Below are 72,089 nucleotides of genomic sequence, written 5' to 3' on the forward strand. Positions count from 1 at the left end.
TGAGAATCTGGAGTGAAAAATAAAGTCTTTATTCCATTTAAAAAAAAAAAAAGAAGAAGATCTATCAGGAGGCACCAAATAAACAGTTGGTTAAATAAAAATTAGAGAATTAATGTTACTTTCTCTTCAACCATAAAGGTATTTCCAAAATTATTATTCTCTGTACATCTTCCTAAGTAAAAGTTACTTGAGATTTTAATTAAGTTAAGTCCCAAGGACAAATAATGTTATTAGTGTTTTCTTAAATCATAACACCCTAATTTAAGGAGGGACCTCAAAGGTCCTTCTTTTGGGTCTCTTCCTATTATGTTGCTACCTCACATACATGTTCTTTCTTACCCCTCTTCTTAGTCTGCTTTATCTAAAATTAGAGGCAGAATGTTCAGGCCTTCAAAAGCCATAGATTTCTCTCGAAGAGGAGAGGGGATGACTTTTAAAATTAGTTCATACTGACATTACAGCAGTGGGAAGAACAAAAATGGATGTTTCAAATCTTAATAACTGTGGAAGACTGGGCAATTTATTTGTCATTAGCAAGAACATGTTTATTAATAAAACAAGAAAAATAAAATATACAATTATGGTTTAGTATGGGGATTCAGTGAAAGCATATTATAAAGTTTTAAGATTCCAAATAGTTTCTACTTTTCATTAATCCTTAAGAATTAGCCTGCAGGTTAAAGTTTAGTCAAATGCTCATATGATTTTGCTTTTTGGTTTTTCTCTGGTAATTAACTTTATTGAGGTTAATTTACATATAATAAAAAACTTCATTTCAGATGGATAATTGGATAGACAAACTGGTGAGTTTTGATAAATGGATACATTTGTGTAACCAATACTGCGGTATAATCAAGATACAAAACATTGCCATCACTCCTCAAAAATTTCTGATGCCCGCTTGCACACAACCTCACCAATTGAAGTCTCAGGCCACCATGGATCTGCTTCTTTCCAGATTAGGTTTGTTCCTTCTAGAGTTTCACATAACTAAGCATGTATTCTTTGGCTTCTGCTCAACATATTGCCTTTGAGATTCATCCATGATACTGTGAGAATCAGTAGTTTCTCCCTTTTTATTGAAGAACAGTCTTCTATCATAGGATACACTGTTCCTGGAAAGGGATCCTGATCCAGACCCAAGAGAGGCTTCTTGGACCTCACACAAAAAAGAATTCGAAGTGAATGCATAAAGAGAAAGCAAGTTTATTAAGAAAGTAAAAAATAAAAGAATGGCTACTCATAGGCAAAGCAGCAGTATGAGCTGCTAGATTGAGTATACTTATACTTATTTCTTGATGATATGTTAAACAAGGGGTGGATTCTTCATAGTTTCCTAGAAAAGAGGAAGGGATTTCTTGGAACTGAGGGTTCCCTACCCTTTTTAGACTATATAGGGTAACTTCCAGATGTTGCTATGGCATTTGTTAAACTGTCATGGCGCTGGCGGGAATGTCTTTTAGCATGCTAATGGATTATAATTGGCGTATAATGAGCAGAGAGGGCAGTCAGAGGTCACCTTCATAGCTATCTTTTGTTTGGTGGATTTTGGCTGGCTTCTTTTTTATCCTGTTTTATCAGGAGAATCATTGTGACCAGTATCTTGTGCAGACCTCCTGTGACTAAGAATGCCTAACCTCCTGAGAATGCAGCCCTGTAGGTCTCAGTCTTATTTTACCCAGACCCTACTCAAGATGGAGTCTCTGCGGTTCAAACATCTCTGCCAGAATTTTTAAAAATCCTTTCACCAGTTGATGAAACATACATATTGTTCCAAGTTTGGACTACTATGAATAAAGCTTGCTATAATGATGTACTTAAAGTTTTGTGTGGCTATATAATTTTTATTCCCTAAGGATAAATATTGAGGATAATTGCCGATTTTTATGCTAAAGTATAATGTTTAATTTTATAAGGAACTACCAAACTGTTTTCCAAAATGGTTATTCCATTTTGTATTCCCTCCAGCAATGAGTTCCACTTTCTCTACCTTTTACCGGCACTTGGTATGGTATTGTCAGTCTTTTTAATTTTAGTCATTCTAGTAGATGTGTAGTGGTATCTTATAATTTGAATTTGAATTTTCCTAATAGCTGTTAATGAGCTAATGGACCACTCAAATATCTTCTTTTCTGAAGTGTCTGCTCATATCTTTTGCCCCTTTTGATTGGACTATTTGTCTTATTACTGAGTTGTAACAGTTCTTTATACATCCTGGATACAAGTTTTGTCAAACATACGTGTTGTAAATGTTTTCATCTATTTTATAACTTGACTTTTATTTTCTTAATATATTTATAACAGCAAAAGTTTATAATTTTTATGAAGTTTAATTTACCAATTATTTTCTGGTTCATCTTTTTTGGATAATCATTACTGTCACAGTTTGGTAAGGATTTCCCCCTATAATTTCTTGTACAAGTTTTACACCTTTAGATCTATGAGCTAATTTATGTATATGATAAATGCATATTGTAATCATATAAGGCTTATATGTTTTTACATGGATATTCAATTATTTTGACATTCCCTATTCAATTACTTTGGATTCTTTATTAAAAATCAACTGATTTTATATGTATAGGTCTATTTCTAGACTCTATTCAGTTCTGTGGCTCTGTCTATCCTTTTACCAGTACAGTCATGCACTGCCTAATTTTGGTCAAAAGCAGACCACATATATGACTGTGGTCCTGTAAGATTACAATACTATACACTTACTGTAACTTTTCAATGTTTAGATTTTTAAAATAAATGTAAGGAGTTCAAGTGCAGTTTTGTTACACAGATATATTGCATAATGGTGAAATCTGAGATTTTAGTGTATCCATCACCCAAAAAGTATACATTGTGCCCATAAAGTAATTTCTCATCCCTTGACCTCTCTCACCCTTCTACTTTTCCAAGTCTCCAATATCTTATTTCACCTTCTATGTCAATGTGTACACATTATTTAACTCCCACTTATAAGGAAGAACATGTGCTGCTTGTCTTTCAGTTTCTGAGTTCTTTCACTTAATAATGGCCTCCAGTTCCATTCATGTTGCTGCAAAAGGCATGACTTCATTCACTTTTATGGCTGAGTAGTATTCTGTGAGATACATATATATATATATATATATATATATATATATATATATATATATATAATATCACATTTTTCTTTATCCAATCATCTGTTAATAGACACTTAGGTTGATTCCCTGTCTTTGCTATTGTAAGTGTTGTGATAAACATACAAGTGCAGATCTTTTTCTGATACAATTTCTTTTCATTTGGGTAGATATCCAGTAGTAGGATTCCTGGGTTGAATGGTAGTGCTATTTTTAGTTCTCTGAGAAATTCCCATGCTATTTTCCATAGAGGTTGTACTAATTAAACTCCCACCATCAATGTATAAGCATTCCTTTTTCTCAGCATCCTCAGCAGCATCTGTTGTTCCTTAAATTTTTCATACTAGCCCTTCTGACTGGTATAAGATGATACCTCATTGTGGTTTTAATTTGCATTTCTTTGGTACTTAATGATGTTGACCATTTTCTTTCATATGCTTTCTGGCCATTCGTATGTCTTCTTTTGAAAAATATCTATTCATGTCATTTGCCCACTTTTTAATGGGGCAACATGAATGAAACTGGAGACCATTATCTTAAGTGAAACAACTCAGGACCAGAAAGTCAAATACTGCATGTTCTCATTACAAGTAGGAGCTAAATAATGTCTACATTTGTACATAGATAGTGAAATAATGAACATAGAAGGGGAATAATACGCATTGGAGACTCAGAAAGGTGGGAGGATAGGAGGGAGAGAAGCATGAAAAATTACTTAATGTGTACAAAGTACATTATTCAAGTGATGGATACACTAAAAGCCCAGACTTCACTTATACAGTATATCCATGTAAAAAAACTGCTCTTGTACCCCTTAAAATAACTGCCCTAAGCAATGTATAGATTCAATGCTATTCCCATTAAACTATCATTGACATTCTTCACAGAACTAGAAAAAACTATTTTAAAGTCCATATGGAACCAAAAAAGAGCACAAATAGCCAAGGCAATTATAAGCAAAAAGAACAAAGCTGGAGGCGTTACACTATCTAACTTCAAACTATACTACAGGGCTACAGTAACCAAAACAGCATGGAACAGGTACAAAAACAGATACATAGAACAGGATAAAGAACCCAGAAATAAGGCCACACATCTACAACTATCTAGTACTTGACAAACCTGACAATAACAAGCAATGGGGAAAAGATTCCCTGTTCACTAAATGGTGCTGGGAAAACTGTCTAGCCATATGAAGAAGATTGAATTCATTATACCATATAAAAAATTAACTCCAGATGGATTAAAGACAAATTTAAAACCCAAAACTATAAAAATGATGGAAGACAACCTAGGCAGTACCATTTAGGACATAGGAAAGGTCAAAGATATCATGACAAAGACACCAAAAGCAATTGCAACAAAAGCAAAAATTGACAAATTAAACTAAAGAGCTTCTGGTAGCAAAGGAAACTATCAACAGAGTGAACAGACCACCTACAGAATGGGAGAACATTTTTGTAAAATATGCATCCAAAAAAGGTCTAATATCCAGTATCTAACTATCATTCACAGCAAACTATCACAAGAACAGAAAACCAAACACCGCATGTTCTCACTCATAAGTGGGAGTTGAACAATGAGAACACATGGACACAGGGAGGGGGACAGCACACACCGCAGCTTGTCCGGGTGTGGGGAGCTAGCGGAGAGATAGCATGAGGAGAAATACCTAATGTAGATAATGGGTTGATGAGTGCAGCAAACCATTAAGGGACTTGTATACCTATTTAACAAACCTGCACATTCTGCGCATGTACCCCAGAAATTAAAGTATAATAAAAAAATAAAATTTTTAAAAAAGAAAATTCAAATCAAAACCACAATGAGATACCATCTTACTCCAGTCAGAATGGCTATTATTAAAAACTCAAAAAATAACAGATGCCAGAGAGGTTGCAGAGATAAAGGAGTGAATTATTCACTGTTGGTAGGAGTGTAAATTAGGTCAACCATTGGGGAAGACAGTGTGGGAATATCTCAAAGACCTAAAAACAGAAATACCATTCAACCTAGCAATCCAGTTACTGGATATATACCCAAAGGAATCTAAATTGTTCTATTATCAAGACACATGCATGCGTATGTTCACTATAGCATCATTCACAATAGCAAAGACATGGAATCAATCTAGATGTCCATCAATGATAGACTGGATAAAGGAAATGTGCTACATGTACACCATGGAATACTATGCAGCCAAAAAAAAAATGAGATCATGTCCTTTGCAGGAAGATGAATGGAGCTAGAGGCCATTATTCTTAGCAAACTAACACAGAAACAGAAAACCAAACACCACATATTCTCACTTATAAGTAGGAGCAAAATGATCCGAACACATGGACACATAGAGGGGAACAACAAGCACTGGAGCCTATCTAACAGTGAAGGTAGGAGGAGGGAGAGGAATAGGAAAAAATAACTAATGGGTACTAGGCTTAATACCTAGGTGATAAAATAATCTGTACAACAAACCCCCAAGACATAAGTTTACCTATATAACAAACTTGCATGAACAAATCCTGAACTTAAAATAAAAGTTAAATTTTTAAAAATTAAGTAAAATAAAATTTTTTTAAATGCAAAGATGTGCTTTTATTTTTTGTAACAGTAATATTTATTCTATTTATTCTAGGTGTAGTTTAACCCTACTACTAAGGCATAGCCATTCTGAATTTGTCCATGATTTCTCAGTGATCAAAAGGACTCTCCACTCTGGCTGCACACAGCTCAAACATCTCCATGCTATCTTCAGCTTATAGCTCCCTGATGGGTTGTTGTTTTTTTATCCCAACCTTGTGACGTATATGTGTACTTAGGATGCAGCAAAGACTCAAGTGAACTCCTATGCAGATTTCCAAAGCTTTTTTTTTTTTCCTTAGCTCTCCTCTGTTCAGAACTCTGCTTTGCAATGGCCAACTAATATAGCCTCCTTGATTTCTGATATCAGTCTCCACAACTCAGTTAAGACCAACCTGCCTCGCTTGGGAACCCCTTCCTAAACCTCATTCCAGAATGTACTTCCAGGCAGAAATCCTAAACCTCATTCCAGGAATGTGCTTTCAGGTTATTGTTGGGTAGCATTTATTTTATCTGTTTCCTTCTCAGGAACTGCAGTCTCACACTGCCTGTGGCCCAACACTTAACAATAGTCATTTCAAGCATATTACCTAGTTTCCAGTTGCTTATGGAATGAGGGTAAGCCTGTTTTCCTAAGTGCATAATGGCCAGAAACAAAAGTCTAACAATATATTTTGACTGATTTTTTTTTCACTGACTGGCATAATAGAATAAGAACAAGTAATAACAATAATATACATTTAGAATATGTCAAGTACTATGATAAGTGCCTTTTAAAAATATGTCATTTGGTCATGACAGAAACACTACAAAGCACGACTTTGGAGGGCCAAATTCCATTACACTGGCAACACCAAATGTGGAGCAACAGGAACTCTTGTTTATTTCTGGTAGGAATGCAAAATGGTATGGGCACTTTGGAAGACAGTTTGGCATCTTGTTACAAAACAAAGAAAACTCTTATACTATCCAGCAATCATGTTCCTTGGTACTTATTCAAATGAAATTAAAACAGTTTTATTAATAATTGCCAAAACTTGGAGGCAACCAAGGTGTTCTTCAGAAGGAGAATGGATAAGTAAGCTGTGGCACATTCAGACAATAGACTTCGACACCAAAAAAAAAAAAAAAAATTAGTTATCAAGCCATGAAAAGCCACGAGAGACATTTAAATGCATGTTAGTAAATGAAATAAGCAAATCTGAAAAGGCTACATATTGCATAATTCCATGTACATGACTTTCTGGAAGAGGAAAAACTATGCAGATAGTAAAAAGATCAGTGATTGCCAGGAGCTGGAGTGAGGGAGGCATGAACAGGCAGAACAGAGAGGATTTTTAGGGTAGTGAAAATATTCTGTATGATACTGTAATGATGGATGTATGTCATTATATATTTGTCCAAAGCCATAGAATGTACAATATCAAGAGCAAACCCTATCATAAAGTATAGACTTTGAGTAACGATGTATCAATGAAGGTTCATCAGTTGTAACAAATGTACCACTGTGGTGGGGGATGTAGATAGTAGAGGAGGCTGTGCATGTGTGGAGGCCAGGTATATATGGGAAATCTCTGTATCTTCCTTTCAATTTTGCTGTGAACCTAAAATTGCTCTAAAAAACTTAAGTCTCCATAAACACAAATTCCACTGATGAGGTATTATTATCAACACCATTTTAAAGGTGTGGTAAATGGACCTGAAGGAATGAAATACTTAATCAAGATCACACAACTAAAAAGTGACAAATTTGCAACTTGGTCCAATCCACATTTGTCTTACTCTGCAGCTTCACCTCTTACACACTTTATTACCTTGTCCCTTGATTGACTTAATACTGTGTTCGATAGGCTTTTTATACTCCTTCATATCAGCATGGAGATCACAGATTGATACAATTTATGATGAATACATTTCATGATTAACTCTCTGAAATAAATACTATTTTGAGGTGGCAGAGAAGTGGGCTGGAGACAGAAACAAGAATAGATAATTCTTAAATAAAAGTCCTTATATTTGGTCTTAAATTTGGACTGGGAGAATTTACGCTCTCAATCATAAGCAGCCTAAATGGCACTTATAAAAGTAACAGTAAGTGTCTATGAAAAAACCTATGAAGGCCTAAAAAGACTGTTTAGACATCTGGAATAAAGCTCCATTTCTCTATCTCAATACAACATTTCAGTCAAAAATTTACGGGGACTTTGGGCATTGAAAGAGAATGGCATATCAGCAATTCTAGGTCCAATTTTTGAATGAACTGTCTGCTATGTGAAGATGTTTAGTCATAGGAGGTCAGCTGATGCTGAGGCAATCAATGCAATTGTCATTATCAATGGGTGACTACAGTCTGAAGACAGTAACATAACAGCCTAGGAGCATAAAAACCCATTCACTACGGAAGTTAGAATCTATGCATATACACAAAACGTGCTTTAGATTATTACACTAATCTCCCAATTCTATAAACATAATCACCTGCAATTTCAGACTCTAAACCTATTTTTTTGATAATAATGTTTGAAACAGAAATGACACGAGCAGATTTTCAGAAGATGCTTTAGCAGGGAGATGTAAAGCCAAGGACAGCATAAGGGAAGGCTCAAAATCTCCAAATAACAAGGAGTGATACATACTTCTAAAACTGAACTGGGTTTTTAGAATATTATTTTCATTTTGGACTGGATATTCCTCAAGACATTTTTAAACCTCCACATTAATACATGATAAGCTTAAAACCATACACCATCCTTAATTAAAGTTGGAAAGTAAAGCATTTTTTGCAGTAAATTCTATTATGAGATTATATAACTTATTCTTTTTCTATCCAATATTTCAGCTTCATCTGAGGGAGGAGATGTGGTTATATAAATAAATAAAAATCAGAGACAAAGTTAAAATAGTAGGAGAGTAAATTCCCTCTTTTAGTTTTCTTCACAACTTTTGAAACACTAATACATTCCTGATAAAATACTCCTGAAATTAATTCTATAGTATAATTAGAATAGTACTTCTAAATACGAACTTAATGCCTTTATTCTAATTGTCATAATAGAAAAACTAGTTCTTTAATTCCTGCAGTATCTCAGACATGTAACCAGAGGCACAAAATTATCAATCTTTTGTAGCTACATAAGTTACAAAACCATGTAACTTTTCCTTATAACTACTCTTAATGAGTTCATATTACTTCATGCTTACACTTTTGTAAATTTTTGAATTGAAGCCTGTATTTCTCAGATTTAAATGTTTGTTATGTTTCTCTCTCACATCCTTAGATATGTCCATTTAAAAAGTAGCATGTTGTAGGTATGGAACAATAAGCAAAATCTCTCATCATTAAAGTGACCCACGTACTAAGAAAGATGGATTAAAAAAAGTTCACTGTTTCATGACATATAAAGAAAGAAGGGCATCTGATGTTTCTGTAGAATAAATGAAAACTTTTTCTTAAGAGACAGTGACATCTTTATGACCTAACACTGATATCTGGGAGCCTCTTCTATCTGAGCCACTGACTCACTGTGTCCCTTCAGGAAGTCATCATGGCTCTTCACATCGTAGAGTTAAATGAAAGCACAGTTAATAGTGGCCTATTCTATGTGTGATACTATCACCACTTCTCTTTGTTAAATGGAAAATGGATGACCTAGACAACACGATTGAAAACTGCCTACAGAACAGTCTACCCACCTTATTTTGATGCTTGAAATAAGAAGACATGGCAGGGAAAACAAACTATATTAAACTAAAGTGATGAGACAGTAAAATTCCATTTCAGTCAGCTTCATATCATTGTGTACAGATGCTAAATGCAACTTCCTTTGGGGTGCAATTAAATTGCTATTGCTAAACATTTGTAAAGGCTATTCCTTTCCAGTGTGGAAGATTAGAATGTCTATCATAAACTCCTGCAACCTGGCTTACAATCTAATAGCTGTCCCTGGACCTTTTTTGATCGGTTCCTTCAAAGAAGAGGATGCTCAGAATAGGGAGAATTTCAAAATTTGTTTCTCTGGAGTGGGAGTTATCTAACCTTCCTAATTTCCAGCAAGCTTCTCTAATAGACTTTATTGACTACAAAGTCAGCGAAAAAAAACATATAAATGAATAACTGTACACAAAGGTAGAGAAAAGAAGGTTATTTCCCAGCCCACTAAAAACTTCAGAATTCATTCATCCTGCCTCATACTCTACAGACAAAAAACTAGAGCTCAGAGATTAGGTGGTGTGACCCTCTTAACTCATTAGCGGCAGGGCTGACCCATATCAGTATTCTGACCCCTACTTAAGCATGCCCCACCCCACTAAAAAACACTGTCTCCTCTTTCGGAAATAAAAAGAAATGCCTCGACAAAAACTACAATAAGCTGTTGTTTCAGAAAAAGCCATGCATATTTTTTGCTTATTGTTTCATGATACCTGTAACGTGCTGCTTTTCAAATGGAGATATCTAAGGACGTGAGAGAGAAATGTAACAAATGCTTAAATCTGAGAAATGCAGGCTCCGATTCAAAACTTTATAAAAATGTAAGCATGAAGTCATATAAACTCACGTGACCCCAGAAATCCGTGTGAGCATCACAACCTTTCATTTCGTCCTGCATGTCAGTTTGAGCTAGTCTGTCAAATGCATAACAGGGAAATAACTTTCCTGAGATGAAGCTAAGATAAAGACTTGCTGCTATAATGAATTACCAGTGAGTATTTTCTGGACACATAAACATTTTGAATCAAGGAATCTCACTTGCAATCTAAGACAGGTATCAAATTAAATGGCTTCATTTTAATATTAGCCAAGAGTTTTCATTTGTCTTATTCATCTACGTAAGGTCATATAACAAAAAAAGGTAATTATACTTACAAAAAGGTAGTTCATATGAGAAAAAAAAAAAAAAAAAAACATAACCTAATGTTTCCCTGACCCTGAAGTGTCCATGTAAATAACTGAAAAGAATATTTAAAAATTCTAAGTTATACATGAAAAAAATCATACTACTTGAGTAGTTGAAATCAGCTTTAACTGCTACGGCTTGGTATTCAACAATTTTTCATAAGAAAAGTGATATCTTAACTTGCAATTTCCAATTGCAAATAAAATACTACAGCTGGAAAAATATACATATTGGAATTCATAAAATTCCCATGAAAACAAGAGAGGAAGTCTTCTCCTTGCTTAAAGTCAATGTGGAAAACACATTAGGAACTTTCATAATCTAAACTGAAGCCTGATATCTTTACCCTATTATTAATGTGGAAATAGTGACTTAATAGGTAAAAACAATTGCATAAGAGCCATCTTCAGCTTATAAAATACTAAAGGCTAAGCATCCAAAAGAAGCACTAAAATACAATATTAGTACTACTAAATAGATGGCATTTAGATAATCATTCTTTACAAATGTGAAGGAGGAAGTCATGGTTTAAAACAATTATCACAAGAAAGCAAATGTCTATTTGAATAAGAAAAATTTGTCAACACTTAAGATACATTGATAAGGACCATGATCGTCTAACCATAAAATATGTGAAATATATTCCTGGGTAATATAGGATGGAAGCTTTGATGAAAAAGTAATTAATTATTTTACTAATAACTCCTATTTTTGACAATATTTATTTCAGGAGTCTAGGGAAAAAAAAAAGGTTTTTTAACCTTTATAAAAATATCATGAATCCTCTGAAGGAAGAGGATACCACAAAGGAAAGATTAGTAGGTTATGAATAAGTGAGTATTGCCCAATAAACCTAGTTGTGAACATCTCCAAATGAGGGAAGAAATAAGAAAAGAAAACCACATGTCTTGGATGACCTTTTTACCAAACCTCAGACAGACAATGAAAGGAAAAAACTGATTGAGAGGGAAAATAAAAACCTACAAAAATTGAGTCATGGATCTGATTTTCAATGGTAAGAATTTTTTCCCCTCTCTGATAAGAACAATTTATTTCTATTTTACACAAATATTCTATAAATAAGTCTACTTAATTCAACTTCTGCATACTCTTTCCATGTTCCTTACTCTACTGCTGTCCTCTCAGTTACCAAATTTATGGATTAACTATAACTTTCAATTTCATGTTTAGTTTTACTGAACTCTTTCAAGCTGATTTCCATTTTGGTAAAAGAAAGTGTAAGTATGATTTTGTCTTCCCTTTCCTTCTTCAAAGCATATCTCATGTTGATAATGACACTATTAAACAGGAGCATCTCTCACTTTAGGGGTGAGATTGGTGGAGATAATCACTTTGTAAGATCGCATGGGAGGAATTATGACTTTTATGTTATCACCCAGTTTATTTCCTCCACTAGGCTGGGAATTCTATGAGGAAACTCATCTAACTTATTATTATTTGGTTGGTGTAGACTCAAGAAATATTTGTTGAGTATATTTTTTAGTTGAGTGTTTCTTTATTTTCCAAAGACAACATGTCTAACATGGCTCTGATTATTTGACTATGAAGAACCATGTGTGTTCCAGAGCATTTATCTTTTGTTAGCTCAGCCGCCTAACCTTTCGCAGCCATTTTTTCTTTTCCACCACACACCATTTTTAAAGAACTGGTAGCTAACATATGTGTTTGATTGTTAAGATATACCTGTATTCCCCTAATCTATTCAATCAAACAATTTTGTTTCAAGTCATTTTTATTTCAAGGAGAACTCTAAACATCTTTCTTTATCCAGGAAGAAGTTGGTAGAAATACTGCTGGGAAAATTATTCCTCCTGAGAAAGCAGAATCAGTATTTCTCTAGAAGCTTTGAGATTCAAGGAATCAAATATGGCAGAGGAATTCACTTTTTGAACACTTTGCCATTTAGTATGAATAAACAAGATATCCCAAATGGAAGGAGTCAAGAAACCCAAAGCTGAGCTAAGAGAAGATCTAAGCATTTACAAATATAAACGCAGGTTATGTTTGTCCCAGGAGCCCTTTGTCAGCTGCAACCTGTTGCAGTTTTTGACCCACGTATATTAAAAATGTTTGTGCAGACTGAAGCCCTTCTATTAACCTCATCTTAAGGGCAAAATTACTGACTCCTTCTGGGCCTCAGAAAATGGCTTATTTCTATCTATTGATATATCCTGTAAATTTAACACAACTTTAGATAGCATTCTACATAAGATTATTCATTTCTTCTTGAATAACTATCATGGTCAATTTTACAGCAAAATACATTTCACTCTGAAATTCTACATAAATATGAGAAATGGATGTTTACTACAAAGGGAACACAGAGTACTTAATAATCACATATGATTGAAATGAATTGTCAAATAAGTGATGAGATCTTCCAGGCAAATGAAAAAGGGCCTGAAGCTATGTTTCCAAGGCTGAGTTAAACTATGGGCTTATCAAGAACTTCCTATTTCAGATAAATCTGTAAAATTGGCATTTTGAGGTCTGATAGACCTCAGTTTGAAGTGATTCAGTCTCTTACGAGCTCTGAGATCTTGAACAGACTATTCAATCTCTCTAATTTCAGTTTCCCCATCTGGAAAGAAGAAATAATACCCATTTCAATGGATTGTTATACACATTAAATGAGATTAAGGGAGGAAGTGAAAAAAAATTGCCAAAAATATATACAGTTATTATTTATCTTCTTCCTTCCTTCCTATCTTCCTTCCTTCCTTACTTCCCTCCTTCCTTTTCTCCTTCTTCCTCCCTCCTTTCTAACATGAAAAATGAAAGCAAAAAAAAAAAATCTTATCTATAACTAGATGCATTAAGAACCATGGGGCTTTGGGGATCTGTCAGTAGTCTGGTTTGTCTAAAGTCTTGGGCCTTTGCTTCATTGACTGGGATATAGAAACTGAGATTGCAGAAGAGTATGAATGTTTGGGTGTGTGTTAGAGAAGTTCTCAAAAGTATGATCCCCCTGCCTCCTGCAACACACATTCATTTTCTCTCTCATTTCACCATTCTCATTCTCTCCTGAATCTACACTAATCCTGCTATTTACAGCTCTAGTCCACTTAAATTGCTCTCATGATTTTCACCAGTGATTGTTACTTTGCTAAATCCAGTGGTGAATAAAATACACAACTTATTCTCAGTACCATTTGACACAGCTGATCGCTCTCTTCTTGACACAATGTCTTCCCTTGACTTGCAGGACACACACTGTTCTGGTTTTCCTCCAGCTCATTGGCTGTTCCTCTCAGTCTTCTGAGATGATTTCTTCTCATCTCTTTACCCTCTTATATATAGGTCCCAAGTCCCAGAACTCTTTCCTTGGTCCAGTCTCCTATACATTTTATTGGTGATCCCATTTGGTCTTGGCATTAAATTTATGTCTCTGGCTCAAATCCCTCCCCTGAATTTCAGACCTTCACATATACAACTGCCTAATTCTCATTCTCAACATCTCCACACTGACGGCTAAGAGGTCTGACTTGGGCCTAAAATCTAACTCCTACTTTACCCATTAAAAACTTGCCTTTCTATACTTTATTCCATCTCAGGGGATGGCAATTCCTAACTTTCAGTTGCTTAGATTGAGTTATTCTTGATTTTTATCTTTCTGTCAATCCCCAAATCCAATCTATCTAATAAGTTCTGTTTTCTCTACCCATAAAGTATATCCAGAATCTGATCACTCTTCATCTTCTCTACTGCTACTACCCTAGCCCAGGCTGGCATTAGCTCTCTCTTAGTTTATTGTAATTGTCTCCTACCTGATCCCTTTACCTCCCCAGAATTCATTATTCAGAAGCCAGAGAGATTCTCTGAAAATGTCATCGGTTCAAATGTTTTATAAAATTCCTATATAACTTGAAGTCAAAGTTAGTCTTTACTAGAGCCCTACATAATCCTGGCTTCATTTTGTCTCATCTCTGTTCTTCCCTCCACCACACACACACAACATATACTCCCATTCCTCCTGCCTTGCTTGCTTTTCTCATTATTATTACACAATTTACTTCTGTATGTATTTACATACACATAAGAACAAAAACTCTGTGAGGGCAGGAGCATTTCCCTCTCCTATTCTTGTACTCACTGATACATCTTTAATGCTTAAAAGAGTGCCTACCACAGAGTTAGTGCTCAATAAATAGTAAATGAATAAATTTGATGTTATGAGAACTACAAATATTTGCCTTTCTGATGGCCCTATTCATGCAAAGCAATAATATCTTCCTTAGCAACACATCCAAAATGAAAATTGTATAAAATGAAAATAGTATTATTGACCAGCTAAACTGTATCATGTCTTAGTTCCTACAAAAACATTTCTTACCAAGGCAAATGAGCCAAGTCCCTAATTCCCATAAGTGGAGTAAGGGGGAAGGCAAAACAAAAACTTGGAGCATGTATGTGAACAGAATTGATTGTTCTGTTGCCTAGGATCTATCTAGGTCCTCTCTCTACACAGGATCAATCTAGTCCATCTCCCTAACCTAGACTGTCTCAGCCCTTTCCCAACCTGTCAGAGCTTCCTTTCCTTTATCTTATTTTCCTTGAAACTTCTCTGTATCATTTATATTTATTATTTCCTCCGATTAGGAGGACCCAGAGCATCAGAGTTCACTAGGTAAAATGACACCAACAGTGGCAGGTGCAGAAGTAGCTGATGCAAATCCAGCATTCCCGCCAAGCACCACGATAACTGTTTTGCACACATTTTGTCATTTAATGTTCACAACAGTACCCAGAAGGAGATACTATCATCACCTTGCTTTTACAGAAAAGTAAGCATGTTTAGACATGGTGAAATAACATGTCATCTCAACACAGAAAATGGCAAAGTTGAATTATAAATACTCAAAACCATCAGCTAACACAATTACCTTCAAACGTACTAAAAATATGAATATCCATAGTACTTCCCTGGAGGCGCTCATTTACCAGGATCTGGATGGAGCTGGGAATTTGTATGTTTAATGAAGCCTCCAGGCAATTCTTCTTAAAAGTCTGGGAAAGATGATACTAGTTATCCTGCCTCTCAGTCAGGCAGTTTGATAATTACAAATCGAAAAATGATAGAGAACTGCCGATCTATTGAGTGCTCCATATTCCACTCTCTCCTGCTAATCAAGATAAAAGCCCTTATCAACCATAGACTACAATACAACAGACTGTCACAGATGTGTGTGTTGTTGTATTTAAATTCCATTTCTTTTATATATGAGCAGCAGTCAACTGTTCTTCAGACGTACTTCACTCCCTTCTATGAGGCCTTTACTAATGTGATACACAAAATTATAGTTTAAAAAATGAAAATTATTCTAAGTCAGTTAAGTTTTTAGCAGAAGTTGCTTCTACCACGTGTGCCTTTTCTCAACTTTCTGTGAGTACACTTTGCACTTTCCCATCCAAGGACCTGCCTGGCAATGACATGCATCTAGGGCATGTCTACTTCACCCCACTCCTGAGCTACAGACCAGAGAAGGGATGGATGGACCAGAGTCAGGATGATGAAAGGTCTGAGGTCCTCACTATAAAGCAGCTTCTTTTCTTACTGGGAAGACAAAAGAAAAGGGGCAAAATACATAAGAAACTGTATGAACACATAGGATTAACTATATAAAGATATAATTATATAAAGATCATCAAAATAATGGTCAGAGAAGAAGGCAGTTTCATGTGTTGTAAAGACCACAGACTTTTAAGCTGGTTAATCAGGAGTAAATCCTACTTCTCAATGGATAAAACCTCAGAATTTTCATTGACAAAGATTATCATTGTAATAAAATATGTTCATGGAAAACATCCTGAGACCAATTGCTGTATGTGGACAGATTGTGGGGTTAAAATAGGGTTTATCACAAAGGAAGAATTCATATTTAGGCAGCGTTCTAACTTGGGGTTCTATTCGTGCATTCTGATGACTTGTGTTCTAATCGCTGGAGGAAGAAATCAATATAAGTTTATTTTGCTCTTTGTCTTCCAGGCATAGGATCTGTCTCCTGATAGCAATTATACATGCTGACGAGATTAATCATGAAATATTTCTCCTATTAATAATCGTGTGAATCCACTGTCAATTCTACAAACTAACCACATACCAACTCTTTAGTATGTTCTAATCAAAAAACTTCATACAAACACATGCAATTCATGATTAAGAGAGGTGGTATTTGTTCTCCATATTATGTTTTCCTCACAAACTGCATTTCTTAGGCTCTTAAACAGAGAGCTATAAAATGAGATTCCTTCAGTTCTTATCTAGGCTACCCAATCCTTTGGCCTTGATTTTGAATTTGGCAAGCTGCTTACCCAGTCTGTGTCTTAATTCCCACTGGTAAAGTGAAAAAAGCACTGCAAACAACCCACCAGGTAACTGAGGAGAGTTTCCAAAAAGGAACGTCAAGGAGTTTTCAACACTCATAATACAGAGTACTTAGTTGAGCCCAAGGATTAGATTTCAAAAGAGCAACAGAGCAATGGAAGGGGTGGACTGCGAGCTTCAACTTTCTCAAGACCCCACAAGGGCTGAAAGTTTCCATAGTACAAAAGCTTTAGTACAAGCACTAGAAACACTACCATGTTTTCAGGTTGACAGAGAGTCATAGTAAGAAATTATAGAGGAAATGTATTCAACCTTTACAAAAAAAAGTATTTAAAATCTGGATATATTATTATAGTACCACACACAAACATTCATATATATACATAAAATATAAAGACATAATGAGAAAAAGTGGCACTGAATAAACAAAAACATAGAAAGTTATTTTGAAAACTAAAGAATATAATGTTAAGATAACCTACTTGATAAAAATCAATGATTAAATATATTTACTACTAATAATTGAAAGTGTGGCTTCCCTCATTCCTCCATTTAATCCATACTTACGGAATACTTCCCATTTACTACCTGTTGGGGAAACAACTATAGCCTGGAGTTTAGGTCCCTACCTTAATGGAATTTACCTGCTAGTAGAAGAAAGAGCTTGTTTGGGACTTTTGAAAAGTGTTTTACAACTTGCTAAAAACCAAAAACATTAAATAAAATATAGTTCCTATTCTCAGCTATTTGCATTCTAAAGACAAAAACACATTCATATACCACTTTTTAAAACTTTATGGTTTTTTTAGGCAACTGTAAAGACTAGGAGAAAATACTAAAGTGGAAAGAAGTGTTACTTATTGCAAACATTTGGTCCAGGGTATGGGATAGAATGGATGGTACCAAGGGAATGAAAGGTCTTACACAAGAAAGGATTCAAGGATCATGATTGTCTTTCTCAACATGTGTAGCAGTGACATCTAGGAAATATATACACAAAATAAATACTTAGCATATTGATAAACATGGAGTCTGGAGTCTATCTCTCCCTGGGTGTCTGAATTCTGATTTGGACATTTAGAATCTATATAACCTGTGTCATTTAAACTCTGTATCTCAGTTCCCTCATCTTCAAAGTGAAAATAATTGTGCCCACTTGTGTAGATTCTAAAAATGGACACAGTCCTTTACTCCTCCCTATATTCACATCCGTTGTAGTTCCTCCCATCTATTTCCCCTCCCTTGACTAGAGACTGGCCTTGTGACTATTTTGATCAACAATACCCATTGGAAGTGACAATGCTTTATCTCTAAGCCCAGGTTTCAAGAGACATTGTTCTCTTCCACTCTCTCCCAGGACTCTGCCTTCCCCACAGGAAAATGTTTCCATCATAGGAACATGTTGCTGGGTGATGAGCAATCACATGGGTCAGAACCAGTGAGTTGGTCCATTGGTCCCAGCCAAGGCCTCCCAAATTATAAAAGAGCTCGGCCAAGATTAGCAGACAGAAAATACACTAGCTGGATAAGCAGAACTGTCCAACTGATCCACAGACTAGTGAATAATATGCAGTGCTATGGTTTGTAGCTACTAAATTTTAAGGCCTTTTTTCTATGCAGCACAAAGCTAACTGATACACATGAGATAGGACTGATGTGAGGATTATATAAATTCAAATGCCTGGCATATAATAGCACTATGTGAGTACTTCCTATTAAGAAGAGATAATTTCAAAATTGAGACCATTTGCCTAAGGACCTCGAAATCAAAGCCTGTGGGGCTTCTTGCTGGTTTTGTATGCTTTCGATGGACAGTGGCGCAGTGGCTGTGTGCCTGACATCCAGCAGTAAGGTTTGGATTTCTGAGGTCTCTTAACTTTCTATACAAATAATTCGTATTACAGCAGAATGGTTGTCTAAGCAGCTCCAAATTCACTAGTTGGCTGGTTGGAAGAAAATTTAAAATGTAGAAAGTAAAGGATCAGATAAGTTAACTCTTTGATCATCATTTTGATACTCATGATTCTTCCAGATAATCTGGTTATTATCTTGACTTTTAATAATCATATATAAGTAACCTCTCAAAGTGAGTGATTCAGAAGTAAATCTGGAGGAAGAATGGTTACTAGAGGCTGGGAAATGTTTTGCAGGGTTGGTGGGAAGGCAGAGATGGTTAATGGGTACCAAAAATTAGTTAGAAAGAATGAATAAGACCTAGTATTTAATAGCACAACAGGGTGACTATAGTCAATAATAATTTAATTGCACATTTTAAAATAACTGAAATAGTATAGTTGGATTGTTTATAACACAAAGGATAAATGCTTGAGGAGATGGATACCTCATTTTCCATGATGTAATTATTACCCTTTGCATGTTATTATTATGCATGTGTAACTTTTTAAAAAAAAACTTTTAGAGAGAAGTAAAGTTGGGAACTAATCTGGTGAATAAATTTCTTAATACTCAGTAGTCTCATTGAAGTATTCTCCTGATCTCCTTAAGCCAGCAGCACAGGCAGTCACTGTGTTTGGACAGTAGGCCATGATACTCCTTATTAAACCATATCACTTTTAATAGTGCCTTTAACTATATAACAATTCGTTTGTGTTTTGTCTCAATGTAATCCTTAATACCAACCCACATGTCCTTTTTAATACATGGTGATGCAGAGGAGATTGTCTTATATACACGCATAAAATGAATTTTGATTATTCTGCCAAGTTAATTTTATATATTTCAATATGATCTTCTCATCTTTTCCTTATTAAACTTAGTGCTTGGGAATTTCAAGGTCTTTTAGAGAGGATCCAAATGCCCTTCGGTATCTGCCACCCACATATTTTTTTATGATGTTGGTTCTTTCAGTTAATGTTTTATTTTGTAAGTATAAAATTCATTGCAGAGAACACGGATATTCTCTCTCTCTATCTCTCTCTCTCTGCCGGAATATAAATAAATTTGAGGTTTCTATTGCTCTACCCAACTCAGTATATTTGCTAAATACAGAAAGTTTACATCCAAATAAAGAAGGTTTGGCTCAATTATAACGCCATAAATAAAAGCAAAATTATCTTATTCTTTTTTTAAATAATCAACAGCATCAGCCATCATTTGAATGTACAGAACAGCAGCTGTTCTGCTTCACACTAGAGATTACTCTTCTAAAATCTGACATACTGCAGGTCATCACACAAATAAAGTAACTACTGCCCAAATAACAATGGACTGGGGGATTTAGAAAGGCAGCATGTAAAAATAAATTTATAAAGCTGGCATTGCAAATAATTTTAACACTTGAAGATAATTTATTCTTTTAACATTCTTGAAGAACTTAAAAGTCTTTTGGAATTTACTAGCATGTTCCTCACTCTGGAATCTCATGGGATTATATTACATTGAGAAAAATCTTTCACCTATTGGTAAGAGAATAGACTTTTGTTAAAATTTAGAGAATGACCTTTCACAGGTTTGTGAAGAAGGACAGGAAAGAGGGTCTTCCTATATGTCCACAAGACAAGTTGATTTGCACTGGGCTGCTCACTTGTGCTGAAGTCAAAAGTGTATGGTCTTTATATACACACCATGAACCCTCATATATACTATCAATATTTCTTTAGTACTTTTGAAACACGGCGATCTTCTTTTAAATTTTTTTTTAAAGCCACTGGAAAGTGAAGGTTCAATTGGCCTTATTGACTCCACTTTCATGGAGAATTAATTCCTGTAGTGTGTCAAATAGCTGGTCACAGGAGTTGACCAAGAAGAACCAGAAGAGGATTTTCTTCTGCCTGGAATAATGGAAGGGAAATTGGTAGAGAAACTGTCAAACAATGTAGAATCTTGAACCTAGAGCTGGAAAAGATTTTAAAGGATAAATGTGATACCTGTATTTTATATTCTCCAGCCAAAGGACTCCATTAAAATCTAAATCACACAAAATCTTCAAATGTCTCATTTTCTTACTCAGGGTAAAAAGCGAAGTCCCTAAATGGTCTGCATAGTCCTATTCTGCCTGCTACTCACCACCTTTGGTGAGTAATTTTCTGTAATTTTCTCGCATTGACTTACCTCCAGCACACTGGCCTCCTTGCCAAGACATACGCTTACTGCATGAGATTTCTGTTTGCTGTTCTCTCTACCTGGAATTGTTCCTCTCTCATTTCAACATGACTTATGCCTGTATCACTCTCAGGTCTTCTCTCAAAAGTTACCTTCTCAGAGAGGTCTTTCCCTGGCAACCTTAATTAACTTAAAAAAATAAATTCCCCTCATTTTCTATCCCCTTTCAGTTTTACTTTTTGCACACTACTTATCACCTTCTAACATACCTAGTATTTCCTTTGTTTGATTCTTGCATCTCACCATCAGAATGCCAGCTCCATGAACTGCATTTCTGTCTTGCACTGCTATATCCCCAGAGCCAATAGCATCCTGGTATATTGTAGGCACTTGTTACCTTCTTACTGAATGAATACATGAATGAAAAACTGGTGTTCAAAGTACTTAAGGATTTATACAAAGTCATACATTATAAATCAGTAACACAGCAGGACTAGATACCAACTTATATCTCCTTTACACAAATTAAATGAAGACTTACTAAGATAATACACGTGTCAGTCTGAAACATAAGCCAACTGACATTTATGTAGGCCTTTATTACTCAAAAACTAATTCTCATTTAATTCTCTTGACCACTCTATCAAGTATAAACTAGTATCTATTTTACAGTTTATAAATTTGATGCTCAAAGAGACTACAGGAAAAAATAGATTCATTGGAAAGAGATCTGTTAAAGATGCTCTTCTGCCCTCTAAAAGAATGTTTCATTTTGCAAAAAGAAGCACTGCAGAATTTCATTCAAGGACAGTTCTTCAAGTAAAAAAAAAATTAAAGTTAAATTCAATATGCCCACAACTTTTCAGATAAATTCTTAGGGCATACAGCAAGTGTTCCAGTTCATCTGGATTTCATCCCTCATTTTGCCTTAAGCTTTTATGAATATCATTCTGAGGTCCAAGAATAATAGTATAACAGAAAAGTTTACTTTCTTTCTGCATATTTTGTTTTTATGTGGGTGTGCATGTGTATGTGCATGTCTGTATGTGTTTGTAATTTTGTTTTGTTTCAATTTGAGAGGATTTACCAGTCTTAAAGAGTCTGGGTCTACTTTGAACAAATTTAATCACTGCAAATTGTCTGCAGATTAAAATAAAATAAAACAAAAAAATCTCACGGAAAACAAACAAAAAGTAGAAAGAAAGAGAAATTAAAAATAATTAGCTTGGGAAGGAGCAAAAGTTACCCCATGAAATTCTAACAATTTTCCGAAATATTCTGCCTGCAGCTGAGATTGATATCACAAGCAAATGCAGACATCCACCTTTTTTTTTTCTGAGTATAGCCCCTACATCTACTCGTAGGGTATTCATAAGACATGTAAAATGTGAAATTTATCAGATTTGATGATTCTGAAGAATTAAAAAATCTGGGACTACAAGATATATTCAAGATACCTGCTACGGTGTCATAACTTGTACTCCCCAAAATTTATATATTGAAATCCTAATCCCCAAGATGATGGCATTAGGAGGTAGGGCCTTTGGGGCGATTACGTCAGTGGGTAGGGCCCTCATGAAGGGATTAGTGTCCATCAGACAGAATCTGCTAAATGCCTTGATTTGGACTTCCTAGTCTCTAGAACTCTGAGAAATGTTTATTTATAAGCTGCCCAGTTTATGGTATTTTTGTTGTAGCAACCTGAATGGACTAAGACAATACCTTAAACGAATGTCTTTCTACCACAACTGCATAGAATATTCCTTTGAAATCCAACTAAAAATTTTTTCCATTGCTGAATCAATTGTAATAACATCACAACTAGGAACTCATAAAAGTGAAACATAAGAAAACTGATTTACAAGAAGAAAAAGCAGAGTGTAGGGTCTTTTTTATGTAATACATTTACCACAGAGACTTTCGGTTTTCAGGTCAAGAAAATTTGGCTGGGGCAAGAATGATTACACTATGGAGGTTAAGCACTAATGCAATAGCCATCTTTATCAAAATAAAAAGTTCATCAATCATAGGAAAAGCACCCGAGAGACTGTTTACTAACATAGTAATTAAGAAACAAGTGTGCAACAAACTACCTGCAAATACAGCAATACTAAGATTTCCTTTATGGACTTAAAAGGTAAATGCATTAGTTGCAGAATATTTATAGGCAATCCAAAATCTTGCAAATCTGAGAGATATTTTTACAAGAACACTGAAAAGCCTCTGACAAAAAAAAAATTAAAACTTAATAAAAGAGAAGAAAATTAATAAGATCTTAGGTTCCAAGTAGATCAGCTCTATTTTCAGTGTCTTAGGGTAACATTATATTTAAGTCATTCTAGAGAGATAATAATCAATTAGCAACCACTACAGAAAATGACTTTAACAGCCAGCCCTGAAAATCTGCTGCAATTACTAATTTTTTAAAAAATTGATTTTTAAACACTGTTATTTTTTTCCAGGAAACTAAAATTAAGACCTGATTCATCTGGATGAACATGAACACCAAGGTATTTTCCTGTTTCAGAGTTTAGAATGTGGAAACTATTTCTGGATGTGGTGTGAAAATAAGAATCCTATGTATTATCCATTTTCAAAGTAGGAGAATGCACTGACCTTACATTTAATGAAATTTAAACTCGGTTGCAGGGAAAAGGAATGAAATCAAAATCATTATAAAAATTTTCATTACTGAATTTTCATTGTCCCAATTATGAACATGACTTGACATAGCAATATAGTTTATGGCAGAGCATAGAGTTCAAGTTCTAGTCAACAGAACATGAATTGAGTCATCACCTCAAACCTCAAAACTCGATTTTGCCCTGTCAAAATCGAATCATCTCAATAAATTATACTTTTCTTGGGTCTCGTTTCTCATCCCTTTAATCATCTTTGAGGCTCTCCTCTGAACAACTTCCAAGTGCTCTGCATTCTTCTCTAGCTTCTGAATTTTAATAACGTACTTGATCAAATGACAAAGGAAGTTGTTATTAGTCTTTCAGAATAATTTCAAGAATAGATACACTCTTAGAAATCATGACTTAAATGAGACCTGTGTAAATCTAAACAATTTAGTTCTACTACCCTCAATGGAATAGGTAACCAACAGTACATTATTTTACTTGTGTTTCATTATTTATAGAAAATGCTTTTACTCAAAATACACATTGTAAATTTACTTCATTTACCTGAACTGTAAATAAGAGGTGCAATTAAGAGGCGCAAATAAGAAATTGATTTTGAACGTTCTGTAGCTATACTCTTGTTTTGGTGGCACCAATTAACTTAAGTAGGACAGTGCTTATAGCAAAAGTAAATATTTTCATTAGAACACACATCTATTATTGATATGACATTTTGATGGGAGATAGACACATTTTTTACTAGCACACATATCCATTGATGGCATGACATTTTGAAGGAAGGTTTACACTTTTTTTTATTAACACACATACCCATTATGACATTTTGGCATACATGATATTTTGGTGAGACGATCCATAACCCCTTGCTTTCAGACCTACCTGAGTAGTTTGAGGAATCCAGCTACCTTCCCCACTTTAGCAGGGCACCACCTAGTTTACTTTCAATGCTTTTTTTCTTTCCCCACCTCCAAATGGAGCGGGGAGGCTGAAATGGAAAGGACACAGTGGTTTTAATCCACTCAGCCTGGAGACCCTCCTGATCAGCTCGGTTTCTCAGATTCACAACCACCTCATAACTTAGAGCCCAAATTTACTTAGATAGCTCCCAACCATATCACTGGCCTTTCACTAGCCCAACCAGTGACACTTGAACAAAGTGTACAGGGTGTTAATGTATGTTAGCAAATTCTTTGACACTCCTTCGATCAAAAAGTCTTATTCACCAAGTGATTGACTTCTAAAGAATAGGATATGGCAGAAATGAGCAAGTACAAGTTCCAAGGCTAGATTAGAAAAGGTCATTGGGATTCTGACTGATTCTCTCTCCCTTGGGACATGCACCTCAAGAGCCCCTAGCTGCTGTGTAATACGTCTCACTACTATGAAACTGCCATACTGGAGAGACCACAAGGAGAGACCACAAGAGAAAGAAAGAAATGCTGAGGAGCTCCAGACATTTTTGTCTCAAAGTATTTGTATCTTCCCGGACAACAGCCAACATCACCACCACACCTGTGAGCAGCCTTCAGATGGCTCCAGCCCAGCTTTCAAGCCACTGTGATAGAGCAAAGGCAAGCTGACCCTGCTGAGTCCTACCCAAATTGCACCTATGTGAGAAAATGAAATATTGATATTGTTTTAAGCTACCAGTTTGGGGGATGGTTTGTTACGTGGCAATAGACAAGCTGAATACAGACCTTATCCCTATCAACAGAGAAAATCAAGTTTCACATAGAAAAGTGACTAAATCAATAGTCTCTATAATTTTTTGATCACACAATCACAAATGTTTGTTTACTTATGTATTGATTTAATACATGTATGACTACACTAATGTACTATGCACAAACTTTCAAAAAGAGGAGATAAAAACAGAAATTCTGATATTCCTCCGGTCCCAAAAGGTTTATTTTGCTCACCCAACTTTGAAAACTTCTGAAGTCAGCACGCAAATTGTTTAGATAATAGTTCTGAAATTCCAGGTGATTTGACAAACTACTAGTTAGGAACAGAATAAAAGTGCCAAATTTGAAGGAAACGTGTTTTATGTAGTTTTTTTTTTTTTTTTTTTTTTTTTTTTTATCACTTTAGCAAACAACAGAGACATTTAGAATGGAAGGAGGACTTGGAAGTTTTAGCTAACAACTCAATCTGATATCAGCTATGCCAGTAATTTGTTACAGAAGTTAAGAGACAGCAATTCATGAAGTGTTACTCTTTTGATTTAGTTTGATTGGGTTCCAGGAAAACTCTGTTATAAGATCTACTGCAGTCACTCATGTTCAATGGTGTTTCCTGAAAGTAGACAATCTGGCATAGTGGCCAAGATCACCACTTTGCCAGGAGTGTGGCTTGGTGGTTAAATCTGAAGTAAGCCCACTGCTCTCCCACTGTGCCAAACAGGCTGGGTATCCATGGGCAACTAGTTAACTCTTTAAGCATTAATCTCTACTTCTGCAAATGGTGATGACAAAGGCATCTAACTCAAAGGCATCTAACTCTTAAGGTTAATCAAGTATCTAAAGCTCTAAGCACCATTCCTAAATTGGAATGAGTGCTCAATACATGTTGGCTGTTCATTTTTGTTATTATTGTTATTATCAAAAGAGAAATAATTAAATTTATAATTTAAGGAATTAGTAAATTATGTGTCTGTGTGTGTGTGTGTGTGTCTGTCTGTCCTGAAAGAAAATGGCATTCTTTCAGTCAGGATTAAGGCAGAAAACGAGCCCAATCCCAATCTTTTGCTCATCCAGTCCTAGTCCCCCACTCCTCCACCCTAGCCCACCCTCAAACTATTTATAAGTGGGGCAACTGAAGTGTGGAAAAGGGAAATAACCCGTCACAAGTAACAAAGCTTATTTATGACAAAAGTTGTACCAAAACTACTGAACCAGATGCATAACAGAAATATCAGTGTACTTTGGAATAAGATGTAGTTCCAATATGTGGTTCAGTAGCATTATAATTCCAGGTAACATCTGTTTCCTCTTCTGTAAAATTGGGAGTCATAATATACATATTGGCTCTTGTGTAGTGAAAATAAAAATATGTATAAAATGATTTTTGTTACACAAATGTAAGGTAGTAACATTATTAGAGGCCATATTTCTTAAGCTTGGTCTAATATGTTTTACACCAATACTTTTCAAACTATAGATGGTAACACATGGGATTTGTGGAATCAGTTTGGTAAGTCACAACCAGCATTTTACAAAAATATAAATAGAGTTGAATAGAACATATTAGGAAATATCCTTTATTTTAGGTGGTAAGGTTTAGAATGATTTTGTGAAAGTTTCACACAAGATAATACATACACAATCATGTAAAAACATTTTCTCAGTAGACAAGTTTGAAAGTCACCATACCACTGGCTTCGAAACTTCTATATGCCTCAGAATCACTCACAGGGCTTTTTAGAATATGTTAAAAACCAGCTGGTACATTTTGTGCCAGCTTCTGTACAATGTTCTACAGAGATGCTAATATGTGGAAAATCGAAACTGCACAGCACCACTTCATGAGATAGATGAATGCAAAACGGAGGTAGACATTCATATGTTTGCCACAGGTTCCTAACAGTCTTATTTCTATTTTGTTGATAAGATTTGGCCAGAAAACTTTACATAGTGAGGAGTTCTTCAAATATTTACTGGAAAAAAAAATGCACTGACAACTCCCAAATACTTGACTAAATCACCAACCAAAAGGGGGCAGGAATTGATCAAAGAGTCCGTCAATGATAGACTGGATTAAGAAAATGTGGCACATATATACCATGGAATACTATGCAGCCATAAAAAGGATGAGTTCGTGTCCCTTATAGGGGCATGGATGACGCTGGAAACCATCATTCTCAGCAAACTATCGCAAGGATAAAAATAAACAAACACCACATGTTCTCACTTATAGGTGGGAAGTGAGCAATGAGAACACTTGGACATAGCAAGGGGAACATCACACAATGGGGACTGTCGTGGGGTGTGGGGAGGGGGGAAGGATAGCATTAGGAGATATACCTAATGTAAATGACAAGTTAATGGGTGCAGCACACCAACATGGCACATGTATACATATGTAACAAACCTGCACGTTGTGCACATGTACCCAAGAACTTAAAGTATAATAATAATAATAAAATCCTAAAAAAAAAAAAAAAAAAAAAAAAAAGTCCCTTAAAAGCTTTCTACTCACTCCATAGGGAGCAGTCTTGGCTAGTCATGAATGAAAACAAGCACTGGAATACTCTAATTTTCCCATCTGCAACTTGTAGTCTGGAAATAAGCTGTCAGGTATCTGTCATTAATTCATTCACTCAGTGAATGTTTATCAAGCACCATGTCAAGCCCTGTATTACAAACTGGGAACACAATGGTGAGCACGTTGCTCATGCCTCTGGAATTGTTTGGGCCAGTTCATTTCCAGGCCAGGTGACAACACACAACATTCATTACTCAAAGTATTGATGATTTATGATTTTAAGATTCTGGACACTTTATAGCTGTTAAAAGAACTTTTATATCCATATTATCTCATTAAATCTGAATAGCCATAATCTAAGTTGTTTAGAGCAGGTATTAGTTCATTTTATAGGCTGAGGAAACAAAAGTCCAAGGTTCACTAAGCAGTAAGTGTTGAGACTAGAATTCAAACCTGAAAGCCTGAGCCCAAACACTGTCTCTCCCACCATGTAGGCTTGCTGTTTCTACCCTTTCCACTCCTGGGCTGACGATGAATGCAGATGAGGAGCTGAGCATGAGGGTCTGCGTATCAAGATCCCACAAGCTCTACTTCTTCTTCGGTGCTTCTGTTGTCTTATTGCATTTACAGGAAACCCAAACTGCTCCAGGGATTTGACTCATAAAGGGTTTTAATGCAGAAAGATTGTGCTTACAAAATGGTTGGAAGAGCTAAAGGAGGAAAAGTCAGAGGGCCCTATTGGACTCTTGGTTTTATTTATTATTATTTTTTTAAGAGACAAGGTCTCACTCTGTCACTCAGGCCGTAGTACAGTGGAACAATCATGGCTCTCCTCATCCTTAACCTTCCAGGTTCAAGTGATCCTCCTGCCTTAGCCTCCTGAGTAGCTGGGACTACAGGCATGTGTCACCACACCCAGCTAATTTTTTTTATTTTTTTATAGATAGGGTCTCACTATGTTGCCCAAGCTGGTCTCAAACTCCTGGGCTCAAACTATCTTCCCCCTTGGCCTCCCAAAGTGCTGGGATTACAGGCATGAGCCACCACACTTGGCCAACTCTTGCCCAACTCTTGCTTTTAAAGTCACTCCACTATAGCTGCAATCCAAAGGTGAAGAAATTACTGTTGTCACCAGTACACACATCTACAGAAACTTGTTGATGGTACCACAGCTACATAAAAAGGGCCTCTCTACCACATACTATGCACAAGTGCTACCTATTGGCAAAATCTGAAATGCAGCCAGAAACCTAGCAGCAAGAGAGTCTTGTAAATGTAGCTCTTCATCTTCCAACTCCTGGGATGCAGGTTAGAATATAGAAAGGTGGAAAGAGATGTCAAGTGCCAATCAACAATATTCAACACTAATTTTTATTTTCCCAATGTATTCTGTGTGGCTCCTGTCTTTCCCCAGTCTTACATACCCTCTTTATAACCCCTCAATAATCTCTCCTTCACCTTCAGTGACAATTTGCATTGAAGGATATAAACTTTAGCTACTTTCTTCCTCTCTTTCTTAGTCAGAACCCTACCCGTTGCCAGAACCCTAGCTTTGGAATTAAATGAAGCATCACCCTACAGGACATAAAATTTGCATTCCTGCATAATCATTCAAGGAACAGAGGAAACAACTAGAAATGTGAAAGAGGTAGTTCTCCCCAGAGTGAATTTTGACCAGTGGGAAAAGGGAGACAGACAGAAAGCAAGCAGGCAATTATTTCTCCTTTCTCTCCCCTGTGTACTACTCCCAGGTACAATGCTTCCTTGCAAGCCTCCTAGATAATTCCTTCCTGCTGATTGAACAACCCTGCTGAATTATCTGATATGTTGCTTAACGACTGTGATGCAGTAGCCAGCATGGTAGCACACTGTGTTGCAAGAGATTACATCTGTTCCTTACCTTAACATCCTGTGATGTGATTGTATCTGGAAAATAAACTATTAGAATCATAATCATTGCTTCACGCTCAGCTTTCCAGAGGACTGAGGCTAAGTGACATAGATTTGACACTATTGGAACCTGTAAAGCAAGGGTTCTGAGCAGAGCTGTGCTTCAGAAACACTTTGTGAAAATCACAGGTATTCTTGCTTCACTCAAGTTTGACTAAATAAAAATGGCTAAGGGTGGGCCTGGGCATGCATGTGTTTCCTTAAGTACAGTTTTAGAAATGCATCAACTAGTACAAGTTCAGAACTAAAATCCAGGCCCACAAACCTGATTCTCTCTGCTCCCATCCCTATGAACTATGCACCAAGTGACAAAAGAATTTTGGTGCCACGATGTACTGAGAAAGGCTTATGACATAATTAACTAGAAGTCACAAACTAAAAGAATTATTCCAGGGAACATGTTTGTGATGGCATAACTAGACAGGTGTGATAAGCATACAGCACAAGAGGACTAATTAACATTTTTGGAGTCTCAGGAGTTTATTCAGAATTTTGTAAGAGGCTAGCATGTTTCATTATACTCTTTACCTTTCCTTTCAGACATTCTCTTTAATTTTTTTTAAATATTCAAAAGCAGCCACCTGGTAGCATGCATCATCAATAAGAAGTGATGTAGGCTAGACTAATTGATCACTTTTTAAAGATTAAGTGGCCCATTTTCTGTAATATGAATACAGAAAACGAAAACAGCTTTGACAACACTGAAGTAGTTTATTGAATTTTGACGGCCAAGTGAAAATTTAAATCATGCTTACTTTTCACAAGGTAATCCACTCACAATAGGCAATTGATGTGATCTCTTTCTGTGAGAAAAGCTCTCATGCTCTTCCTGAACCCTCTACTAACTGTGCTGTTACGATGCACCTGCCTTTTGGATAGATGGTTGTTAGGAGATGGGCTGTTAAAGACACAATTTACCTTGTGTGTTTCAGGCAGAAATAGACTCTCTCTGTGTAATCACTGAATGAGTTCCAAAAGCCTTTATGTCTTACATACAAGCTCAGACACTCCAGAACTCATTTTTCTTAACTTAAAAATGGGATAATTATAATACCTTTTGTACCTATCAGGATTATTGTGATTATTAACTGGAAAATATAACTGTTTTATCGAATTGCTATGAATGTGTACCACTACTGTTATACATTATATGGGAAAGCCTGCCATTGGGAAGTATTGGTCACATTGTATAATTATTCTTTTTCTTGGGGCGTGTACTACTTCATTTGGGCTAAACTGTGTATCTTTCCCCCTGTTCTTGATATCCTCCCCTTTACAGATTTCTTCAAGTGGTTCTTGAAACCTTAAGTTTATTTAGAAGGCCTAAATCTACCTTCTTTCTAATTGAAACTTTATATAAAATTTTCATTACTTATTGTGAAATACGTCCTCCTATTTCATTTTTCTTGATCCATCTCCCTCCTAGCCTCCCTTCTCATGTGAATCACGTGGGTTAAATAGGTTGAAATTTTGGACAAGATTCAGAGAATTCACATTGGTTTTAATATATACAAGTAGCAATAAATAGAGACTAATTTTTAAAAATTTTCATAGACTTTATCTATGAAGTCCAGCATCCTTTGTCACATACCTAACTTATTCAATAATTATAAAACAGCACCTAAAAAAGAAACCTTACTGTGACAACATGCCACAGCATGGCAGGCACAGGTTCTGATAACACTGCAACATTCTGAAATTGGGAGACTCATGAAAAACCCATAACAAATGGGCACAACAGGTATAACGCCCCAGGGCAAGACTGTTCTATGAGGTTTGGCCAGCTAAGGATGCCACTGGAAATACTGATTGCTTTTTAAAAAAGGCTAATGGGCAGACTGCCCTTTCTACATTGCCCTTCCTCAAATAACAAAGTGCATTTCCTGAATAATAGCCTCTATTCTTACTCAAAATATAGCAAACAGACCTTAGTCTTTGTGCTCTATGTCTTGAAAATTTCTTTCAGGGATTCCCTAGTTCTGAGAAATGTAGCAGATGATTAAAAAAAAAAAGAAAGAAAGAAAGTGTAATTACTACCCAGGACAATTGTAATCCTTACCTTACCAGGCTGCCAGATTTGGTTTGGAATGGATAACAGACCCATGGGTGCTCAGGGACCTATGTCCCTGAGTACCATGCCACAGCAAACACTGTTGGCCCATTGTTCTCAACTCCTCAAGCTTGGGAATCAAAAAGAGGCAGCAGGTTCTTTCATTCAAATACCCCCGCCCTAACAACTCAGCTGATTCCTACTGTTCAGTGCTCTTAATTGGATTCAAAATTTGAATTTCTCCACCTGAGTTTTCCTCCATCCTTTTTCAACAAGCAGGCAATCTCTGAGATCCTTCTCTATTTTAACAGTGTTCTTGATGAGTCTTCCATCACCATTTTAACATCTTCTTCCATATGTTCCCAATTAAATATTTCACCTCACCTTTCATTTTGAACCAAATGAGATTTATTCATTCATTGACTCACGAAAACTTAACAAGCACCTCCTAGGTAGCAGGCACCATTTCAAACACTAAAAATACAGTAATAAATAAGACAAATTTGTGGTCTTTATGGAATTTCATTCTATGGTGACAAACCATAAACGAAGAAATCGATCTATAATACAGTTTCAGGTGGTGACAAGTGTGATGGTAACATATATATATAAATCAAGTTAAGAACTTAGAGAGTAATTTTGTAAAACTGTTGGAGAAAACTCTATTTTAAAAAAGAGGATCAGAAAAATATCTCTCTGAGAAAGTAACATTTCAACAGCAACAAAAATTAATAATAAAGTGAGAGAGCAAGAGATACAAAGATCTGGAGGAAGAGAATTACAAGGAGATGGAACAACCAGCATACATTACGAAGTGGAAACGAGCTTGGGCACACTTACACTGATCTGGCCAAATAACTGCACTTTTGCTTTATGTTGTATTTGTCCATATACCTGTGTCAACTTTTCAATTTCAGCTTCTAGTGAAAAGAAGCCAGTTTTGTGTAACTCTTTGTAAATCTTCACATAGTATCAACCAAAGACATGAAAAATTAAGTATTTACTGAATGTTTTGATGACAGTGAAGACTGCATTTCTCCCATCATGCAGTACAGGTGAGTGCATAAATAATTAGTATGAGAGTTATAAATCCTCTTTAAATAAGGTGTCTGACTTAACTAAAATAAATAGACTGGCGGCACAATTGGTTTTACATAAACTGGGAGTGGAATAAGATTTGGAGTGCATGGTGAATTGGAAATAATGAAAGAATCTGAGAAAGGGACTTTCACAGTGATGGAAAAGGCAGCAAAGACTTAAATTGTACTAACTTCAAGATGAGAGTTAACCAGAAGTGGTTACATAAGAAACCTTCAAGGGGATTTTAATGTGCTGACACAAACAGGATTATAGGGAAATATAATTTCAATGTACATTCTAGTTAAGTCCTAAAGATTTTTGTAGTAGTTTTGAAAAGAGAATGTAAGTGTCCAGTGACTCAGGACAAGTTTTTGCTTCCCTCAGCAAAAACTGCAAAACATCTACCCTTATCCTTTACTGCAAAACAAGCAAATAGCCAGTCCCTGTCTCTCTAGTGGCTACATGTAGGGAGCTCCACTTCTGTAAGCTCCCAAGAAGGTACATTTCAAGGGCTATTACCCTCATCCTGATTCTCCATTAGTCCACAGGGCTCTTTATGGTGCCCCATGCAGAGCTAAGCCTCATGAGTAATTAAACCCAGGGTAGCTGAAAAATTAATTTTTCAGCAGTGAGTCCTGTTTGCAAGTAGAACCTATTCTTCTAAGGGGCATCGGACTAGGCCTTTCACTTATTTTTTTTTTCTAGTTTTACTGAGGCATAAATAAAAATTATATGTATTCAAGGTAAAGAATGTAATATTTTGATATGTGTATACATTGTGAAATGACCACCAAAATCAAACTAATTTATCTCTCCACCACTTCACATAGTTACCTTTTTGTATGCATGTGTAGTTAGAATACTTAAGATCTATTCTCTTAGCAAATTTCAAATATACAAGACATTATAGTTACCAGGCTGTACGTTAGCTTTTTCGAACTTATTCATCTTATGTGAAAAGCAAGTTGGTCAAAGGATACAGACTTGCTTTTCACTTTTTTGGAGTCCCCCTCAGAGCTAGTATAAGTCTAAACACATAAAGGCATTCAGCAAACATTTAATAAATGAACCATGTTTCAAAGGGTTTGCTGCTATGGGTACTCTATGTCAATGTAGTACTTAATGATACCTGAAGGTTAGGTATTAACAAATTATAAAATGTTTGTGACTTAAGCTGTAGGAAACTTTTTGAGCTTTATTCTGTAAGCCTAGCTAGGTTTTAGGATTGCCTGAAAAAATACAGGACTCTCAGTTAAATCTGAATTTCAGAAAACAAAAACATAAGTTATTAGCATGTGTGTGTGTGTATATATATGTGTGTGTGTATATATATGTATATATATGAAAAAATTACATGACATATTTTTTATTTAAAAAATTTAAAATATATATTTGTATAAAAATCAGTTTATCTGAAATAAAATTTAGATTACATGCAGGATATACTGTGTTTTTATTTACTGAATCTAGCAACTCTAATTCAGCCTTTTGGCCTTGAACCTGATTGAATTTGTTTCCCTTCTTTTCTCAAAATACGATTAAACTATTTTAATAGTGTTTATGCCCTATTAAAATGAAGACTCTATACTCATGATCCTCTTGACCTTCTTTGAAGACACACAGAAAAAGAAATTCCAGAGCATATGTAATTCTGGATCAGTGTGTAGAATGGCAGTATCCACAGGGTCTAGTAAAACCCAGTATGTTGAATTTTGCTAAAAAAGAAGAAAAAAAAAATAAAGGAATAGGGTTTCAGCATTTTCTAATGACATGGCCAGATGATGCCACAAAATCTTGGCATTACTGATAAGTACACGCTGTGCTGGAAAATCAATAGTTTCTGAAGGGGATCCTGAAGGGAACTTTCCATTATTGAAGTTAGAAATAACTTAGCCCCACACTCATACATTCTTCGAGTTCAGGGTGCTCAGTGTCCCTAAGCAAGAAAGCATGGGACTCGTCCTAACTTCATAACCTGCTGAGCTGGAATTATTGCTTTTATAAATTACAAAGAGTACCTACTTTTTAAAACTGCATTTTTAACTATTTCAAGTGCCAGACAGTAATTGAGATGGGAAAGTAAATTTCAATACAAGTGTCCCTCCACTTTAAGACAGTCTGAATAGGCCAGGCGTGGTGGCTCCCAGAACTTTGGGAAGCCGAGGCAGGCAGATCACGAGGTCAGGAGATCAAGACCATCCTGGCTAACACGGTGAAACGTGAAACCCTGTCTCTACTAAAAAAAAATACAAAAAATTAGCCAGGCGCGGTGGAGGGCACCTGTAGTCGCAGCGAATCGGAAGGCTGAGGCAGGAAAATGGCGTGAACCCGGGAGGCGGGGCTTGCAGTGAGATTGTGCCACTGCACTCCAGCCTGGGCGACAGACCGAGACTCCATGTCAAAAAAAAAAAAAAAAAAGAAAAGAAAAAGAAAGCCTGGATATGCTACAACATAAGCTTAGGTAAGCAGATAGGTTGTGGAAGTGGTTATTTACATTAAACAATATTTCATTGCAACATTCCATTAAATATTATACTGCCTTGCTATTTTTTTTTTTAATTACATCATTTGCTCCCTTGCAATGAATTCTCAATTTTTCAGATTTTGTGTTACGTTTGGGAGGTGAAAGTTTAGCCCCTTGATCATTTTAGCATTCCATGTTACAAATATCTCCATAATGGTTTATACTTATAGTTAGTATTCTCCTTCCTTAAAACTCTAAGGTAATAGTACTCTAAGGTATTATTCTACATGAAAGCATTGGCTACAGAGCTCAGCTCTCTTCAACTCCCTTCCTTTTTTCTAAAACCTATAAGTAAATCTTCTCTAAAAGTTTTGAGTAAACCACAACTTTTTATTTTCACTCCTTCATATGATCTCCTGACACTGTAAATACTGAGACTTTAAGAAATTAAATTCAGTATTATTTTTGCAAATGAAGTCATCCCTCAGAAATAGCAGAGAAGAGTTATTCAAAGTTTTTTTTTTTTTTTTTTTTTTTTTTTGAGACAGAGTCTCGCTCTGTTGCCAGGCTGGAGAGCAGTGGTGCAATCTTGGCTCACTGCAACCTCCGCCTCCCAGGTTCAAGCGATTCTCCTGCCTCAGCCTCCCAAGTAGCTGGGACTACAGGCACGCACCATCACATCCAGCTAATTTTTGCATTTTCAGTAGAGACAAGGTTTCACCATGTTGGCCAGGATGGTCACGATCTCTTGACCTCGTGATCCTCCCGCCTCCGCCTCCCAAAGTGCTGGGATTACAGGCATGAGCCACCATGCCTGGCCAGTCTTCATTTTTAAATAAACTTTTTATGTGAGAATACTTTTATTTTAAAAAAGTGATGATACAGAAAGTTCCTATATACCCCATACTCAGTTAGTTTCTCCTTTTGTTGACATCATACATTAGGATAGTACATTTGCTACAACTAATGAGCTGATATTGAAACATTATTATTTCAATAACGCTTGCTTCAGATTTCCTTAGATTTTACCAAGTGCTCTTTTCTGTTGCTGGACCCCACCAGGATCCAATATTACACTTAGTCATCATGTCTCCTTCGGCTCCTCTTGGCAATGGCAGTTTTTACACTTCCTTTGTTTTAATAATTTAAGGAATACTGGTCCAGTATTTTACAGACTGCCCCACAATTTAGTTTTGGATGATGCTGTTCTCAAGATTTAGCAGGTTTTATGAGTGTTGAGGAAAAAACCACAGAGGCGAAGTGCCATTCTTATCCCATCACAAGGGCACATACTATCATCATGACTTGTCACTATTGATGTTGACCTTGATCAGCTGGCTGAGGTAGTGTTTGTTTGGTTTTTGCAATGGTACAGTACTCTTCTTTTTCCCTTTTCCAGACTGTAATCTTTGGACATAAGTCACTATGCACAGCCCACACTTAAGAGGTGGGTAGTTAACCTCCACCTCATTGAAGGGCCAATATCTACATTGATTATTTGGAATCCTGCCCAGTAAATTTGTTTCTTTCACTGCATTTATTCATTCAATCATTTGTTTCTATCAGTGTGAATGCATGGATGCTTTACACGTTGTGTTATAATCCATTACTGCTTATTTATTTTGTTGCTTAAATTGTTCCAGCTTTGGCTATTGGAGCTCTTCCAGTTAGCTCCTATGTCCCTTTGACATACCCCTGCCACCTCCATCACTATGATTTTTATCTTTTTTTTATGCTTTCTCAAGGCATCACAAGATGATTCAGGCTTCTCTTATATATTTCCTGCTCCAGACATAGATTCAACTTCTAGTTCCTTTTATTGGAGAATGGCATTAGAAACCAAGATCTGAGCCATGCTAGGTAAAAAGCCGCTGTCATTTTTAAATCATCCCATTACTAGGGATATACCCAAAGGATTATAAGTCATGTTGCTATAAAGACACATGCACACGTATGTTTATTGTGGCACTATTCACAATAGCAAAGACTTGGAATCAACCCAAATGTCTATCAGTGATAGACTGGATTAAGAAAATGTGGCACATATACACCATGGAATACTATGGAGCCATAAAAAAGGATGAGTTCGTGTCCTTTGTAGGGACATGGATGCAGCTGGAAACCATCATTCTCAGCAAACTATCACAAGAACAGAAAACCAAATACTGCATGTTCACACTCATAGGTGGGAATTGAACAATGAGATCACTTGGACACAGGAATGGGAACATCACACACTGGGTCCTATTGTGGGGAGGGGGGAGGGATAGCATTAGGAGATATACCTAATGTAAATGACGAGTTAATGGGTACAGCACACCAACATGGCACATGTATACATATGTAACAAACCTGCACGTTGTGCACACGTGCCCTAGAACTTAAAGTATAATAAAAAAAAATTTTTAAAAATAGCAAAAGAAAAACAAATCATTTCTCCTCACTCTGTCCTACATGATGTATTTGCTACTAGATTGAAGGATACTGTATTCATATTGTTGATCTCAAACTTGGTTCTTTAAAGAAAATTACAGTTTAATTTTGGAATTACTTGATTTTAATACTCTTTATTCTACTTTATATTTAAAGACTATGATATTTATTTTTCCTTTTTGGCATATTTTGTTCTTTCTTTTTCTTGCTAAAGGAATTAGAAGTTTAGAGAATGAGGTTCCTAAGGAAAGGAAGGGTGGATTACTTCTCTCCAGGCTCAGCTAGGAGGGGCAGCCTAGTAATTCAACTAGAAATGGCAGGGTATATCTAAGCCTAGGAGGAGTTTAATATCTACTGTTCTTATTCAACCTTTGTTTAAAAATAATTCTGCGATGACCACAGACATATAAGGAACTGGCTGTAGAATGAAGAGGCTGCAACAAAGGAAGAAGAAAATGACACATGAATACCATTATCAAACCAAATAACCACCTTGTATTTTCATGATGTACTCTATACATGAAGGAAGCTGGTTTTCAATGCCAGGAGTCGCTCTTTCATAGACTCGGTGTCAAGCATGCATTCTATCCAAGATCAAGACTTTAAGTGGTTTTTACAACCACATGTATATCCTATAGTAGCCTACAGTTACCAAATTCTCATGCTGCTAGCATTGAGACCACCTCCAAAATTACATAAAGAAAAATTCTAATTAATACATAAATGCATGCCCCCTAGCAATTTGAATAGGTGAGGTTACAATAAATGCTAAAGGGTGATTTCCTTGCACACAACACACACACGCGCGCACACACACACAGAACAATAACATACTACATCTTTTGATTGCTCTTCCTTCTCTATACTTCCCCTTTTAATTCCTGGACACCAATTCCTCTCGCCCCAACTTAAAAACTCTGAATAACGCTACAGAGCCTCAAACAGAATCTATATAACCACTGACGAATCACAGCCCTAAGGTGACTCAGGAAGACCAAGGCTCACGTAGGGCTACTAGAGTCCTACGGTCTACTAGAGCCATGAGTTTCTACTGATATTGGAAAACAGTTCTGACTTCTGGTTACTTAACACTGCTAAATTGATACCCAGACAAAAAAAAAAAATGTTGGCATCTATTAGCTAGATGCTTTTGAAGCTAACTAAGCCAGTCAGAGATGGGCTGGCTTCTGATTGTCCTTCAATCAGAAAGTAGCTGAAGGTTACTCTCTCTATGTACCGCTTTGCCTTTTCTATAGGATGTGGGTTGGGATTCAAAGGACATGGTCTTCAGTCAATACAGACATTGTAGACAGCAAACACAAATCAATAGAAAAAAATAACTTTTTTATTTACAAAAAAATCCAAATATTGGATGCTGTAAACAAAATTCACAATCTGTTCCCTCTAGCACTGATTCAAACACGTCAGTTTTTAGTCCATTTTCCATCAACTCCTTTTCTGCCTGTGACGCAGCCTATAGTCAAAATATTCCAAAAGAGTGACCCAAGGTGTAGCTTGCTGCAACAGAACGCCTCAGAGCAGGCAATGATTGTAGAGAGGTTGGAGGGAGAGACAGCCAGCGGGCAGAGCCTCCTCCGTTCTGTAAGACTTTGCAGCAAGTCTCGTTAACTTGACATCTTCCAACTTTGTACTTTACCATTTGCTTTGTTAGAAAGCCATTATTTTAACAAAATATAGCAGAGATTCTTTCTTAGCACTGAAAATGCTATGCTAAAAGAAATTTTAAAGAAAGATTATATTCAAATAGATGCTATATATGAAATTACTTTTTTTGGCTTTTTGGTTTCATCTAACACACTTCATCTTGAACAACAAAAAAAGCTTATGTTTGAACTGACAGCTTTCAACATAATACATTTCATTTACAAAATAGTTCACAATATTTATTTAACAAGCATTGCATTGAAAACAACGTTATGCACAGTGAAGCAACCAACAATAAGCAAACAGAAAGGGGTGGTAAAAACAGTACGTTCACTTTTCATTTCCTTCCTTGGCTTGGATTACAGATATTCTTCCATCCTCGCATTTTTGGAGCTATATTATTAGTCCATCCAATACCAAAGTGAGCAGATACTCGATCCCATTACTGGAAGGGAAATGTCCATCTTGCTGTAGGAGTTCTTGAGGCAGCTGGATTTACTGCAAATTAAGTAAACTTTTTAAAAACGGCATTGTCACAGGCTAAGTGTTCTCTGACATGCCAGGCTGGACAGGTGAGAAGAGCCTCCAAAAGATAAAACTTCTTCCTGGTTTAAAGAAACAGCACACTAGGCCAGATAAACACAAAAGCAAACAAATCACAGGTGCTAATAGGGAGTCGGGCGCTGTTCTTTCCTCTGACCTATACGCACGGCTCTCTCTCACCAGACATTCAAATTTTTAGGCCACACATCCACAAAGAGAGACATATATTTCACTGTGTGTTCAACTACATATGCACAAGACTATAGTACACATAAAATAGAAATAAATTATGTAAGTCTTAACGTAAATGCTGGAAGTTGTCTTGAGTACAGCCTGTTCTATATGAATAGGTGCCAGGTGCTGGCACTTTCAACTAAGCTACCAACCCTGAAGTAAGCAAGAAAAGAACATAAATATTTGAGAAAAGAAATCAAAGTGTATTTCAAATAAGGCTCTTCCATACAAAAATCTGTGTTATAAATTAACAGCAGGTTATTGTTATGGCAGAGCCAGAGACCTCCAGACTCTCTAAAATAGTAAACAACTCATTTGTCAAGAGTTAGGGTGAGAAAGCAGATTACCAGCTGCTCCTGTGTTCACAAGTGCTCCCCTAGCTTGCTTTTAGAAAACTCTGAAACAACTAAGCAGGCGGAGCTCTGGTTTCTGATAGGTGAGTGCCAGGCTTAATCTGCAAACTGAACAGTATTTCCTGGGAAGTTGCAATTAATTTTTCAAACCCAGGGTTCGAGTGAGGGAGATTGAGCCAAGATGGTAGTAGGAGGAGTTCCTTAGAAAACTGAGTGGCAGTGCAGGGGCTGTTGCAGCTCTGACAGAATTCACAGGGAAGCTGCTACAGCAAACCCATCAGGTTCCCATTAAGGCTTCAAAAAAGATGCACAAAAGGCAGTCCAGATGGATTAACCTGGATTAACCTAGCACTAAGCATCTGAGGATCCCTAGATAAACAAACAAACAAATTATACTGCCAACAGGAGGATACTTTTTTCTCCCGTGGTCTCTCTTTAACTGATGATGAAAATCTTCTGATTGGGTCTTCGAGGAATTATCACAGCAAGCAGTCATCCACTAAGGTTGTGGAGATTATGTGGTTGTTTCACTACACAAAGGGAAGGTTCTTATGTGTTAGTTTTGTTTTGTTTTTAACAAATGCATTTTCAGAGACCAGTGTCTAGAGGATCTACTGGCTAGCAGAAAGGGTGGTTTTAGGATTAACTGTCATTGAACTGAAATAGTAATGCCAGTTCATTTCACAAAAGTATAACTGGTATTTTTGTAAGAAAGAAAATAAAGTTGGATTTGATTTAATGGAAAGTGATTTAAAGTACAGTACTAAATATTTAAATGCAGTGTGACAACCAGATCAAAGATGTTTCATACTGACATGATTTATAAAATGTTATATATAATATATATCTCATATATAAATTTTAAGCAATTGTGCAAATATTCTTTAAAAAGGGTCATTTCACATTACTAAATTCTAGTGGTCCAGAAATGCAGAATGCATTCATTAAAATTCATTTAAACATTAGCAAGTAGTGTTCAGATCACCAGAAATTCTTTTTAGCAGTCAGGGATTTAAGTAGCCTATTACTGATCCATGATCCACTAGATTAAACATCATGGAGGAATGCAATTATATTTTTAAAATAAATGGGTTCAAACTGTCAAAATGGCAGTTCAATATAAAAAAGAGTGCTCTGCCCAATATTCTCCCATTTGTGGAATTCTATGGCTCACCAAAGAAAAAAAAAAAAAAGAAAAAACATCCCACTAAAACTCTATAATTTCTGCTCTTCCTATGAAATATATTACTTGGTTCCCTCTTTCATTTAATTTTTTTAGATGTGGATGTAATTCATCATTGCAATATGCCCACGTCTCATGTTATCCTGTTGAAAACATAAAAACACACAGTATTTAAACATTTCCTATTTGAGACATTCTAGATCATAGTCAATCTACTGTGTATATATACATATAAAATGTATATATACACACACACATACAATTTATACACACATATACATGTACCTATGATAGTATCAGATCAACAAATGTTAACTTTATACAAGTATTTGCAAGAAAAAATAGGGCATTTTCTCCACCATTCACAAGCTTATATGTTATTTTCTTCTTGAGGCAGTCCCTGATAAAATAAAATAATCATTAAACCATAAAATAATTTTGCCACTTCAAATTTTCGGAAGGCAACAGGCACTTTGATGTATACTGGTGTGTAACAAATATAATATCTCTTCATATATTCTACTATATCTCTTCTAATTGGGTATTTTTATCTGTTAAATCTTTGGTCCTTGAGCACTTTCTTTGCTACAGCTGTTTTTGCTTGCATTTTTACATTTTAAAAATGCGAACTATGCACGCAGCTGGAATTAATGGACTGTGTCATCATAAGTTCTGCTGATTGTTATGAGAACTGCACCAATCTACTACTGTTCATTCGGAGCAAGCCGTTTGTTAGCAAAACAAGATCATTCCACAGAAAGCACTTGCTACACGCCTCAGACAGTAATCCCAACATTGGAGTTCCCCTTTTTCCTGTATTGTTACTATTAATATCTGAACTCCTGAACTGATTCACAAGTTGGAGTGAGACCTTTTTTCCTCTGTATTTTCCCTTTTATGAATTCCATCTTAAAAGAAACTTTCCACTTTTTTTTTTTTTCCTATGGCAAAGCTATGGGAGCAGATACAGCAAACCCATATTGTCATCAAACATTTTTCTTCTCTTGTTATATGAGGAGAACCTGGTTGGTTTTACTGACAGGTCTCTCTTTTTTTGCAAGATAGAATCCAATTGGGTAGGAGAATAAGGGGAGGACTAGGGAAAAGGATCCTTTCAAGATCATGCTCCCACATCTATTAAAAGATACATAAGCTTTGCCAGACTTAAAACCAGGAGCATATCATCATTGCACAAAACACATCCCTAATAAGGGCTAGATCACTCTTTTTTTTTTTCTTTCTTTTTTTTTTTTTTTTTTTCCTCTACTGTCTTGTCTGAAATGGCTTCCCCATAGGACATTTTTAAATGATTCTTAATTGCAGGGTAGCCAAGTGGAGTAGGTCTGTTGCTGGCACGTGAATACTGGCTGAACCTGTGCAATGTAGTAATTGCTAAAGTTGGCATCTGCTACATAGGGGGCTGGCTGGTAATAGCAAGTGACATTAGCCACATTAGGAATGACATTTTGGTCAGCTAACACCCGGATAGCCAGCATGGTGATAAGGTTTAAAGTCTGTCTTCTTTCATGTCCCATCAGGCACACCGTGCTCTCATTCACCACTCCATGAAGGGTCATGAGATATTCATACTTGCGGTCTTCCAATCCCACAAAGTGGTTCTGCAAATAGGACTCCAGTTTTCTCTGCTGCTCTCCAATGTCTGAGAAGTCGATGAAAAACCTGGAACACATATACCTCTGAAGGGTCTTGATCTCATCAGAGGCGGGCCTAAAGCCCCTCACCAAGAGGTTGCAGTACTTAAGTAGGCCTCCCCCTCGGATTTCCTCTGGGTTCCTGGTGGCAATTATCTTGTTACAAAGGTGATCAAAGGCTTCCTGGAAATCGCCATAGACGCTCTCCCCAATTATTGTGGGGTGAAATGTCTCAGTCATTGGGTTCTCTGAACATTCGTAAAAGAGCAGAAGAGAGTCTAATTTGATTTGAAAAGAATCTACACTGAATTCAAACTGCCTCCGGAGGGAATCCACAAATTTCAGTTCCACATTTTTGCCACTGTTGTTTGACAGGGATATAAGACTCCATCGGTCAGAGTCATTGCACACTTTAACCATTTTCTGCACATAAGCTTCCTACAATTTAAAAGATAAAACAAAATGAGCAAACCTAGAAAATAATAAATAAATAAATAAATAAATAAATAATAAATAAATAAATACATCCTCTTCACAGCTGAGAATTATTTTGCTCTTTCCCTTTTGTTTTGTCAAGTTTCAGCCAAACACTACCTACAGGCTTAAACGTTCTTCTGAAAATAGAAAAAAAAAAAAATACTTTTAACGAGTAGTTTTACTGTCTGGGAAAGGGACTAGAGGTAATAGTTTGAGGCTTTTGGCAGACGTAACACAGTAGTAAGAGGTTCTGTTGTCATGTCTGACTTTTTAAGTGTTACTTTTTGAAAATGGTCTAATAGGCACAATATTCACACAGATCCAAACAACATTCAAAAGACTCGGAAGGGCATTCAGCGGTAGGTTAGTCAGCTTCACCCTTGTTTCAAGCCACCCAATTCCTCTCCTCTCCGCCTGCGGCAATCAATGTTATCAGTATCTTGTGTCCCTCCAGGGGCACTCTGCAGTTACAATCAAATATATAAACTAAATTATGACATTCTGGGACCCTGCCTCCTCAGACAATTTTAACTAATCATAAAAAACCCGTCTTGAACTAAAGTGGAGGGTGGGGAGGGGGTGCCACTATACCCTTAACATATGAACCAGCACGGAGAACCACCAGATAGACCTTTAACACGGAGTCAACTGAATGCCGCTGTGAAATCTATTCACCTTTTCCAGTACAAGAAAAAACTCATTGACTCACTTCTGCTTCAGGCTGTCATTTTCCCAAAGACTAGATCATACAATGTCTCAAAAAATTATTTACATTATTTCATTCTGCCAAGTATCAGAATCTACTCTGGACAAGACTCCAACAGGGAAAGCCAAGAGTTAAAATATAAGGAGAAAGAAGAGAAGGGAGGGCAGGGGAGACCTGGGAGAAGAGTTGCAGCGCCAAAGCATCAAGTAAACGGAAACACACAACACCGTCCACGCACGTCAGTTTACTCATTTTAAAAATCAAAAATCAAAGAAATACGCGCGCCCAAACTCGTGATGGCCACAGATTCATGGCATGTAACCGACGCCCCTCTGCCCGCTCCCCATAACACCCGGTCCAGTCTGGGTCAGGGCCCAAGTGCATCTCGGGTGGTGTTACCTTGAGCGTGAGTGGTGTGATCTTCTCTTTGTTCACCCCCTCGGGTAAGAAGTCCAACAGGCAGTCCAGCACGACGTCCTTCACAGTCTGAAACTCCCCTTCCCCGCGCAGGTCGGCGCAGAAGATGAGGTCCAGGTCCTTGTAGCCCAGGCCGCTGTCCTGGTGCAGGACGTGGCTGGCGGCCGAGCCGTTGAGGCGCACGTCGCGGACGCCGATGCGCTTCTCGGCCAGGCGCCGCCGCACCACCTTCACGATCAGGCTCGGTTGCAGTTCGAGCGTGGGGAAGTTGCCGCGCCCGTGGATCGGAATGGTCTCGCTCAGGATGCCGTCCAGCCGCTGCACTTGCTCCCAGTTCAGCACATTGCAGTGCGCCGTGGGGCTTTCACAATAGTCCAAGCAGTGCCCACCGAAGCTGCCGCCGCCGCCGAAGTCGCTGCCGCCGAAGTCGCCGCCGCCGAAGTCGCCGCCGCCGAAGTCGCCGCCTAGGGGGATGTAGGGGCCGCAGGCCAGCTCGTCCTCGGCCATGGCAAAGTAGCCTTCGCCCTCCGCCATGTAGTGCCCGCCGAGCGCCACTTGGCCCTGGTCAGTCCTAAAAGGAAAGGGAAAGGAGCGCGGTGAGGACGCGCGGCGGCGGAGGGCAGAGGCCAACCAGGAAAAGAGCGCCCCCTCCCCCGATAGTTCCCTGGCCCCGGGCCTCCTCGGAGACTCTACCTCCCCCGGCCCTTACAGTCCCCAGCCGCGCACCGCCCCCCGCAGAGCAGCCCCGCACCAAAAGTATCTCTGATGCATCTGGAAAGCGCAAGCGAGAGTCCCGTCTGTGTCACCTGGAGGCGGCCGCCCCTTCTAGGAGCGAAGCGAGCGAGAGAGAAACCGCGAGGCGGCAACACTTCCAGGAGCTGCGAGTGCGCTCCGACAGCGACTAGCGACTTCGTCTTTCCCAGACCCCTGCCGCCTGCGCTCACCACTCCCTCCCCGCGCCCCCTCCCGCGCCACTGCCACCCCAGCTGCGGTGGTCCTGAAGGTGGCGGCTCTTGCTGCCACACACGCTCGTGTCTCTGGAGCTTTAGCAGTTGTGCGGGGAAAATGTCTTCAGTACTTTTTTTATACTGGGCTTCTCTGCGCTTCCGGGGCCCGCAGCGGCACGCTCGCCACACCCTCCTCATCTGCATAGGGCACCGCCCCCTGCCCGCCCCCTCCCGCAGGGCACGCAGCGGACTAGCCCAGCAGCTGGTGCTGGACGACGGCCGGTGAGCGCGAGGCGCTGGGCTGTATGTGCTGATACTGTGCGCGCCGGTAGATTCGTATATTTATACATACATTTATGCACGCCCCCTCCCACAAATCTCTTTTCATTTTCCCCAGGAGGAGACACTTAAAATGCCCCAGGAATCATAACTGATCATCAAAACCAGATCGCGACTAAAATCCTGCAACTGCAGAAACTTCCCAAAATTCTCGCGGATACAGCCCTTCATGAGATTCCCACTGTTGGCCTCCGGAGGTTCCTCACTACTGCTCTTTTAAACCTCGGTGTCTAGACCATTTACTCCATTGATAAACCTGGTCCAAGCGTGGACTCATGAGTTCACTCGTGCACGCAAATCAGTCACGGCGCGTGAGTGGGAAGGGCTTGTTGATAACTGGGTTTCGATTCTCGAAACCTCGGGAAGCACGCCGGGGAGCTCCGGGCCAGCCGGAGAAGGCGCGGGGGCGACACCACGGGCCTCGGGCGTGTGCGGCTCTTGCGCACGAGTGGCTCCAAGGGGCCGGTGTGTCGCGAGGGCCAAGGTGCGTCACGGAGCAGACGCGGGCGAGCAACCAATCGCCGAGGACTGGGCGGGCCCAGTGCCCCGCGGACAGCGCGCCCCGGGAGTGAGTGCTGCCTCCGAGTCCAGGGGAAGGGCCGCTAGGTGTCGGGTGCCTTTGCTGCGAGTTCTCAGTTCTCGCACAGAAAATTGGCGGCCAAGCGCGTTCCTCGCGTCCCACTAAGGTTTGGCCATTTTAAGTGCATCATAGTGTAGTGGAATACGATTTGGTTTCCCACGAGATGTAAAATAGGAGTTTCAAGAATAAAATGAATTCTCCCATCCAGTTTCGGTGAATTCGGCAGAGCTAATTCTCCCCACGCTCACTCGCGCCGCCCACCACTGTCTTTGCTAGAAACTGTGGCCCTCTCTTCGGCAGCTCTCTGCCTCCATCAACTATGCCAGAGCAGCTTTCCCAGCGCCTAGACGCTGCTGGGGACTGAGGTGGGGCAGAGGGGAGAATGACCGGGTCACAGAATACTCCCCAAACCCTGCTCAGCCCTGCCCGCCCAGACTGGGAGGACAAACAGCCCGCACCTCCTAACGGGGGCAGCCCCGGCCTAGTCGCCCAAGCTGCGCCCCTTGGGGGTGAGGGGTAGGGTGCGGGGGTGTCACCGTGGAGCATCCAGCTGCGTGACAACGCCGCCCCCTGCCGGTACCCTGCCGAGCTGCGTCCCAAAATGGAGAAACCCGACTGGCTCCGTGGCAGAGGCCGTCCCCTCAGCGCTGCGCCTAAGCACTGAGGTGCGCCTGGGGACTCTAGGACAACTACCCTGTCCGCATAGGGCCATCGCTGCCTTCAGAGCACACCCATGTGTTCCTCGGACCAGCCATCGGCGCATGAATCTATCTTAACCAGGCGTTTTATACATATATATGTATATGCATATTCTTGTGTGAGCATGTGTATAGAGAGAGCATTTAGTGACCTGTTAGTGCCAGTCAACAGGCTAAGTGCTGAAGATTTAAGAATGACTACATTTCACATAATCCAGAGGGCATAGCACCCAGGTGCATAATTATGGTTCAGTTGCATATGTATTATGAGAGAAGTATATTCTGACGAAATCGCGTGGCGGGCTAACGACATAGGAAACGGAGAGACACCCGAGAAGGTGTCATTTGGACTGGATCTTGAAAGAATGGATGTTCCTTCAGTAGTCGGGGAAAGAGGAGAAGAGCGTTATCTACAAAGGGAGGCGTATAGAGTTGGGGAATGTTTGAGAAAAGATACGTGCACTCCTCGTGATTAATAAATGAGATTGGTAGTGCCTTGAGATAAGGTTTGAGTACCAGGAACTTATTGAACACGTCTGGGCTATAACCTGTTTAGCACCTTAACATAATACCTAATTTAGTCTTCAAGAAGAAGGTATTTCCATCTCCTAGGGATCTAGAAACAGAGGAATCCAAGAAATTAAGAAACATTCCCAAGTTCCACAACTAATAAGTGGTGGGGTCAGGCCTTTAACCCAACCCATTTGGCTGTGAATGCTGTTTAGTGGTCATTACGGGGTAGCGAGTGGTCTGTAGCTTACCAGTACCTTCTATTGGAAGACAAGACAAGCACAAATAGCAAGGATTTAAGGAAGAAAGAATGAAGGGGAGGGGAGGGGGAAAAGAAGAAAAGAAAATGGAGGAAGGGAGGGGAAGGGAAGGGAGAAAGAAAAGACATGAAAAAAGAGAGAGAAAAGAGAAGAGAAAAGAAGAGAAGAGAAGAGAAAAGAAAAAAAAAAAAAAAAAAAAAAAAAAAACCTGTTAAAAATGTTTCCTTCAAAGGCCGGTATGAATTCTGCCCCTTTTTAAAACAAAGCCAATGTTAGACACAGTGCACTTGAAAAATCAAGGCTGTGTGTGTGTGTGTGTAGCTCTACTACAATTATTTTTTACTTTATTTTTACCCTTGCTCCAAAAACTAAAAATAAAGAAGACTCTTAGAGCTGATGGACATCTGCCTATGCATACCCAGGATTTCCTTCTATAGCACTAAAGGAATCTGCATTTTGGCAAGCTATCAGGGTGATCCTGACACAAGGACCCAGCCACACTTTGCGCTGCACTGACAACAGCTACCATACTACAGTTCTCTAAGTGGGAACCCTCCCCCAAGCAAAGGCTGATCCCATGGTCATTCCCAGAAATGGAGGGCACAACTGAGAGGTGGAAGTACAGCATGAAGCTGGACTTGTAGGGCCTGCTTATGTGCTGTATGCTGGGGAGAAGATAATCCCAGCAGCAGTGTGCCAAGACTGTCTCTCCCCCAAGCATCCAATGCTTTGTGGCTGACACTTCCTTAAACCTTTAACAAAACATTTCCCCTTTCCCAACCATAATCCAGACCCTACTGCCTCCTGCACTGGGACATCTGGGATATCTTACTTTTGGCAATGCTTTTGTGGGCAATTTAATCTTTGACTGGATTAATATGTGCTTGATACATAGTGGCCAATCATTACATATTGTTGAATGAAAGCATATGTTGTTCATTGTCCCACTTCTTCCTATCTTCAAACTGAAATAATATTTATATTCTAGGAAAAAATATCCATCCTTACATAAAATTGCAGATTCTGCAATTGAAACCATTAATTAATTTTTTTCTAGATAGCCAAAATAATTATCAAATGAGAACGTCTATACTTTCCAAATACATTCACAACTAAGATATTTCTCAACACAGTTACTCTTAGATTAAATTTAGATGCAAAGTTGCTAAATCTTTCCCCCAGGCTTTAGCTTCTGAACCTGTTTGGTAAATTATTTACTTTTTCCTACTTAAAAGAAAAAAAACAAAAACCTATGGCAATATGAAGCTCTTAGTTGATAAAGTTAAGACCACCACAAAACTGAAATACGGAGAGCCTAAATTTAAACTGCTTTCTAAGCGAGCAGATAAAAAGTCCTTATTCTGAAGGTTTTAAAGGAAAGCTTTACATACAATTTTGAGCAAGAAACACTTGTAATTAGTTCATCTTATTTTTAAAGTTACAGTAACAATCAATCTGGACTTAGCAAAATAAGATGTTCAGCTTTGGCCTTAATCATAGTTATTGAGTTTGTTATTATATCCCAGAAACTCTGCTAAATATTTTATATACATTATTTTTTCTAAACTTTCTCTAAAAACCAGAACTGTACACATTATATCTCCATAGGAAAGATAGGGCACAAGAAAGTTAAGTATCTTAGAGAAATCACAGAGCCTTGGTTCAGACCCATGCACGTCAGTTTCTTACATTCTGTGAGTTGGCTTGTTCCCAGTCTTCTCATATTCCTCCTAGACTTAAACTTGAGCTGGAACTGCACTCTGATTCTTCTTTCTTTCCAAGTTCTGGACATTCAGGTTGGGCATAACTTTGGAGACCAAGTGATTTTATCATGAAACAACTGCTGAGGGCCAGAATGCACAATGACCTGAAGAAGCAGATGGGCACTTCTTCCCCAGCAGCCACAAATGACCTCCGTGGCAGCGAAGAGCTAGCAAGCTAGCACCTTATAGAGAATTTGCAAGAAATGCGACACACTGAAACACAGTGGGGTGTTTGAAGACTGCCCCGAGTTCACTTAGCAGTGGTACTTTCCCCTTCTTGCCCTGCTTCCTACCTTCTCAAAAATGGTTTCAGAAGATAGGAAGCCTCCAAATACAAAATTACTCCTTCAAGTTCAAACCCAAAAGGAGAGACAGGAGAAAAAAGCACCCCCCCCCCCCCCCCCCCCCCCCACACACACAAAACCTGCCATTAAGCCTGCTACTTCCCTCTCTCACAGCATTCTAGCCAGTCTCCCCCCATATTCCTGTCCTGCTCTTGGTCTTTCCACACCAGCCCTCTCCACTTTCTCTCTTGATTTTCCACCGTCTACCACTTCTGCTCTTGGAACCTTTCCACAAAAAGTGGCACGTACTTCTAGAAGCACCCTGCGATGCAGGCAGAGCAGTGGTAGTGTGAGGAATTTGAGTACTCCCCGACCTGCCTCTGTCCCCCAACCATTTGCTGCCTTTGTGGCCCAAATCCTAGTAATTCCAGAGACCACTGGGGTATTGCATGCTTTTCCAATCATGCACACACATATGCCTTCTTTGCAGAGTGAACTGGACATCTCTCTGCTGTCCAGTTAGTGTTTGTAGAACAGCAACTGATCAAAGTGCCTCATGCAAAAATTAAAACTCACTTGGGAAAATACATTACCTGTTTTCACAGGGAAATGGTGCTTGTGAAATGATGTTTCCTATGTTCCTTCAGGAAAATAAAAAATGTTTATGCATTATTCAGGGCCTGTGGAAGACTGGCAACATCCATGACATACAGCTTAGTTTGGGAATAACCATTCAACATATTACTTGTATATTCTTTGTAATCAACAGATTAGCTTTTAGAGTTTTAAACTTTTCAACCATTTTTCTTCTATATTATCTTATTTTATCTTCAAAACTGTTCTGATTAGCATGAAGTTCTAAGTTTAGAGATGAAGAAAGGCTAGATGATCTTCCCTATATTTACACAGCTAGTTATGGGAAAGTTAAGGTTAGACTCAGTTGCCCTCATCATGGGCCAAAAACCCTTCTAACCACACTGTTTAATCTTACATCAGTGTGAGTGCATTTAAATGATCAGCATCAAACAGCTAAGTTTAAAGAGATCCTGTAGCTACACAGAGGATTTTTTATGTGGGCTACATTCTCACCTGTGGACATAGTATAAAGCATCACTACTCTACTGTTGAGCATCTTATAAGTGTAATGTCCTAAGATTTTATTTTCAGTGTGTTTATTTGAAGTGTATGACCACATAAAAATAACTCCATTCACAGTTACAGATTAGTGAGTTTAGGAAATTCAATATGCAAGCAATCAATATGATCAGTCAGACCTACATCATCGCTCTTACAATCAAACTTTATTTGGATTGTCCTTTAGCAGAATTCTTCATCAGAAAGACTAGCTAGTATTTTCTTATGCTATTATCAGTGCTGATTATGCCAGAACTTCTTCCTGTTGTGACATCTCTGTGAAATTTTGCCGTTTCAATCAGTGTTGCAAGCCCATGGACCAGACTGTTTTCCTTACTCCAGACAAAAGAGACATTCAAAAGTTACATTCATCTGGCAAAATGTAAACTATAAATACACTATATTTTCAAAAACCATCAAATATGACTAAGTAAACTTTAATATTTGTATTACAATTTTTTTGTAAATTTGTGCTGGAATATGTTTAACTGCCCTGAAGAAAGTATTGATTTTACTTGTGGAAACTGTAAGGTTTTGTGAAGAGTACAAGGGAAGAATATAATAAATTATTTCTCTTTTCTAGAAGGAATTTAGCTAAAAATGTTTGGGTACCTTGTAAAAAATAAGGCTGTATTCTATGGGTATGTTATATCCAGCTCATCTTGATATATTTTCAGCTACTTCTTACCTGTACAACATATATTGATACATTTGTTAGCTACTGATTATTGATTTTTTTATATGAGATTTAAACTTATGGCAGCTGTAGAAGGCCTATTTACTCATATATATACATAAATCATACATTGATTCAATAATGCATATATGTTTGAAAGAACCTTCTTATTATTTCTACCATCACTTGTTTTTATCTTTTCCTATTAACTTCCTTTCCTGACCTCAAAATTATCTGTTGCCAAACAAATTACAAATTAAATAGTACAACTAATGTTATCTTGATGTTTGGGAGAAATTACTATGGAATGTGATAAGCAACCAAAAAACACATAGTCTTAGAAAGTCTGAAAAACTGAACAAAACATAATAACTAAACAAAAGTTTCTCTTGAAGCTACTCGGATAATGGACATTTTTAAAACACTTTAAAAAGAACTGTTCAAACCAGACTCTAGGAAGAAAAATATGACTACCTTAAAAACCCTGGGATTGTTAGGTGTAAATATGGAAACTAGCTGTAGACTTTCTGTAGGAAATTACATTAAAATGCCAGAATTTATTCTGGTAATATGGAATAAAAGAAATTCAAGTCTTCTTTCCTAACAAAAGAAAAGGTTTAAAGATGCTAGTAAATTAGGCATTAGCCAAGAAGGTATAGAGGAGAACAAAAGCTATAAAGGTTATTGATATTTGAACCATGAAAGTGTCCAACTGGAAGATAACAGTTTCCAATAAACTACAACTCCTGCAGGGGAGCTGGGAAATAAAAGAGAATTTGGATTGACACATGATTAAGAAGGCTGAATATTGATAGTTTAGATAAGTAAGATATCCCTAAAGGGTAATAGAACTGCCCTCTAGGTTTTGAAATTCATAATTACTTATGGAAGTGAATAATTGATTAGCATAAAAGTGATATTCTTAACATAAACTCTTGTTAAAATAATAGAAAGGGAAAAAATATATGGCACTCAAGATTCTTTGCCCAACAATTTCTCCCCGATTTCCATTGAAATTCCAAAGACTTTTTTTTTATTTTGTAATTCACTGGAATTAACTTAGCAACCAGATTCCACTCTGTTTACTTATTGTGAGATCTTTGTGAGCAGTAGTTCGTCAGCCTCACACTGACTAGATATGGATTGTGTTGCTGTGTTTTAAAAAAGAAATGTTTCTTGCAAACACTTATGACTTGTCTATGTCTTCTACAAGTCTGGACTTGTCTTGGAACATTATCTGTGTTCTGTGGGTTACAGGGCTTGTCGAGGTCAAAGTGCTCAGACATGAGACAGGCACCTTGTATACTCTAGAGAGCTAGAAATACTTGGAGATTAAGTCTAGTCCATGCTCAGAGTAGTGCAGAATAGTGTATTTTTAATTCACTATCTTAAAAGTAAATGATAACGTTAAGAATAGTATATTTCACTTTAGTTATTATGCATACTATTATGATTTTTATATGAAAGTTTACCATTTCAAAGAGATGTTTAAAAATGGTAGGTACCCATTTTTCTAGCATCATTTTTATATACTAAATTTAGAAGCTCTGTAATTGCCATCTAAATTTGTGGAATCATGGAAATCATTTGAATAAATATACTATCATAATATTTGAATTATGTTTTTGTAGTACATTGTGTTGTATTTCTATATATATGTGTGTGTGTACACACACACACACACATATAACTCTAGACCAAGTGCAGGAATTACATAAGACTATTTCCGACATAAAAGTAATTACCCTTTACAGATTGGATCGGTCATTATTTTGAGTCACACATTCTTCATAAATCAAAGAAATTGAATTATCATGACTAATTCTTAATCCACTTTGAGTCTAAAGATAGCAGACATTTGAATTCAAAAATTGAAAAACAAACTAATTATTTAGATGTTTTATATACATCATATTTAACAGCCAGATATCTGGCTAAACTTCTTGTTTTTACTCAACTAAAATGGAAATTTTAGTTTTCTTCTAAATTTAATTAAAGATCAAGTTGATTCAAACATTTACTCTGGAACTCGCATTATAGATTTTGAATGCCTGCATTGATCAAATTACCCAGAGGCTTTACAGACTGCACTTTATACTGCACTAAAACATGAGTAACCCTGGCCTTTGACTCCCCTCAACTCCTAATATAGGGCATGGCCCCCTCTCTCTACCTGTGGGCTGCAGATTTGAAGGTGGGTGGGGGAGAGCACTGTACAACATAGCCTCCTTGGGAAGTTAGAGTATGTGTACACACATGTGCTCATTAACTCCCCTAGATTATTTGTTCTTTCACAAATCTTCTTTCTCATTTCCTATTCATTAATACAAATAAATGACTGTTGAATCAATCTAGTGCCATCACCACTGCAACAGACACCTACTATAAATCCTTTAGGTCTAGTAACTATGGTTATTTAAAAATCACCTAGCAAGTAATATAGATTAAATAACCTAGATATGTTCTGTGTGTCGGATAAAAGTTCTCTTTTAACTTAGGGGGATAACATTTTCAGTTGGAATATAGTCAGCTTTAAAATTTTAGTAAATATCCTCAAAGTTTCCAGAGATTATTTGATGACTCACTTCTAAAGCCTCAGCTACATATGATTAATGGAATTTTATTGCAGATTTAACTTGTCCATCTATTGTTTATCTTTTAATGCTTCTGGGAATACTCCAGAAGTTTCCACCACTATTCTGTTTTTTAATCAAGTGATATATGAAAATTAATCAATTTTAGATTGCAAATTGTGCTCTCATACATGGGACACAGAATTAAAAACATACCATTTCCTTTTCTGAGGATGTTATGTTACTACTTACTCAAATTCTACAATAATAAGCATATATACATTTTGACTAAGACTTTTGTTCTTATTACACTTTTAGGACATTTAAGTATAGTGAATATGTATCCTAAATCAAAAATCACAGTATGTGGCCTAACAACTAATATGCTTATAAGGACAAAGGGACAGTCTATTTGAAATCTCTTTACATCTTCAGAAATCTGAGATGTATGGTGTTCTTCCATCCATTGTATAGAATTATGCTTCTTTCTCCAGTTCATTCCCATAAAAGCCTCTTTGACAGCAACATTTCTTATTGTCTATTGGCTATTAAGTTATAGCAGAAATTAAATATAAGAAATTCATTCAATACTCACACACCCACAGACGTTCTTCCACTTAAAATTGAAGACCTTTGCATACCTAGTTGAAAGCCGACCATAATGTTAATTTTGTAAAATTGAAATGTAAATTATTCTCCCTAAGCCTATGGACAAATGTAGTATCTCACTGAAAAGCATTGTGGCCTTCTCAAACACAGAACCCTCCTGACGCCACTGTGTGGTTTTTAAAAATCAGTTTAGGCTGATAAATGCCCATAAAATATTTTAATATATTTAATTGATCTAGGAAATTGAACTTTAATTACAATTAAGTAGAAGATATCAAATATAATGTAATTAGAGCATAAGTTGGTTCAGCATCTGTGTTTGATTACATTACCCAAACACATGAAACAGTCAAGTTTCTGAGCTGGTCAACCCCTGCAGGCAGTGACCTGCTGTTTCTTGCCAGTTGAAGTCTGTTTCTGTGTTACTGCTCTTACTGTCAGTAGATGATCCTCACAATCCCATAAATGCTATTTAACTCTCTATGGTTTCCTGTATTTCTTATCGGCTTCATTGTTCCAGAAAAAGATATTCTTAAAAAAAAAAAAGAAGAAGAGAGAGGAAGAGCAAGAAAAAGAACGAAAGAGACAGAGGCAGGCATTTGTTGCAGCACCTCACAAACTATGATTAGTCAGGATTTAGGTAATAGTTCAGACCCAAGTCCCAAAATAGCCAGTTCATTTTGTTAATAATAAATTGCAAATCAAAGCAAACTGGTCTGAGGAAGAAATTGGCTTTGTTCCAATGATCTAAAGGCACTAGAAATCAGCTGTCCATGATCCTTTAACCTATGGCAAGGCCATCTTAGTTAAGGCCACATCTTCCTTATTATTTGTTTCTTGGGGAAAGTCAGTGGCTGATGTGGAAACAGCTGAGTGCGTTATTCTAAAATGAAGTGATTAAATCATGAGGCCGAGGGTAGGATGTAGGAACCCTGGGGATGGATTTTTTTTTTCTCATTCTTGAAATTGATTCTTCCTATGAGAACTTATAACAATTAGTCCCATTAAAAGCAGTCCATACTTAATTTCAAGTGGGCACAGTAAACTCTTCAAGGTTGAGACTCAGGGGAAAAAAAGTAAAAATAGCACAAATCATTACTGAGGAATTATAAGGAATCAGAAAGATGGCAACCATTGGGAGCAGCACCTACAGTACATGTTAGAGCTTTGAAGAAACACTCCCTTAGTGCTGAGCTGAGAAGGGATAAACCCAAGATTGTGAAGGAAGACCAGACTGGAAAAACAGAATGGCCAGCATTAGATAAATGTAAATATGTAAATATGCCTTAGAGTATGCCTTAGAGAATGCTAAATATGCCTTGCAACATGTAAAATATGCCTTAGAGAATGCCTGGTCTTTTGCAGGCACTCAGGCCAGCTAACTCATCTGCAGGAGCTGGATGGAACATGATGCTTAGGCATGGAGACCAGCAAAGGCAGAAGAAGGGGCAAAAACCAGGTTGCTCTCCTTCCAGGCATCAGGCCTATGGGAGTTCAAATGATGTTCTCAGTCTTAAGACTGTGGGAGTTATCTCTCAGGGCATACAGTTTGAGCCTAAGGCAAATTTGGCTGATTCCAAGTTCTCCCTAAACTCAGAAACGACTATTATAATATATCCTGCATCTCCATCCTCCAACTGGCAACTGGTGAGGAGTGATATCATGTGAAAATATCTGTTTATAGATTTGGAACTGCTGGGGCAGAAATAGGGACTTTTAGTCCCTAGGACAAAGAAGCTTGCAGGTCCCTTTCAACAGTACTGCCCTTGTACAAAGCCAGCAAATTATCTGTGATCTTTATAGCACAGGAAGGACCTCCAAGCTAGAGAAGCGATGGTTCAAGGATGGAAACATCTTTCTTATTAAAACACCACATAAAACTCTGTGAGTTCTGAATCAAGAAAAGAACCTCCAGCTGGTGGGAGCAGACCCCACCAGCAACCTCTGACTCCTTTCTATGAACACTGCCTTTCTCTAGAGTTCTGTCACTCTGATTACCACTGTCACCCCGAATTCTGGGACTCAGCAGACTTTTAAAATTATTCATCTTCTGCAGTCAATTAAGCCAGCTGCACTCCTTTCCTCACAGGGGCTCGGTGTAATGGCTACAAACAACAGCCTCCTTTGTCATATACATAGCTTGTTTCTTATATGGGTTGCTCTAAAGAACATAGGAGACAGCCGTTTCCAATGTATGTTTATGTCTCCGACCTTTGACCTTACACTGTTCCCAGTGTAGGCTCCAAACAGGTGTGAAGGGTATCTCTGGAAAGCCCCAGGGTACCATGGCCACAATTTACATCGGCCAAGTCATCATGTCCATCCATACCAAGGTGCAGAACAAGGAGCATGTGATTGAGTTCCTACACAGGACCAAGTTTAAGTTACCTGGCCACATCTCAAAGAAATGGGGCTCTATCAAGTTTCATGTGGATGAATCTGAAGACATGGTAGTTGAGAAGTGGCTTATCTCAGATGGCTGTGGGGTCAAAAGCATCCCCAGTCATGGCTCCTGAACAAGTGGCAGGCCCTGCACTCAGGAAGGCTTCCACTGTTCTGCCGCCTCTTAGGCTCAACAGTACTTCCTGTCAAAAAAAAAAAATTGTTAGCATATGTGTAACCAAACCCTTTCTTTCCTTCATCCTTCTTAGCAAAGTAGAGGCATGTAGAATTTTCTAAATTAATACAATTCGATATTACACAAAAATGAAAAGGCAGGCATTATAGGCAAGATACATTGTGCAAAGTCATAGTTCCAAAGTTTTAAGTCCTTAATCCTAAGATGAACACATCCAGCCCTAAAAGACTCCACTATCTCTTGCTGTGAGTCCTCTACCCACCCCCATCCTGCCTGTTATTTGGTCAGTTTTCTAGCTGTGATATTTTCTTTCCATCTTTCCAAGTGTAAGTGTTCAAACAATGGGTTGAAATAAAAAATAAGAAGGAATGATCCACTGTAACTGGGATGGTTAAAAAAGGTGTCTTTGTAGAGAAAATAAGACCAGACTAAAGAGTAAACACCAGCCAGTCATGAGAAATTGGGGAAAGAGTGTTCCTGGCAGAGGGAGCAATTTGTACCCAGGCAGGCAAGAATCTCTTGTACTGGAGGAACTGAAATGTGTTCTGTGGAACCAGAGCATGCAGAGGAAGGGAGAGATGGCATGAGATTAGGCTGAACAGAATGTCAAAGGTCAGATCATGTAGGTGTGGTGAGGAGTTTGAAAGAGTTTAGATTTTTTTGTGTAAGTGTAAGAAGCTATTGAAGGCTTTGAGCAGGAGAGTTGCATGATTGGATTTATCTTTTGAGATCCTTTTTGCTGCCGTATGGGGAATTCATGAGGGAAAAATAGAAGAGAAACGGGTTAATAGACTGCTGCAGATATCTGGGCAAATGGTGATGCTATTTTAGATTACTGCTATCTAAACTATAGGTCACAACCCATCAGTGTTATACAGTCATTTTAGTGGTCTTAACACACAATATCATTGAAAGAGAATAATGTACAATAGAAAAAATCAGCCAGGCACAGTGGCTCACACCTGTAATCTCAGCACTTTGGGAGGCCAAGGCAGGTGGATCACTTGAGGCCAGGAGTTTGAGACCAACCTGGCCAACATGGCAAAACCCCACCTCTACTAAAAATACAAAAGTTAGCTAGGCATGATGGCAGGCACCTGTAATCCCAGCTACTTGGGAGGCTGAGACATGAGAATCACTTGAATACGGGAGGTGGAGGTTGCAGTCAGCCAAGATCCCACCACTACACGCCAGCCTGGGCAATAGTGCGAGAGTCTGTCAAAAAAAGAAAGAAAGAAAGAAAATATCAGAGACCACCACATCATTTCATAACAGTTCCTCTCAAATTTTTGTGCATATAGGCATGCATTTGCAAGTACTGGATTATATTGTGAAGTGATTTTGTTATTCTTCATAGTGATCAAAAAGGCACTGGCCTAGACAAGTGGTGATGGTAAAAGAAAGAAGGTAAAGATGTCTTCAGATACATGGAAATGGAAGAGGTCACCTAAAAGGAGACATAAAAAAAAGAGGAAACAGAGTCCTGTGATGTATTTTAAGTTTCACATTCTTATGTTTATGTTCCACCTATTCTTTAAGAAAAATTATAATAACTTAAGCATAGTAAAAATCTAGTAAAATTGAACCATTAACATTGGAAAATGACATGTAACCTGCCATTTTTTTTCTGAAGGATACATATTTTAAAAATTGAAACAGAACCTGATGGTCACCAGTAGGTCATTCTCTCACCTCTCTGTTGAGCATGACTTTTCTGAGTCATTGACATATGTCTAGCAAGGTTTAGAAACAAATCCAGAATATTTCCAAACCATGCAGGAAATATTAAATCCTACATCTACTCAGTCTTCATGCCTTCTGAAGAATGTTTCTTGGGCTTCTGAGTTTTCAATTCTAGCTTTGCTAAACTTCACAATGCAATCTGGTCTCTGCTCAGTTTAATGTATAAAGTCACCACCATAAACATGTCCAAAAATTCACATCATTGCCACAGTGAGAAATGAAAATGCACACTGCACTGGACTATATGTCATGTTTATGTTTTGTTTTGTATAATGTAAGATACAATTACCTTTCTTAGAAAAGATCATCTTAATAAGTCTCTTTATATGTACTGGAGCACATTGGATTTAAACCATTTGGGACATGCTTTTAACCTGATGAGAAAACAGGTTAGTAATAAATCATTATTGAAAATCAGAAATGTGACTTGGAAAGAAAAGGCACATGTCATGGGCAATTAGCAGATGCAGAAATCCTTTAATTACAAGCATGCCCTTACCTGAGGAACTTTATACTATGCTGACAAAAGGCTACATCTAATAATAAGCCTTTTCATTTTACACACACAAACACACACCCACAATCTATGAACATGTTAAGACCCATATGTTCAAACAACCCATTTACAAATTGCTAGATGGGACCAGCATGAGCTCCTTACTCCCTTCACCAAATGAAGAAAGCAATTTTGTTATTTCATCACCTTTCTTCTTCCTGGAGTCCTGACAGCATCAGTTATAACAGCATGCCTCTTTTCCCTCCTTTTATCAAACACCAGTCTTGCATTTGAGTAGGTGACAACCAAAGACTGCAGCTGTATTTTCCTAGTAGAATCTTAGAGCTCTTCAGAGTCAAAAGAATGAGCCTCTAATGGCACAAAATTAAACCCTAGTGGAAACAACTCTAGTGGCTACTTGAGATATCTTCCCCCATTGCTTCTTAGAGCAATCCAGACCACTTAGGTAACTGCGTATGTTGTTGTCGTCCATGGATCTTGATAGTCATCCAGAGAACCACTCCTGATCTGAGCAGTTGTGCTGCTGACTCTACAGTAAAGCCATTCCTGTGCCAGATGAACCACAGAATTTCAGCAAGTAAGGAGCTGGAAGACAGGGAAGCGTCGTAATCTTCAATCTGTTTCTTCATTCTCAAACCTCACAATGTTGGCCCTCTCTGCAGAATTTCAGTTTGTGTTTTATTCACTGAGGAAGTCTGGTGCATAGAAAAGCTTCCTCTTAGCATAGATAAGGCTAACAGGCTAACAGTTATTTGGGCAAGTAGGATTAATTATCAGGAAGCTGTTGATAGTTCATGGCTGACCTGTAAAAACCTGGTTAGAATGAGGTCAGCTAAAATAATAGGGTCTATTTAAAGTTTGGGTCATATAAGACGTCATTAAGGATCACATTATTTCAGCAAAGAAAATGTTGCAGAGAGTTATCCTCTTGAAAGAAAATAGCTTTTCTGCTGGAAAGCTTCCAAACCACACCATTGCAAAACCCAAACACTTCAAACCATTGAATGCTAATGTTTAACTGCCTAGCTCTAGCTGTCTTGCAAACCTTTTCCCCCTTGGTAATTGATTTTTTTCTGCAATCCAGGTGTCGTTTGGTGTTTAATACCAATTTTGTTTCTTATGCTGAAGAAAACATATTTTCATTGCCTGGGGGTTAATTTTTTAAACCCCACATATATATTCTACTCTGTTCCTTGTGAGTAAGAGAGGTAGTGATCAGCATTTTACTAGAGTTGAGGAAAACAGCAAAGGGAAGGACCAGCCCAAGGCATAATTGAGAAATACCTGAAATTTTAAAGCCTTTGCCTCATAATTTGTCATTTAACTATTTTTGTGCCTTTATCTCGTTAGTCACTTAGAGCTGCATGACACCCTATAAACTTCAGTTTCCTCCTGTTGCAGGATTGACTGAGATGCCACACATTACACTGTGCAGCACATTGCCTGAGGCATAGTAAATGTTCAGAAATTGGTAGGTTATCATCATCGTCCTTATCAACATTCCTAAACCTCGGGACTAAGGGATATTTAATATTGACTTATGATGAAATTGTTTGTAAAACATTTGCTTTTAATTTTATTCTCAGTGACTAAAAAACTTACCAAACCCAAAGGAATGTGCCTCTAGTTCTAATACTTTAGGCCAGCACAGGAGGTGGAGAAGAGATGTGGTAGCGGGTGGGGTAGTCTTCCCTCCTTTGTAGTGCTGACAGCTATCTGTTCATTACACTGGCCTTGTTGAAAAAAGATGACCATATGAGTCAGGCATGGGGACCAAGACAACATGTGGGACCGGCCCTGCTTACACCAGAGCAAGAGAGCCCATGTCCTGGTCTAGTTCCGAAGCCACTCCCCTGGCAGCCCACCTGTCTGGATTCTTCCTCCTCCCTCCTGTCACCAAGATTCAGTGAAGAGTCTAATTAGTTAGTGCACGTTTAAATCCTGTATTGGCAAGGGCAGATTACATAAGATTATATAATTATGGGGGCCCTCTTTAATAGAATAAAAAAATTATAAGTAATAGATATGTGTGAATATTTAGTTAAGATGAGAAATCACCACAAAGTATACATATAAACAGCTAACAAATACCACAAACATCAAAAAAATCCAGAAAAATATTTATTTATTAACTTCCTGATTCATCGTACATTTTTTTCTACTTTTTTCTTCTTGATTGCATACTCGTTGATTGCACCCCTATGTATGGTAGGAGAGGATTTCTGACTTTTCTGACTTAACACGGCATTGATGAGATTCAAAACGTTTGCTTACAATTTTTTGTTATGATGACTTGAAAAATGTTCAAGTCTCCTTTCTCCTCTACTGCCCATATACTTCTGGCACAGCACAACATGTTCATATAGTATTACAATCACTGTGTCTTCATTCTGTGATCCCAGATGAGTGGGAAGAGGATTTCTGGAAGTATTCCTGCACGTGGACAGGTAGCAATAATTATTACTATACCTGAAAATGACTGCACCAAATGTCCATCAGTGACAGATTGGATTAAGAAAATGTGGCACATATACACCATGGAATACTATGCAGCCATAAAAAAGGATGAGTTTGCGTCCTTTGTAGGGACATGGATGCAGCTGGAAACCATCATTCTTAGCAAACTATCACAAGAACAGAAAACCAAACACCGCATGTTCTCACTCATAGGTGGGAACTGAACAATGAGATCACTTGGACTCAGGAAGGGGAACATCACACACCGGGGCCTATCATGGGGAGGGGGGAGGGGGGAGGGATTGCATTGGGAGTTATACCTGATGTAAATGACGAATTGATGGGTGCAGCAGACCAACATGGCACAAGTATACATATGTAACAAACCTGCACGTTATGCACATGTACCCTACAACTTAAAGTATAATAATAATAAATAAATTAAAAAAAAAAAAAAGAAAGAAAATGACTGCAGACCACGTAAATCCATCTCACTAAACTCAAATAGAGAGACTCCCAATTTAATTTCCCATTAGCCAAATCTCGAAAATGTCCACAGCCAGTCTGAGACTATCCAACACGAAAAGGCAAGGAAAAGAATTCATATGAAAAGAGACTGCAGGTTTTTTGTTTGTTTGTTTGTTTTTAGAAGGTGTCACTGTCACCAGGCTGGAGTACAGTGGTGTGATCATAGCTCACTGTAACCTTGAACTCCTGGGCTGAAGCAATTATACTCCTGTTTTAGCCTCCCAAGTAGCTGGGATGACAAGTGTGAGTCACCACACTCAGCCTTAACTGCAGTCTTAATTGTGGCTAAAATGTTTTACACTTTCAAATATTAGAAAAGCATATGCCCAAGCAAGTGAGAGTCCCTGAAGATGTAAACTTCTTTAGCTTCACAGAAAATCTACCTCTGCACAAAGGAATTAGCCCCATAGGATTCTGAGGATGAAGGTGAGTTCCTGCCCTCCCATGCTTACAGAAAGAGCTCTTTTAGACAGAAGCACTGCATGCTATAAAGACTTACATAACAAAAATAATATCAGCACTATTACTAAAGTCCATTGTGTCCAAGCATGAAGCAATCTCAGGCAGAAATCACAATATTTGGCTCTTTGGAGAATGCAGAAGAAACTGGAACTGTCCTCTTCCTGAACTATGAAGAACCTGGTTCTTTCCTGCCCCCTTCCTCAGCCCTGCCCAAAGTGACCTGAGGAAGCAATTGTCTTTAATCTTATTCAGTTCAATAATTTTAATTGCTTCTCTGAATCCAAACTCTACTCTGTCACTAACTAGCTGTGTGAGCCGGGACAAATTAGCCTCTCTAAGTGTTTGTTATTCTTATACATAAAATGGCAAAAATATTTTATTTGTATAACTGTGAAAAAGATTAAACGGATAGTGTATGTATATCACTTGGCACCTAGTAGATAACTAAGATATTGTAGCTATTTTATTATTGTTCACATTTCAAGTGATAACTATAAAGGAGGAACTAGAAAGGGAATATTGAACAGCCAGGACTCCAGATTACCAAACACAGCATGGAAGATCTGTCATGCGCGTCCATGTGAAGAGGCCACCAAACAGGCTTTGTGTGAGCAACATGGCTGTTTATTTCACCTGGGTGCAGGCGGGCTGAGTCCGAAAAGAGAGTCAGCGAAGGGAGATAAAGGTGGGGCTGTTTTATAGGATTTGGGTAGGTAAATGAAAATTACAGTCAAAGGGGGGTTGTTCTGTGGCGGGCAGGAGTGGGGGGTCACAAGGTGCTCAGTGGGGGAGCTTTTTGAGCCATGTTGAACCAGGAAAAGGAATTTCACAAGATAATATCGTCGCTTAAGGCAAGGACCGGCCATTTTCACTTCTTTTGTGGTGGAATGTCATCGGTTAAGGCGGGGCAGGGCATTTGCACTTCTTTTGTGATTCTTCAGTTACTTCAGGCCATCTGGGCATATACGTGCAAGTCACAGGTGATGTGATGGCTTGGCTTGGGCTCAGAGGCCTGACAGGATCAAACTCCATAAATGCTTAAAGGGATTATTTCAATTTCAACTTTTTTACTTTGCTCCCACAGCCCAATGGTAACACAGCGAAAGTGACCGTGGCAACATGACAGCCACAGCACTCTATGAACAGAGTTTATCAATAAACATGAGACTTTTAGGAGGCCACAAGAATTCCTGTCTGGCTCAGGTGGTCCTCCTGGTATAGGATCCATCTCTGAAGTTGCATGAGATTTGGGAAACTTTCTTGTCTCAGATTTTGATAGTTTAATATTTGAACAGAAAACAGCAAGTTGCCCCTGGTAATGGTTGCAAGTGACTGGCACTAAGCACCTGGCAGGTAGTAACGACTCTGAATTCATCTAAAGTGATCTGTCCTCAGAGGTCCTGTACACTGCTGCCTGGGCAAGGCACAGACTCTGAGTAACCTGAGACATCACGCAATTTGAGGCATCATTGTCATTAGTGTTGGCTCTGAAGCCAGATCAGGCCGGGACCCAAATTCCAGCTCTAGCATTTACCATATTTACAACCTTGAGCAAGCTGCTTAAATTATCTGTGACTCAGTTCCTTCATTATAAAGCAGGGATAATAAAGTATCTACCTAATAAGGTTTTAGTGAGTATTAAATGAGGTAACATTTCTGAAGGGCTTTAGAACAGTGCCTAAAGCCCTTCATTGCAAGTGCTCAGTAATGGCTAGCTCCATTGTTAAAGGGAAAAGCTGGTAGGGATGTCCAGCAGGTGTTTGGTTATGTGGATCTGACACTCAGAAAAAAGATAGTAATTAAAGCCACCCATTTTATATTTTTTAGTTGTATTCCTTTCTTGTGGTGCCTGTAACAAGTTACCACAAACTTGGGTTTAAAATAACAGATTATTTTCTTACAGTTCTGGAGGCCAAAAGCCTAAAATCAGTATCACAGGGTCAAAATCATGGTATTGGCAAGCACCCTCCCTCTGGAGATGCTAGGGGAGACTCCATTTCTTGCCTCTTCCAGTTTCAGATGGCTGATGGCATTTCTTGAATCATGATAGCATTGTTGCAATCACTGCCTCTGTGGTTACGTTGCCTTCTCCCCTCCTGTCTATATCAAATCTCCCTCACTCTTCTTATAAGGACACTGAATCATGGCATTCAGGGCCTACCTGGATAACCCAGGATAATGCGGAGTAATCCCTCCATCTGAAGAGCATTAACTTAATTACAAAGATGCCCACCCCAGCAAATAAAGTAGCATCTATAGATTCCAAGGATTGGGACCTGATATCATTGGAATCCATTTAATCAGTCTACTACACTAATTAATACACAATACTGCAAGACATAGGTGAAGATGAAATTATGTGAAGAGAAGACTAAATACAGAACCCCAAACCATAAACACATAATAGGGAAGCAAAGAGGAGATGCCACAGGGAAATGAGAAGGAAAGGGTGGCTAGAGAAGAAGATGAGGTGAAAGGGGATTGTCTGAGACTTCAAGGACATAGTTTCACAAAGGATAACATGCTGGAAACACTTCAAAGAATCAAGATGGGGGGCTGAGGAGGGACTATGGGGTTTGACTATTAAGAAGAACATCAGTAAATTTAGCCACGGTGAATTTATTGGCATGGGAGAAAGAGAGCAAACTGTGATAGATTAAGGATAGAGTCACTTACCTCTATGATATACTTTGTGCGTAGGCATAGTTGTAAGAGGAAAATGGTGCAGACATTCATCTTGACAAGCCACCCTCAGAGACCTCACTCTCAACTGTGTTTTCTTTGGATTCCCAACAATAAAATCCCATGAAAGGCCCTGAACTTGCCAAGGTGGACATGATCTATGATTAGAAGAGGAAGGCACTGCCTCCTTCCCACAGAAATATGTTTGCTCTCCAGCTCCTGAGAGAGGTCAATGAAAAAGTTATATTTATCTTCATGATTTACTCAGCCCACCCTCTCTCTCAAAGGTATTATTAATGCCTAGACTAGTCAAGTGGTGATATTTTTAACCATTATACTCTTTTACTCCTTTTCAATATCTTAAAAAAGGACTCTAAATATTGAAGTAGTTTACATTTTTTCTAATAGAGAAACATTATTAGTCACTCAAAAATTATTACAGAAAAATAAACCATGTGCTGGAAAGTGTACTAGGGATAATATGAGATTAAAATATTAATAGCTAATATTCGAGTACCTTGTATGGGGCAGCCGCTAATCTAAGTGCTTTATATATCAACTTATTTCAAAAATTTGGTGACAGAGGAGGTACTAATATTACACTGTTATTATCATCCCAACTTTAAAGAAGAGTGAACAGAGGTGCAAAGATAAGGAAAAAAAATACAGCTAGGAAACAGGAAGCAAGGATTAACTCAGCAGTCAGTCTCTGGGCCTATTCTAACCACTGTGGCATTCATTTTTACAGCATTTGCAAGAAGAAATCTCTAACATACTCTTTTTAGGCAGAAGTACACAAATAAGCGTTATTTTAAAGTGACTTGACAAAAACCAGGTTCTGCATTTAAAAAAATCTTATAATACTGGAAATACTTATTTGTTACTCAGAACATATTGACTGAGTACCTAGTAATTTACTAAGCACTCTTCTAGAAACTGAACTTTCAAAAATGAACAAAATGGACACAAACTCCTGCCCTCATGTTCAAGTAAGCCATCTCCATCTTTAAATGTCATGCAATAATAACACCACCACCATACTTCCAAGAGCCAAGAAGAAGCCAACTCTCCCCCTCACTGTCTAAGAGAGCAGTATTGAATCATTACAAGCAAAATTACAGCAGAAACTGTTACCAACTATCAACTGTTGTACTGTTGTACTGTTACCAACTATCAACATCATGCTTCTGGGGAAAATTTTGCTATACTGAACTATGGGGGAGAAATTACACAGAAAATAGCTAATGCATGCTGGGCTTAATAACTAGGTGATGAGTTGACAGGTGTAGCAAACCACCATGGCACATGTTTACCTATGTGACAAACCTGTACATCCTACATGTGTATCCTAGAATTTAAAGTAAAATAAAATAATAAAAAAATTTAAAAAGAAATTACAGAAAAAAATGGAACATCGTATATGGAGGATCTTTTTCTTGAAGCTCACTGACCTTTCGAGCATCTAAATCAATAATGCTGGTTCAAAGAAGCACTATTTTCTTGATATTAAACAATGTGTGTGACATTTCTGGGTCTGTTTCCTGAAAATGGTATTGCCTGAAAAAATACTAAAATTAAATAAATAAGTAATAAATAAATAAAATAGATTTGGTTTTAGGGGGAAAATGGTATTGCCTGTACCTGACATCCAAGATCATTTTCCGTCTGACTTTATGTGACCCTAAGCAACAAATGTCAGGGGTTAAGAGGAAGTCTTAGAGCTCCAACATGTTCTACCTTCCACTCACCCACAGTCAAGAATCTAAGAGAAATCCCCAAACCTCAATGACTCAGAATAAGATAGCCCTGACCAGGCCTCTGCAGCAGAGCAAATGGAGCCCCAGGGCTCTGCAATGTTCTTCATTCCACAACCTATGACACCCTCTTCCCATCAAAATTTATCACTGAAACACATTTGCCCTTTATCCCAGAGGAAGATTCAAGACTCCCAGTGCATTCCTCATTACCAAGTATAGTTGCCAGATAAAATATAGGATGACTGATCAACTTTAACTGGACATCCTGTATTTTTATTTGCTAATTCTGGGAACTCTAGCCCAGGCTTCTCAACCCTTTAGAGGAAAATGCGACCATATCCAGGAAGACTTCTCAGATCACCCAGCCTGTTTTTTTAACTTGCAACCTTTCCTCCCTCAACATTTCCTATCATACTCCTGGGTTAATTCTCCCCATAGTATTTATTGTCACCTGACATAGGATACATTTTGTTTTATTGTATTTTTTTTTATTCTCTGCTTTTTCCTCCTCCCACCAAGATTAAAGGCCCTCAAGACGATGAGTATGTACCTACTTTGTTCATGCTATGTCTCCAGTGCCTACAGTACTGCCTGGCACAGAGTAAGTGTTAGGTAAATATTTGTGAATCAGTTTGTTAAATTAAGTATCTATTTATTTGATGTCAAAAATGATATTAGAATTGTGATAAATATCATAGGTTAATTGGATAATAATAACGAATACAAATAGATTACATTTATGGTGTACATATATGCCTGGCAATATGCTAAACAGTTTACCTAGATTAACTCATTTAATACAAAACAAAAAAACAAAAAGCCATTTAATACTCACAAAAAAACTGTCATCTTCATTTTACAGCTGAAGCAACTCATACAGAGAAAAATAAGAAACTTGCTCAAGGTCACATATGGTAGCTTCAAGATTCAAACCCAGCTGCCTGACTCTAGAGAATGAGTTCTTTCCTTAAAAAGAATGTTTTTACCTGGGAGATTAAAAATATGAAAAGGGGATTAAATACACAAATGATTGAAGGTTTTTGAATCAATAAATTACTTCGCCTTGGAAAAAAAATATATACATATATGTTTAATGGATCCCCATATGTGAAATAGAACCTGGATGTGGACAAGTTAAGACACTGCTATAGAACAGATTTGAGTCATGTTAATACACCTTGGAAAGGAGTCTGAGAAGGTGGGTTCATGGCTGCTAATATGTTTTTGCTCACTTTGAAGCTCAGAACCTTGACTCCAGTAGGTACCAACATATAACTGGCTCTATATACTGTGTACACAGGTATTTTCTTCACTTAGGACTTCATAAAGATGGCAAAGGGATTGATAAGTAACAACTGAAGCCACCATATATTCTGAAATAATAGTGATAATTTCTTTTACTAACGATTAACATGAACACAAACATACACAATTCTAGGTAAGATCCGATTTAAATTTCTAGTTCCTCCTCATTGAGAAACAGGCTATATTACTCTTTGCCACTGACATGACAGGAATTCCTCTTCTTTTGCCCATTCAGAAAGCCTCTTCTTTTCCCTTCTGTGTTGGATGTTCTCAGCTCACACTGCCCTGTGCTAGGTTCTTTTTCTTATATGAGGACGCTTACTGTCATTTTCACATTACTCCCAATACCTGCTAAAACAATGATTCCAAATTTACGTGAAGGACTCTCTGTTATTTAAAACTAGTGCACAGTGCCGCTATCAAGACCCAGGATCCCAGCAACAGCCCATACGTAGGAAGCAGTAGCCAGCAGCTGTTACTGATTAACTATTGCTTGCTCTTTCGTGGACAATGCTTTTGCTGGTCTTCTCTTGGGTATCTAGCCCAAGATCAACAAACGATAGCCAACAGGCAAAATCTAGCCAATAGCCTGTTTCTGTATAGTCCAGGAGCTATGAAAGGTTTATAGAGAAAAATATTTACAATCCATTAGAGGATATGGAACACCAATGTTAAACATCTGTTAGTAAAATGTTCTTTTAAAAAAATCAATTCCTCTTCTTAGCAAAATTGTATTACAGAAAATTGTACTCCATTATATTTTTAATTTCATCAATTAAAATTGTGGAAACGTGTGTTCTCTTTTGCTATGTAAGTAGGCACCTTATACTCAATTTAGCTTCTTGGCCAATAAATGCTAAAATATTTACCCACCTTTTACAGAAAAAAAAATGCTGATCTGTGTTCTAGTCTTTGATATTAAGGCAGTATGATGTCAAAAGGCTAACTGATAATTATTTTTTTAAAAGAGAGTAAGTACATTTTCACCAACTTTAATTTTCTTATTTAGATGTGATTTAAGTGTGCTATTTAGTGATTTTTTTTAACTTCATATTTATTTTCTGGCACAGACAGGGTTATTAAAATTTTTTATTGTTATTTCCATTTTTGAAAGACACTACTTTTTTAGCATAAGTTTGTATTGTTTCAATTTACTAATTGTTACTAAAACATTCCACTTTGGCAGTTCATTTTTATGGGAGTCAAATTATATGCAGTACATTCTAAACAGATAATGCAGTTCATTTAAAAATATGCTGCAATAAACACAATCTGGAAAGGCTTTTTCTTAAGGATCATCTCTTCCCTATCTACATCAGCAAGGATGTTAATAATTTTTTTTAAAATTCCAGTTGAAAGTATCTCATTCCAGACAGAAAAAGATAAAACTTTTTTAAACAAAAAGTACCTTCTGAAGAAAGTTTGCGTGGATGTCCACTCAAATACACACACACACACAAATCCCTTTAGCTAACCCCAAGGAAAGTGTGGCACATTCTTGATGGAACTATAAAAACACAGTTATGACTTGTCCTATACTATATTAAACTTTTTTAAGCTCTCTCTCTCTCCCCCCCACCCTTTTTGTGGTAGACCTTGAATCAGACAGGGGAAGAACAACACACGTTGGCGTTGCTGAGTCCCTGGAAGTCTCTAAAGGCCATCATTGGATTCAACCAAGCCAGGTTTATGGAGCAAATAAATTCAACCTGGACCTGGGGCTGTTTGTTCATCATTCCCTAATCCACTCAACACCCCTTTACTGGGAGCTCACTGGGAGGAATTCAGAGTTAATTTCATCCTGTTTGGCCAAGGTTGGCCCTTGGAGAAACTACAGTTCAAGTAAATATAGCTTGCTCTCTCTCACTTTGTTTACCTATATTGCCTTTACCTTTTAAAGGAGTATAATTGCTCCTGGGATACCAAAGATCTGTAGCCCACTGATGCTATTCCTGTCTTAGTTTCTGGAAGTCAGAACCTACTCCCTAGAGCCTCCATTTGAGCCTTCCCTATGACTCAGATCTTCAATCATCTCCAGGGCACCCAAAAGCAAGATTCCTCTTTCACTGCTCTATGTTATTTCCCATCTCATTCCTCCAGAATCGGATCGATTCTAAAGAGTCAGCTGCAACTTTGGGAAATAGACTGTCAAGTCCACTAGCATTCTAGGAAGTGAACTAACTTCTCAGACTTCTAGATGAAAATAATAGGTAACATTTATCAGTTCCAATGCTGACTTAGGCCAGGTGCTGTTCTATAGACTTTTCATGAGTTCACTTAGAATTCTTTCATAGTAACCTCATGAAGTAAGGGCTTCTATCCCTCTGCATTTTGAAGATGATGAAATGGGCACAAGAAGCTTTAGTAACTTGCCCAAGGATGCTCTGCTGAGATGTGGAAGGGCCAGATACAAAGCAAACTTGTCTGACCTGTAACCTCTGCTCTCTCAAGTGCCTTTAACAAGATTTAAAAGATTTATATAGATTTTAGGAGTTGATCAGCCAGAGGCAGTCTTCCAAATTTGACCTGACCCAAGCAGAGACTAGAGTACCCCCCGATGCAAGGGGGCTATGTTCCAAGATCCCCAGTGGATGCCTGAAACCACAGATAGTACCAACCCCTATACATACTAT

General features: G+C 37.8%; 1 protein-coding gene and 1 non-coding gene across 4 annotated transcripts; one reads left to right on the top strand and one right to left on the bottom strand.

Annotated features, from left to right (window-relative positions):
- Positions 1-39,147: 39,147 nt before the first annotated feature.
- On the bottom strand, positions 39,148-46,319 carry TENT5A (terminal nucleotidyltransferase 5A). Of its 3 annotated transcripts, none has more exons than XM_025383374.1 (3): positions 45,806-46,319; positions 45,037-45,625; positions 39,148-43,892 (listed from the first exon to the last, which is right to left on the bottom strand). In XM_025383374.1, the coding sequence occupies exons 1-3, from the start codon at positions 45,823-45,825 to the stop codon at positions 43,116-43,118; spliced, it is 1,386 nt and encodes a 461-aa protein (XP_025239159.1). In that variant the 5' UTR covers positions 45,826-46,319; the 3' UTR covers positions 39,148-43,115. The 3 variants fall into 3 exon arrangements, with proteins under 3 accessions (XP_025239159.1, XP_025239161.1, XP_025239160.1); XM_025383376.1 differs by having other exon boundaries at positions 45,999-46,157; XM_025383375.1 differs by having other exon boundaries at positions 45,861-46,157.
- Positions 46,320-57,477: 11,158 nt separating this feature from the next.
- Positions 57,478-57,610, top strand: LOC112623962. Its single transcript, XR_003119299.1, has one exon. It is a non-coding gene; the product is annotated as a small nucleolar RNA SNORA70 (small nucleolar RNA).
- Positions 57,611-72,089: the final 14,479 nt, after the last annotated feature.

This window comes from Theropithecus gelada, chromosome 4, assembly GCF_003255815.1.
Source record: "Theropithecus gelada isolate Dixy chromosome 4, Tgel_1.0, whole genome shotgun sequence".
Taxonomy (NCBI): domain Eukaryota; kingdom Metazoa; phylum Chordata; class Mammalia; order Primates; family Cercopithecidae; genus Theropithecus; species Theropithecus gelada.

Excerpts from the sequence above, each read along its gene's own strand:
- TENT5A (XM_025383374.1), bottom strand. The coding sequence starts at position 45,825 with ATGCATCAGAGATACTTTTG. Across the intron at positions 45,626-45,805 it reads ATGCATCAGAGATACTTTTG|GACTGACCAGGGCCAAGTGG; the intron begins GTGCGGGGCTGC and ends CTTTCCTTTTAG. Across the intron at positions 43,893-45,036 it reads TCACACCACTCACGCTCAAG|GAAGCTTATGTGCAGAAAAT; the intron begins GTAACACCACCC and ends TTTAAATTGTAG.